This window comes from Bufo gargarizans, chromosome 9, assembly GCF_014858855.1.
Source record: "Bufo gargarizans isolate SCDJY-AF-19 chromosome 9, ASM1485885v1, whole genome shotgun sequence".
Taxonomy (NCBI): domain Eukaryota; kingdom Metazoa; phylum Chordata; class Amphibia; order Anura; family Bufonidae; genus Bufo; species Bufo gargarizans.
This window is the reverse complement of record NC_058088.1, coordinates 11,068,010-11,140,098: the sequence shown is the minus strand read 5'-3', so window position 1 is coordinate 11,140,098 and position 72,089 is coordinate 11,068,010. Positions and strand designations below refer to the sequence as shown.

At 44.8% G+C, this 72,089-nt stretch overlaps 1 protein-coding gene across 1 annotated transcript; it reads right to left on the bottom strand.

Moving 5' to 3' along the window:
• Positions 1 to 32,693: 32,693 nt before the first annotated feature.
• Positions 32,694 to 62,108, bottom strand: LOC122946632. The gene is given in 7 exon segments (XM_044306383.1): positions 32,694 to 33,817; positions 34,745 to 35,102; positions 35,134 to 36,081; positions 36,272 to 36,423; positions 36,497 to 38,330; positions 60,694 to 61,697; positions 61,700 to 62,108. Coding segments are annotated over 7 exon segments (5,829 nt in total).
• Between the last annotated feature and the right edge of the window lie 9,981 nt (positions 62,109 to 72,089).

The following is a 72,089-nucleotide window of genomic DNA, read 5'->3' as shown; positions in this document are numbered from 1 at the left end:
ATTAGATTTGGAAATGCACAGTAGCGGGTGTGTGAAGTTATTCTGAATGACCCTATGTGCACCTTGAATATTATATACCCTTTTAGGGATAGATTTCAAATAGCTCTGATATAGCAGAAACCACTAAATTATGAAATTGCTAAATTGGGAATTGTATTTCAACCCAGAACAAGAAATGTGCTTGAACGGACACTAAATAACTCGCCCAGCTACAGCACTAGGGACAGATTTAGCGGGATATAAATTTGAGGCCTAGTATTTAGGCGCTGGGTGACAGGTATGGGTTTAGTGCCAGAATTAGACTTGGAAATACACAGTAGCGGGTGTGTGTGAAGTTATTCTGAATGACCCAATGTGCACCTTGAATATTATATACCCTTTTAGGGATAGATTTCAAATAGCTCTGATATAGCAGAAACCACTAAATTATGAAATTGCTAAATTGGGAATTGTATTTCAACCCAGAACAAGAAATGTGCTTGAACGGACACTAAATAACTCGCCCAGCTACAGCACTAAGGACAGATTTAGCGGGATATAAATTTGAGGCCTAGTATTTAGGCGCTGGGTGACAGGTATGGGTTTAGTGCCAGAATTAGACTTGGAAATACACAGTAGCGGGTGTGTGTGAAGTTATTCTGAATGACCCAATGTGCACCTTGAATATTATATACCCTTTTAGGGATAGATTTCAAATAGCTCTGATATAGCAGAAACCACTAAATTATGAAATTGCTAAATTGGGAATTGTATTTCAACCCAGAACAAGAAATGTGCTTGAACGGACACTAAATAACTCGCCCAGCTACAGCACTAAGGACAGATTTAGCGGGATATAAATTTGAGGCCTAGTATTTAGGCGCTGGGTGACAGGTATGGGTTTAGTGCCAGAATTAGACTTGGAAATACACAGTAGCGGGTGTGTGTGAAGTTATTCTGAATGACCCAATGTGCACCTTGAATATTATATACCCTTTTAGGGATAGATTTCAAATAGCTCTGATATAGCAGAAACCACTAAATTATGAAATTGCTAAATTGGGAATTGTATTTCAACCCAGAACAAGAAATGTGCTTGAACGGACACTAAATAACTCGCCCAGCTACAGCACTAGGGACAGATTTAGCGGGATATAAATTTGAGGCCTAGTATTTAGGCGCTGGGTGACAGGTATGGGTTTAGTGCCAGAATTAGACTTGGAAATACACAGTAGCGGGTGTGTGTGAAGTTATTCTGAATGACCCAATGTGCACCTTGAATATTATATACCCTTTTAGGGATAGATTTCAAATAGCTCTGATATAGCAGAAACCACTAAATTATGAAATTGCTAAATTGGGAATTGTATTTCAACCCAGAACAAGAAATGTGCTTGAACGGACACTAAATAACTCGCCCAGCTACAGCACTAGGGACAGATTTAGCGGGATATAAATTTGAGGCCTAGTATTTAGGCGCTGGGTGACAGGTATGGGTTTAGTGCCAGAATTAGACTTGGAAATACACAGTAGCGGGTGTGTGTGAAGTTATTCTGAATGACCCAATGTGCACCTTGAATATTATATACCCTTTTAGGGATAGATTTCAAATAGCTCTGATATAGCAGAAACCACTAAATTATGAAATTGCTAAATTGGGAATTGTATTTCAACCCAGAACAAGAAATGTGCTTGAACGGACACTAAATAACTCGCCCAGCTACAGCACTAAGGACAGATTTAGCGGGATATAAATTTGAGGCCTAGTATTTAGGCGCTGGGTGACCGGTATGGATTTAGTGACAGAATTAGACTGGGATATGGCCAAAAAATAAACAGACTATTGCTGGTTAAATGCACTTGGTGTGACAGCTTCACCCTGATGTAGGCTTTAGCCAAAAAACAACCACACCATTGAGGGTTAAATGCACTTGGTGACAGGCGCAGCTTGCCCCTGATTTTGTATATGGCCAAAAAATGAACAGACTATTGCTGGTTAAATGCACTTGGTGTGACAGCTTCACCCTGATGTAGGCTTTAGCCAAAAAACAACCACACCATTGAGGGTTAAATGCACTTGGTGACAGGCGCAGCTTGCCCCTGATTTTGTATATGGCCAAAAAATGAACAGACTATTGCTGGTTAAATGCACTTGGTGTGACAGCTTCACCCTGATGTAGGCTTTAGCCAAAAAACAACCACACCATTGAGGGTTAAATGCACTTGGTCGCAGCTTGTGCTGGCGCACCACAAGACACAAAATGGCCGCCGATCACCCCAGAAAAATGTGACTGACAAACGGTCTGGGCAGCCTAAAAACAGTGAGCAATTGAGGATCAGCAGCTCAATGATCCACAGCTGCAGATCGATCAGTTAATCAAGTCCTTTGGAGGAGTTAATCTGCCTAATCTCGCCCTACTGTCGCAGCCGCAACCTCTCCCTACGCTAATCAGAGCAGAGTGACGGGCGGCGCTATGTGACTCCAGCTTAAATAGAGGCTGGGTCACATGGTGCTCTGGCCAATCACAGCCATGCCAATAGTAGGCATGGCTGTGATGGCCTCTTGGGGCAAGTAGTATGACGCTTGTTGATTGGCTGCTTTGCAGCCTTTCAAAAAGCGCCAAGAAAGCGTCACAAAAGCGCGAAGAAAGCGACGAACACCGAACCCGAACCCGGACTTTTACGAAAATGTCCGGGTTCGGGTCCGTGTCACGGACACCCCAAAATTCGGTACGAACCCGAACTATACAGTTCGAGTTCGCTCATCCCTACTCATGATCTAACCTGTCAGATGAACGTTGTAAATAACAAAACATGAAAACAGTGCCAAAACAGCTATTTTTTTGTTACATTGCTGCAAAAAAGGTGTAATATAGAGCAACCAAAAATCATCTATACCCTAAAATAGTACCAATTAAACTAGCACCTTTTCCCGTAGTTTCCAAAATGGGGTCACTTTTTTTTAGTTTCTACTCTAGGAATGCATCAGGGGGTCTTCAAACGTGACATGGCAAGTTAAAATTATCCCAGTGAAATCTGCCCTTCATAAACCATATGGCGTTCCTTTCCTTCTGCGCCCTGCCGTGTGGCCATACAGTAGTTTACGATCACATATGGGGTGTTTCTGTAAACTAGAGAATCAGGGCAATAAATATATGTAGTTTAGTTTGGCTGTTAATCCTTGATTTGTTAGCATAAAAAAATGATTAAAATGGAAAATCTGCCCAAAAAAGTAAAATTCGGAAATTTCATATCCATTTTCAATTAATTCTTGTGGAACACCTAAAGGGTTAACAAAGTTTGTAAAATCAGTTTTTAATACCTTGAGGGGTGTAGTTTCTAAAATGGGGTAACTTTTTTGGAGTTTCTACTCTAAGGATGCATCAGGGTGGCTTCAAATGGAACATGGTATCAAAAAACCAGTCCATCAAAATCCGCCTTCTAAAAACCGTATGGCATTTCATTCCTTCTACGCCCTGCTGTGTGCCCGTACAGCAGTTTACGACCACATGTGGGGTGTTTCTGTAAACTACAGAATCAGGGCCATAAATATTGAGTTTTGTTTGGCTGTTAACCCTTGCTTTGTTACTGGGAAAAATTGATTCAAATTGAAAATTTGCCCAAAAATAAAAATTCTGACATTTCATCTCCATTTGCCAATAACTCTTGTGGAACACCTAAAGGGTTAACGACATTTGTAAAATCTGTTTTGAATACCTTGAGGGGTGTAGTTTCTTAGATGTGGTCACTTTTATGGAGTTTCTACTCTAGGGTTGCATCAGGTGGGCTTTAAATGGGACATGGTGTCAAAAAAACCAGTCCAGCAAAACCTGCCTTCCAAAAATCGTATGGCATTCCTTTCCTTCTGCGCCCTGCCGTGTGCCCGTACAGCGGTTTACGACCACATATGGGGTGTTTCTGTAAACGACTGAATCAGAGCCATAAATATTGAGTTTGGTTTGGCTGTTAACTCTTGCTTTGTAACTGGAAAAAAATTATTAAAATGGAAAATCTGCCCAAAAAGTGAAATTTTGAAATTGTATCTCTATTTTCCATTAATTCTTGTGGAACATCTAAAGAGTTAACAAAGTTTGTAAAATCAGTTTTGAATACCTTGAGGAGTGTAGTTTCTTAGATGGGGTCACTTTTATGGAGTTTCTACTCTAGGGGTGCATCAGGGGGCTTCAAATGGGACATGGTGTCAAAAAAACCAGTCCAGCAAAACCTGCCTTCCAAAAACCGTTTGGCATTCCTTTCCTTCTGCGCCCTGCCGTGTGCCCGTACAGCGGTTTACGACCACATTTGGGGTGTTTCTGTAAACTACAGAATTAGAGCCATAAATATTGAGTTTGGTTTGGCTGTTAACCCTTGCTTTGTAACTGGAAAAAAATTAATAAAATGGAAAATCTGCCAAAAAGTGAAATTTTGAAATTGTATCTCTATTTTCCATTAATTCTTGTGGAACACCTAAAGGGTTAACAAAGTTTGTAAAATCAGTTTTGTATACCTTAAAGGGTGTTGTTTATAGAATGGGGTCATTTTTGGGTGGTTTCTATTATGTAAGCCTCGCAAAGTGACTTCAGACCTGAACTGGTCCCTAAAAATTGGGTTTTTGAAAATTTCTGAAAAATTTCAAGATTTGCTTCTAAACTTCTAAGCCTTGTAACATCCCTAAAAAATAAAATATCATTCCCAAAATGATCCAAACATGAAGTAGACATATGGGGAATGTAAAGTAATAACTATTTTTGGAGGTATTACTATGTATTATAGAAGTAGAGAAATTGAAACTTGGAAATTTTCAATTTTTTACTTCATTTTTGGTAAATTTTGTATTTTTTTATAAATAAAAAAGAATTTATTTTTTTTACTTTATTTTACCAGTGCCATGAAGTACAATATGTGACGAAAAAACAATCTCAGAATGGCCTGGATAAGTCAAAGCGTTTTAAAGTTATCAGCATTTAAAGTGACACTGGTCAGATTTGCAAAAAATGGGGTTAAGGGGTTAAACTCTTGCTAAATGTCATATCAAATGTATTGTGGTATCGTGCTGTAGTTCCCTTTAACAGATTGTCAGTATCATTTACCTTTATTCGCTCCTAGGTGATGCAGGAACCACTTAGATATATAGTTGGGGGGGTGTAAAGTTAGGCCTCTTTCACATGGGCGTTGCGGGAAAGGGTGCGGGTGCGTTGCGGGAACATGCACGATTTTTCCGCGCAAGTGCAAAACATTATAATGCGTTTTGCACGCGCGTGAGAATAATCGGCATGTTTGGTACCCAAACCCGAACTTCTTCACAGAATTTGGGCTTGGGATCGGTGTTCTGTAGATTGTATTATTTTCCTTTATAACATGGTTATAAGGGAAAATAATAGCATTCTGAATACAGAATGCATAGTACAATAGCGCTGGAGGGGTTAAAAAAAAAAAATTAACTCACCTTAATCCACTTGATCGCGCAGCCCGACTTCTCTTCTGTCTTCTTTTTTGCTGTGTGCAGGAAAATGACCTGTGGTGACGTCACTCCGGTCATCACATGGTCCGTCACATGAACTTTTACCATGGTGATGGATCATGTGATGACCGGAGTGACGTCACCACAGGTCCTTTTCCTGCACACAGCAAAGAAGAAGACAGAAGAGATGCCGGCTGCACGAGCAAGTGGATTAAGGTGAGTTAATTTTTTATTTTATTTTTTTAACCCCTCCAGCACTATTGCACTATGCATTCTGTATTCAGATTGCTATTATTTTCCCTTATAACCATGTTATAAGAGAAAATAATAATGATCGGGTCCCCATCCCGATCGTCACCTAGCAACCGTGCGTGAAAATCGCACCGCATTGCACTTGCTTGCGGATGCTTGCGATTTTCACGCAACCCATTCATTTCTATGAGGCCTGCGTTACGTGAAAAACGCACAAAGAGGAGCATGCTGCGATTTTCACGCAACGCACAAGTGATGCGTGAAAATCACAGCTCGTGTGCACAGCCCCATAGAAATGAATGGGTCAGGATTCAGTGCGGGTGCAATGCATTGAACTCGCGCATCGCATCCGCGCGGAATAATCGCCATGTGAAAGGGGCCTTAGTGTGTCAGATGTTTTTTTTTTTTTTGGAACAATAGTTTTTATTAAAGGTTTTCATAACAAATAGGTTACATAATGAATAAATAGCAATCACATGTACATATTAGAAACAAGTAAGATTAAGGCAAATGTGAAGCTTCTAAAGAATTACAAGTTATTTCGCAGCATTAGGCAGCAACTATTAAACCGTGTAAAGGTAGAAAGGCTAGACGGGTACATATAAAAAGAGAGAGATAAGTACTTGTATAGACGGCATTTAATAATGAGGAGAAGCATTATAATCTAATGGAAGCACTAGGAGGTAGATTACAGCTGCTATGGTTTAACCATACCTCCCATCTCTTTAGAAATGTGGATTTCATATTCCTAGAAGATGCCCACAAACCCTCATATAAGTGCAACACGCCAGACCTGCAGGGTATGACGAAGTGAGGTCACAGTTATGGGCAATCGAGGGTACTCACTATATTTGCAGAACCCTGGGCAGGCGCGTGGCAGTGAAGGAGAGGTAGACACAGTTCCTCTGGGGCACACTCTGTAGATAGGGACCAGGCCTGATGGTAGTTGAGGTGCCCTGGATGTTACAGGTATTTTGTGTGCCTGGGGCAAGGTCCCTGTGGTATTCGTGACGCCAGTGCCTTTTGCCGGTGGCACGCCGGTTGGTGGTTGGAATGATGGAGGTACACAAGTATATGGTGAACCAAACGTAACTTTACTGGACAATCCAACTTTGTACAGCAGGTGTAGCACAGTCTCTATATTACAGTTCCACGAAAAGGGGCTTATTCACAAATATGGCAGGCAATAGTCATGCAAGTTACACTGAGGGTAAATTCCACAAGCACTCAGCAGCAGGTTGTACTTTTCCCAGAATCACTGTACACTGTCCTTTATAGAACTCCTGCTCTGGCTTTATATCTCCCAAGGCCCGGATGCCTAAAAGGGTGGCTTATATCCTTGGTTACTTTCTTCCTCAGGTATTATACTGCTTGCTATGGTTCCTAAGTTCTCTGCCCTTCAGGGTCACTTTGCTTACCCTGGGTCGCCTCCTCTTGTAAGATGAGTGACTGTGGGTTTTCTCCCAGGAGGTTGGATCCTGCAACTGGGGTATCTCTACTGAGCTGATCCTAGCTTCAGGAGCTTCAGGTGGACGAGGTGACTCCTCTAGTCCCCTGGAATGAACTAACACTTCCCTGTCTGGGCCTTCCTATATGTAACTAGGGCTCTCCAGCTCCCTCTAACGTCTGGGAGGCTAAACTACACCCTGACAGGCCTGACACCCAGATAATACAGGGAAAAACATGCACATGACATTTAATGCAATGCAACACATTAACCTGTGCAGTGCCCACCTTTACCTGGTGGGACACTACATACCCCCACGCTATAACGTTGCCCGTCCTCGGCGCAACATGGAGGGTCCGCCCATCTGGAACGGCAACCTGAAAGATAGCAGAGAACATACATATGCAATATTCACCACATTAACAATGTAACAGTTATTAAATGCACTGAAAGGAGTGATGACAAGGGGCGTCGTTCTCTTCTCTCAGGATAAGGTGAGGGAACAGGGGCGCTGACCTGGCACAGCGTATCAATAACCCAGGATAGTCCATATAAAATGTAGATAAACAGAAGTCCTTGGAGGCTCAAAGAACAACATGAGTCCGTACCCAGGCTTGCAATGGTTAAACAGGGGTTTCCCGTGAGGGGCTACCTGGGCCCATAACGTAGTCCACAAACCTCACAGGTCGGTGCCCCCTGGTAGAACGGGTAGACCTCCTTACTGGCAGGGATTCTTCCTGCCTGGCTTCAGGAATGTCATAGGAGCCCATTGCCTCTGGAGCTTCTTCAGGAGGCTGAGGGCTAACAGGAACAGGAGCAGGAACCAATAGATTCAACCAAGGCGTGAGGGCCCAGTGGAGCGGCTCTTTATCATGGATTAAGTTCTCCACAGCCTGCATAGGGTCCATAGGTGGAGCCGGCAACTCTTCTTCAGTAGGCTCCGGTTCCATCTCCTCCGCCGCTGGTTCTCCCTCTACACAGGGCTTAAGGCGGTTCCTGTGAACAACTTGGGGACTTCTTCCTTCCCTGGAGATCTGGTAAATGTGGGCCGCAGCATTAGGTATGGCAGTGATAAGGTAGGGAATCCTTTCCCATTTGCTGTCCAACTTGCTGGTCCGATGGTTGTTTTTCAACCATACCTTGTCTCCCAGAGCCAGGGGTCCCGCATGGGCAGTCTGGTCAAAGTCTTTCTGCTGCCTTTCTCGGACAATCTCCATCCGTTCCTGGACAATCTCCTTAGCATTAAGAAGACGCCTTTGGTGCTCCACTACCCAGTCAGTCTTGGGCAGTGGGTTGATCTCATCCGGCACTTGTACCCCTAGGGAGTCGTCCGCAGGCAATCTCCCTTGTCGGCCGAACATCAAATAGAACGGGGTGTAACCGGTGGAACAGTGGATGGTGTTGTTGTAAGTGTACATAAGCTGCGGCAACAAAGTAGGCCAATCTCCCCTCGTCTCAGGGGGTACTGCTCTTAGCATTTCAATGAGAGTCTTATTCATTTTCTCACAGAGTCCGTTACCTTGCGGATGATAGGCGGTGGTCCGGACCTTCTGGCAGTTGTGTAGCAGGCACATCTCATGGAACAGCTGTGACTCAAATGCGGACCCTTGATCGGTGAGGATCCTTTCTGGGCAACCGTAGGGCAGCAGGAAATGCTTCCAGAACGCCTCCGCTGTGGTCTTTGCTGTCAGGTCTTTCACAGGCACTGCTACGACAAACTTAGTGAAGTGATCAATTATAGTCATGGCATATGTATACCCTGAGCGACTCGGCTCTAACTTTACATGATCAATGGCAACAAGTTCTAAAGGAGCCTTACTTACGATGGGATGGAGAGGCGCCCTCTGGTCATGGCGTTCAGTTCGCCCCACAGCACAGGCGGTGCATTCTCGGCACCATTTCTCGATATCTTCTCTCATCCCGATCCAATAGAATCTTCTGCGAATGGTGGCCTCAGTCTTTTGCACACCGAAGTGTCCGGACTGGTTGTGGTACATATCCAGCACCAGGCTGGCATCCCGACGTGGCAGGAGAATTTGATACACTCTATCATAGGACACTGGATCCAGACTCCTTCTGAGCAACAGGCCCTTTTGAAGGAATAGTTGATGGCGATGTCTCCACAGTCTCACTAGCTCTGGGTCTGCACTCTTCCTGCGGATCCTCTCAGGGACTTTTCCACTAGTAAGGAAGTCGAGCAGTTCACCGAGGACTCTACTTTTGGACTGGAGCTTAATCCATCTTTCTTGATTGCCTCTGGACTCAGGACCATCTGATGAGGAAGGATCAGCAGCAGGGGAATCTTCAGTACGTATATTATCCTGCTGGGTAAATTTATTATAGAACGCTGGCATCTCCACCTCTTCCCAGGCATCTTTCGGTTCATCTGGGGCTTCTGTAGTGGGGAGTCGTGACAGAGCATCAGCGTTCTCATTGGAGCGGCCTGCCCGGTACTTTACAGTAAAATCATAGTTGGCCAGGCGGGAGGCCCATCTTTGCTCCAGTGCCCCTAATTTGGCTGTATTCAGATGCGCCAGGGGATTATTATCTGTGAAGGCAACAAACGGTGTGGCAGCGAGATAGTCCTTAAACTTTTCAGTCACAGCCCACACTAAGGCAAGGAACTCCAGCTTGAAAGAACTGTAATTCTGGTCGTTCTTCTCAGCTCCCTTCAGGGATCGGCTGACGTAGGCAATCACCCTTTCTTTGTTATCTTGCACTTGAGCCAACACGGCCCCCAGGCCTCTTTTACTGGCATCTGTGTAGAGGTGGAATGGCTTCTGATAATCTGGGTAACCCAGAACAGGGGGTTCAGTCAACTTCTTCTTTAGGAGTTGGAAGGCAATCTCCCGCTCTTCATTCCATTCAACAGGAATAGGAGTCTTTGGGCTCTTTTTTGGATGCCCCCTCAAGAGTTCCTGGATGGGATCCGCAATTTGTGCGAAATGCGGGATGAATCGCCTATAGTACCCTGCAAAACTGAGAAAGCTTCTCACCTCTTTCACGGTCGTAGGAGTAGGCCAGTTACGGACAGCAGCAAGTTTGTCAGGGTCAGGCTGTACTCCTTCGGCACTGACAATGTGTCCGAGATATCTGACGGCTGGTTTCAGCAGGTGGCACTTGGATGGCTTGATTTTGAGGCCATATTTAGAAAGAACTTGAAACACCTCACCCAGGTGCTTTAGATGGTCCTCATACGTCTTGGAGTATATAATGACGTCATCCAGGTATAATAGCACCGTCTCAAAATTCCTATGGCCTAAACAACGTTCCATCAGCCTCTGGAACGTTCCTGGAGCATTACACAGTCCAAATGGCATATAATTAAATTCAAACAGGCCCATAGGTGTAGTGAAAGCAGTCTTTTCTCGATCTTCTGGGGCCATGGGTACCTGCCAGTACCCACTGGTTAAGTCCAAGGTGGAGAAATAGGCTGATGACCCCAGGGCAGTCAAGGACTCCTCAATGCGTGGCAATGGATATGCATCTTTGTGGGTGATTTGATTAATTTTCCTGTAATCCACGCAGAACCTTATGCCGCCATCTTTTTTTCGAACAAGTACTAGGGGCGCAGCCCAGGGACTATGGCTGTCCCGGATTATATTAGAGTCTTTCATCTCTTGTATCATCTCTTTCACAGACTGATAGGTAGTAGGTGGTATGGGTCTGTGCCTCTCCTTAATAGGAGGGTGAGAGCCAGTGGGTATGGTATGTTTGATCACACTGACCTCTCCATAGTCTGTGGAGTGTTTGCTGAAAGCCTGGTGGTGCTCCTTCACCAGCTTCAGGACCCCCTCTATTTGCTCCTTTGGGGTGGATTCGTTCCCCACATGTAGTTCTTCCCACCAGGATGCCGTAGGGGTGCTGCTGTTCTGCGCGGTCTGGAACGCCTCCATGGCAGGCAGACGGATCACATCCTGGAAAGACACTTGGAAAAGCTGAGCAATGGGGCAATGCTTAAGGAGAGTAACGGGATGATCACCAAAGTTAATTAAACGAATAGGCACTTTACCTTGAGACACGGTCACCATGCTCTTGGCTGTCCGTACGAAAGGATGATCCTTAATAGGAGTAGGTTCCACTAGGGCTTGATAGTCCTGGCCCTGGATCCTTAATACAGCACGGCACCACAGTATGATCTGGGAATTTGGAGGCAAAATCACCGGCCGGTTATCCCGGATCCGGACAGTGCAAATTTCTCCTTTCTTGTTGGCGAACCTTTGTTGAGCGCACAGCACGCTAATAGTTTTCTGAATAACTCTTCTGGAAGCAGGTGAGGCGGATGATATGGTTTGGTTCAATGCTTCAAGCACTTCGGAGTAACAATTTTTAAGAACATTAGTCCCTAAGATCACAGGGTGTCCTCCTTTATCTCCGGCTTGTACCACGATCACGCCTTGCTGTGGCAGGGTGGCTTCTCCCACCTGAAGAGTAGGTTCCCAATACCCATGCACTTTCACTGGCTTACCGTTGCTAGCGATGATATCTAGCCAGGACTCTGGTGGCTGGGTGAGGAGACTTGGATCCCAGAACTTGTCAAAGGCAGGCCGTTGAATGGTGGTGACCTGTGACCCAGTGTCCAACAGGGCTTCAAAGGGTATCCCGTTGATACATATATTAATTTTCGGACGGGATCCTACATACTTAGGCATCCAGCTTGGATCCTTTGGACCTACTGTTCTACCTCCCGAGGGGCGGTCCTCTGCCTCAGGGGTTGCCCGTTGTAACTGCCAGCACATTGATTCAGTATGTCCATATTTCTTGCAGTGGTGGCAGACAGGCTGCTTCCTGCTTCTGGGCCGGTACTTCGGTCGCCCATCAGGCTCTTTTGGATACACATCTCCATATGCAGGTGGGAGTCTTGGAGGAAAAGGACCTTCATCTTCTAGTAACAATGGTCTCTCCCACTCCTCTATTTTCTTGCACACCTTCTCTAAGCTTAGAGTAAGATGGTTCACCTGCTCCATTAATGCTGCCACTACATCCGTGACTGGAGCTTGGGTGGCTTGACCGACTCCTGCAGACCCCACATTAACAGTCTTTGGCTGACAAGCCTGGGGTTCAGGGAAGGTTGCTGGCCCTGGAGCAGGGTTCTGGCCTAGTATGCTGATGGCCAATTCTTTAAAATCCAAGAATGTACAATGAGGGTGTTGAGCTGACAACATCCGTAGCTGGCCCTTTAAATGTTCAGTACTTATGCCTGCAATGAATTGCTCTCTAAGAGTCCGGTCCTGGTCCTCAGCTTCTTTAGGATCCACTTGGACTACAACTCTCAGCGTCTCCTGTAAGGACAGGGCAAAATCACGGAGCGACTCTCCAGGCTGCTGCTTTCTGCTGAAGAAACGCATTTTAACTTCTGACACCGTTCTGGCTTCAAATGTGGTGCCCAAACGTTCAAAGATCTGTTCCAGGCTATTTTTCTCAGAATGGGGCCATGACATTACTTCCCTGCGGGCGGCCCCTTCTAACTGAGCTAAGAGGATCTCCATTTGCTGCTCAGCATTGATGGGATAAAGCCGGAACAAAGCCAGTATCTGTTCCCTAAAGTCTTTTAACTTGTGGGCTTCCCCTGAATAACGTGGGAACCAGGGGGCCCCGAAATAGTACGGCATGGTTAGCGGCATCAGGCTGGGCGGTGCCGCGGCGGCAGCGGCCCTAGAGTCGGCTGCGGATGCTTCGGCAGGCACGACTGGGGCTTCCTGTCCGATTTCCTCAGCTGCGGACATGGCGTTGCTATGTGGGTATGGCCCTTTAAACGTAGTGGAGAAGCCGGCAAAAGTTTTTGAAGTCGGTACTTACTCCGGTGGTGCTCGCTCCAAGTCTCGCGAGATGCGCAGCTCCGGGTGTCAGAACGTCCTGCGTACCGCGTCAGCAGGTGGGCGCGGCCTCTCGTAGCTCCGGGACTCAGGTAGGCGGGGTTCTTCTTCCTGGTTGGCTGGGCGATGGCTCCGCCTGATTCTTTTCGCGCCAAAGTCCTCTTTTTCGCGCCAAACAGCTCCACGAGGCGCACTTGTAATCCAATCAGGTTAAATAGGCAATATGGCTGTCTATTCACTGACAGCAAGCGGTGACTTAAATAAGCAGAAAACAGTCCATATAGCACAATCTTCACACCGCAATTATTACAGCAATTTTCAATAAAACAATTGGGGCATGTCACTTTAAGACAACTTTCAGCACACAGTTTTTAAATCCGCTATGGCGCAGGAATATTCGGATCCTGTTCGTGACGCCAATTTATGCAACACGCCAGACCTGCAGGGTATGACGAAGTGAGGTCACAGTTATGGGCAATCGAGGGTACTCACTATATTTGCAGAACCCTGGGCAGGCGCGTGGCAGTGAAGGAGAGGTAGACACAGTTCCTCTGGGGCACGCTCTGTAGATAGGGACCAGGCCTGATGGTAGTTGAGGTGCCCTGGATGTTACAGGTATTTTGTGTGCCTGGGGCAAGGTCCCTGTGGTATTCGTGACGCCAGTGCCTTTTGCCGGTGGCACGCCGGTTGGTGGTTGGAATGATGGAGGTACACAAGTATATGGTGAACCAAACGTAACTTTACTGGACAATCCAACTTTGTACAGCAGGTGTAGCACAGTCTCTATATTACAGTTCCACGAAAAGGGGCTTATTCACAAATATGGCAGGCAATAGTCATGCAAGTTACACTGAGGGTAAATTCCACAAGCACTCAGCAGCAGGTTGTACTTTTCCCAGAATCACTGTACACTGTCCTTTATAGAACTCCTGCTCTGGCTTTATATCTCCCAAGGCCCGGATGCCTAAAAGGGTGGCTTATATCCTTGGTTACTTTCTTCCTCAGGTATTATACTGCTTGCTATGGTTCCTAAGTTCTCTGCCCTTCAGGGTCACTTTGCTTACCCTGGGTCGCCTCCTCTTGTAAGATGAGTGACTGTGGGTTTTCTCCCAGGAGGTTGGATCCTGCAACTGGGGTATCTCTACTGAGCTGATCCTAGCTTCAGGAGCTTCAGGTGGACGAGGTGACTCCTCTAGTCCCCTGGAATGAACTAACACTTCCCTGTCTGGGCCTTCCTATATGTAACTAGGGCTCTCCAGCTCCCTCTAACGTCTGGGAGGCTAAACTACACCCTGACAGGCCTGACACCCAGATAATACAGGGAAAAACATGCACATGACATTTAATGCAATGCAACACATTAACCTGTGCAGTGCCCACCTTTACCTGGTGGGACACTACATAAGCAGCTATTATCTAGGGATCTGAAAATCCTATTAATATTAGGAAGATTCCCAGATTTCCAACAAGCAGCAATTTTTAAACGAGTTATGAAAATTAGGTGGCTGGCTATAGACCTAAAGTGACAAGGAAGGTCTATCAATCCGACAGACAAAAGAGCCATCTTAGATGAAGGTTTAATAGGGTAACAAGCTAACGATGAGATGAACTTAAATATTGAATCCCATAGAACTTTAACACTCGGACAGTCCCACCACAAATGTAGATAACAACCCGGAACTTGACCACATCTCCAACACTCCGGAGAGATCTCAGGAAAGATTTTATTTAAGTATGTAGGGGTTCTGTACCATCTATAAAGTATTTTCCTTGCCCCTTCTAAATGGTCAGAACATTTAGACAGTTTGGATACGGAGGTGAAGGCTTCAGTCCAGTCTGAGTCCGAGAGGACAGATCCCAACTCAGAATTCCAAAGGTCCAAGGTATGTTGTAAGGGGTTTATGCAAGACTCTTTCAAGAGTAGGTAACCCTTAGTAATACCTTTGTCCAAGTTTTGGGACATGTGAATCCATTTTAGAAATGCTTGGTTACTGATATTATGTGTAAAAACTCTTGGAGATTTTAGTAAGTGTCTTAACCTTAGATATTTATAAAAATCTGAGTTGGGGATATCAACATCTTTATGTAATTGGGCAAATTCAACAAGGATACCATCCTTCCATAGTTGTTTAACTTCAGTAATGCCTGACTCCGCCCAATTATTTAATCGAATGTCTAGAATAGCAAGTTCACAAACCTTTCAGAAGCATTGAAGAAAATTAAGTAGTAATTAGCTTATCTATTCTAGCAATGGAGTACCAGGTGTTTAGTATTGCAGTCAAAGTTGATAATGGAGAGTTATTTTTGATACCGAAAGCCGCTGAAGCGGAAAGACGTAAATTTATGTTATAAGAACCCATAATACTTTTTTCTAATGATACCCATTTTTTTGAAGTGTCGTCTTTGATCAAATATCTCAATTGGTCAAGTATAGATGAGGCATGATAATGTTTAATAGAAGGAACATTAAGGCCTCCTGTTTTGAGTGGTTTGTTAAGTATAAGTGTTTTCACTCTGGGTTTAAATTTACCCCAAATGTGGCGGTTAATTAATGATTGGAGCTTGGTTATATATCCAGAGGGAATGGAAATAGGGATATTACGAAACATGTAGATAATTTTGGGGAGAATGACCATTTTCAGTGCAGCAATTCTTCCTAGCCATGAGAGGGAATCCATCCTTAGGTTATTTAAAGAGTCGTTAATTTTATTATATAAAGGCCAGAAGTTAACCTTGAATAGCTTGTTGGTAGGGAAAGCAAGTTGAATGCCCAAATATGTCAAGGACTCATCTGCCCAGGGAAATTTATATGAATTGGAAATTAAACGCTTGGAAGCTGGGGATAAACCTAAGTCCAATATTTGGGATTTATTAATGTTTACTTTATAGAAGGAAGCTTTACCAAACATGGAAATAATATCATTAATAGCAGATAATGCCGAAGTTGGGTTTGATGTTATAATTAAGACATTATCTGCGAAGAGACCTATACGATGATCTACATCTCCTACTGGTATCCCTTTAATAAGCGGGGAGGATCTAATATGCTCTGCAAAGGGTTCCATTGCGAGAGCAAATATCAAGGGTGACATAGGGCAGCCTTGTCTGGTTCCATTCTTGATATTGAATGGAGCAGAGAGAAAACTAGACGAATATATAGAGGCACTGGGATTAGAATACAAAGACATAACTGCAGATAGGAAGAAATACCCAAACCCAAACTTTTTTAAGGTTGCGTAAATATAATCCCAGTGTATTCTATCGAATGCCTTCTCCGCATCCAGGGATAGAAGCAGAGAAGGCGTTCGGGTGGAATATGCCACATCTAATAGGTCTATAAACCTTCTAGTACCGTCTGATGATTGCCTATTAGGAACAAAACCAATCTGATCATTAGAAATTAAAGAAGGCAGAATGCTAGACAGCCTTTTTGCCAGTATTTTCGCAAAAATCTTTATATCAGAATTTAAAAGTGATATGGGTCTGAAATTAGCTGGATTATCTGCAGGTTTACCAGGTTTTGGAAGGGTTATGATTAGTGCATTTAACATGTCTTTTGGAATTGATTTTTGTGCTGCTATTAAGTTAAAGGTTCTATTCAGGAAGGGGTTTAAAATGTGCGAGAGGTTCTTATAATATTCATTTGTGAGACCGTCTGGGCCAGGGGACTTGTTATTCTTGAGGGAATGGATTGCATCAGAAATTTCTGAGTGTGTAATTTTAGCATTTAGAGTTTGTTTTTGATTTGGCGTTAGTGATGGAAGGGAGATGCCACTAAGGAAGTCATTGATATATTCAGTAGTAGGTTGGACAGTGTCAACTGAACTTTCTAAATTATATAAGTTTGCGTAGTAGTTGGCGAATTCCTCTGCTATATGTTTGGGGTTAAACAATTTTTTGCCTTGAGTGTCATATAGAAAGGGAATTCTTGTTTTGACTTCTCTTTTTTTGACTCTATTTGCCAGAATTTTTGAAGCTTTGTTACCTTGTGAATAATGGTCTGATTTGATTTTACGAAGATGGAATTCATGTTTTTCATGAAGGTGAAGATATAGGTGATGTCTGGCTGTTTTTAATTTGCTAAGAATTTTTGGATCTAGAGAAGATTTAGAAGATTCCTCTAGGGATTTAATGTCAGCTAATAATTTATCCAAGGTTTTCCCTCAGTTTTTTTTTTGAATAGCCGCATGTTTTAGTAGTACCCCTCTAATGAATGCCTTGTGCGCACTCCATAATGTGGTGTCTGATATCAAATTATTATCATTAGTCATAAAATATTCTTTTAGTGAGTTTTCCACATCCGTACGAATAATGGAATTTTGGAGTAATGAGTTGTTAAGTCTCCAAGGGGAGTATACTCTATTGTTATACATGTCATCTAGTATGAGAGTTATAAATGCATGTCTGACCATGTGATATTAGAAATAGATACATCTAATACTTTTTGAAGAAGCCATTTATCTGAAATAAAAAGATCAATTCTAGAGTATGTACTATGCGGATGTGAAAAAAAAGTAAAATCTTTTTCATTTGCGTGATGTACTCTCCAAATATCAAGAAGTCCTTCCTGAAATAAATAGTCTTGCAGGTGCGAGGTTTTATGAGAAGGGGAGGGGGGGGGGGGGGCTGGGAGCCTATCAATTGAAGAATCAGGGCACATATTAAAGTCCCCGCAGACTAACAGGGATCCCTGTTTGGAGTCTTGAGCCAATTTAATGGTGCGCTTGATGAAATTTATCTGATCAGAGTTTGGAGCATAAAGATTCACTATTGTGTATCTGGAGTTATTTATGTCACAAATGATGATAATATATCTCCCCTTCTTATCTGATATTATGTTGTGGCATTGAAAGGCAACAGTATTTTTAAAACCTATAATCACACCTCTCTTTTTTTTAGTAGCTGGAGACATAAAAATGTGCGGAAAAGAGGGGTGACAGAATTTGCGGGAGTCTTCCTCATTAAGGTGAGACTCTTGAATGCAAATAATGTCAGCTCTCTGTCTTCTCACCTCATTCCAGTATGTGGAACGCTTGAAAGGGCTATTTAGGCCCTTAACGTTTGCTGAGAGGATCTTTATACCATTACTAGCCATTTTAAAGCTTCAAAAAGAGAAAACCTGCTAGATTTAGTAACTTGAGTGTATGCAAAAAAAAACAAGTACCGTATATACTCGAGTATAAGCCGACCCGAGTATAAGCCGAGGCCCCTAATTTTACCCCAAAAAATGGGAAAAATTAGTGACTCGAGTATAAGACTAGGGTGGGAAATGCAGCTATAATGCAGAGTGTATGTGTATATAATGCACATACTCTACATTATATACACACATCTGCAAGAGGGTGACTCTAACTCCCTGTATTTAATGCAAAGTGTGTGCATTGTATACACACACACTCTGCATTAAATACAGGGAGCCATCCACAGATCTCCCCCCTAAACAGTGCCATCCACAGATCCCCCCTAAACAGTGCCATCCACAGATCCCCCCTAAACAGTGCTATCCACAGATCCCCCTACAGTGCCATCCACAGATCCCCCCTAAACAGTGCTATCCACAGATCCCCCTACAGTGCCATCCACAGATCCCCCTACAGTGCCATCCACAGATCCCCCTCCCCGACGCTCACAGCAGTATATTTATAAAGTAGTATTTATCAGTATTCTTTAACTTTGGATATCTTACTTTGTCTTTGCTCCGGTAATAGCAGGCAGTGCGGGGAGCGGCGCTCACTCACTGACGTTGTGCGCCTGCTCCCACTAGGCGGCGCAGGCGCGTGACGTCAGTGAGTGAGCGCCGCTCCCCGCACTGCCTGCTATTACCGGAGCAAAGACAAAGTAAGATAGTAGACTCAAGTATAAGACGAGGGGGCTTTTTGAGCACAAAAATATGTGCCCAAAAACTCGTCTTATACTCGAGTATATACGGTACTACAGAATAAAGTACCCAAATGTTACCGTTTGATGATCGCGGGGACCGTGGAATTGTACCTTTGTTTTCAGATATTTGATGAGGTAGGAGTAGATCCCTTATATGTAACCTTGTAAAATAAGTTATAATATAAAAAAAAAAGTAGATAATAAATAACAATAACATAATAAGGGTCCAACAGTGACCACAAGAGCTGTGATGTCTATCACTTAGTATAAGAGGCATAAAGGAAACAATGGATTAGGGAAAATGAACACTTAGGTGGAATATGTGTTCTGAGAGGTAGAGCAACAGGGTGTGGAACCCGGTAAGACTTGTAGAACATAGCAATTAGCTGAAAGAAAAACAACTATATTTACTGTCCCGAACTGAAATCATGGAGGGGTTCTTCCTACTTTGGTCCATTCTGGTGTTAGGTTGAGATGTTTCTTATCAGGAGAGGGTCTATTGGAAGAAAAGTTCATAGCTTTGTCCTTGTCTTTGGCGCCCTCTTGTGACAGAATGATGTTCCATTTGGAAAAGGTTTCTGACGCTTCCTGAGGAGAAACTAGAACATATGATGAGTTTTGATATCTCACAATTAACTTAACAGGGAAACCCCATTTGTAGGGGATATTGTTATCCCTTAGCGCTTTGGTGTAGATTTGGAATTCACGTCTCCTGCTTAGTGTCGCTGGTGAGAGGTCGGTAAATAGGAGAACATTACTGAATCTTTCAGGAATATCTTTCCTCTTTTTTTGAGCTTCTCTCATCAGGGAGTCTTTTAGATGATAAAAATGGATCCTGGCAAGGACGTCCCCGGGAACAGAGGCTGGGAGAGCTTTGGGCTTAGGAACCCGGTGTACCCAGTCAATGATTAACTCTGACCCTGGGGTGTCTGGAAGGTATGACACAATAAGGTCCGAAATAAATTCTTGCAGCTGTGAGTCGATAACGCTTTCAGGGATGTTTCTGAATCTGATATTGTTTCTTCTGGAGCGGTCCTCCAGATCAGCAATTTTAAGTTTAATGGTTGCTATGTCATCTTCAACCACGTTGTGATTATCTACTAGTGAGTTATGTGCCGTAAAATTCCTCCATTTTTTCTTCTAAATGTGCTGTTCTTTCTCCTATAGCGATTATATCTGCATGAATAACTGAGATTGTCTCTTTAAAATCGCCATAATTAGATCTTTTTAGATCTGTCAGCATGTCCTGCATTGTAGTTACAGTTAGTCCAGGGTCATTGCCTGGTGAAGCAGGGTAAGTATCAAGGGGAGGATTATACACTACGTGCAGAATTATTAGGCAAATTAGTATTTTGACCACATCATCCTCTTTATGCATGTTGTCTTACTCCAAGCTGTATAGGCTCGAAAGCCTACTACCAATTAAGCATATTAGGTGATGTGCATCTCTGTAATGAGAAGGGGTGTGGTCTAATGACATCAACACCCTATATCAGGTGTGCATAATTATTAGGCAACTTCCTTTCCTTTGGCAAAATGGGTCAAAAGAAAGACTTGACAGGCTCAGAAAAGTCAAAAATAGTGAGATATCTTGCAGAGGGATGCAGCACTCTTAAAATTGCAAAGCTTCTGAAGCGTGATCATCGAACAATCAAGCGTTTCATTCAAAATAGTCAACAGGGTCGCAAGAAGCGTGTGGAAAAACCAAGGCGCAAAATAACTGCCCATGAACTGAGAAAAGTCAAGCGTGCAGCTGCCAAGATGCCACTTGCCACCAGTTTGGCCATATTTCAGAGCTGCAACATCACTGGAGTGCCCAAAAGCACAAGGTGTGCAATACTCAGAGACATGGCCAAGGTAAGAAAGGCTGAAAGACGACCACCACTGAACAAGACACACAAGCTGAAACGTCAAGACTGGGCCAAGAAATATCTCAAGACTGATTTTTCTAAGGTTTTATGGACTGATGAAATGAGAGTGAGTCTTGATGGGCCAGATGGCTGGATTGGTAAAGGGCAGAGAGCTCCAGTCCGACTCAGACGCCAGCAAGGTGGAGGTGGAGTACTGGTTTGGGCTGGTATCATCAAAGATGAGCTTGTGGGGCCTTTTTGGGTTGAGGATGGAGTCAAGCTCAACTCCCAGTCCTACTGCCAGTTTCTGGAAGACACCTTCTTCAAGCAGTGGTACAGGAAGAAGTCTGCAAGGTAAGAAAAACATGATTTTCATGCAGGACAATGCTCCATCACACGCGTCCAAGTACTCCACAACGTGGCTGGCAAGAAAGGGTATAAAAGAAGAAAATCTAATGACATGGCCTCCTTGTTCACCTGATCTGAACCCCATTGAGAACCTGTGGTCCATCATCAAATGTGAGATTTACAAGGAGGGAAAACAGTACACCTCTCTGAACAGTGTCTGGGAGGCTGTGGTTGCTGCTGCACGCAATGTTGATGGTGAACAGATCAAAACACTGACAGAATCCATGGATGGCAGGCTTTTGAGTGTCCTTGCAAAGAAAGGTGGCTATATTGGTCACTGATTTGTTTTTGTTTTGTTTTTGAATGTCAGAAATGTATATTTGTGAATGTTGAGATGTTATATTGGTTTCACTGGTAAAAATAAATAATTGAAATGGGTATATATTTGTTTTTTGTTAAGTTGCCTAATAATTATGTACAGTAATAGTCACCTGCACACACAGATATCCCCCTAAAATAGCTAAAACTAAAAACAAACTAAAAACTACTTCCCAAAATATTCAGCTTTGATATTAATGAGTTTTTTGGGTTCATTGAGAACATGGTTGTTGTTCAATAATAAAATTAATCCTCAAAAATACAACTTGCCTAATAATTCTGCACTCCCTGTATGTATGTTGTTCACTCACCTTTTTTTTGTTTTTTAGGCTCCTATGAAGCTGAAGGACTGGAGCCTGCTGAAGAAGGGGTCCCAGAGGATCGCTGGTCGGATATCGCTGCAAGGGAGGAACGGAGCTCTCCCTCTGTGTGGCGGGAATCGGCGCCATTTTGAGACGACCCAGGGGCTGGATGGAAGAACGCCGTCATTTTCTGAGGCTGCGCTCCCTTCTTCTTCCCTCTCGTCATCATCAGCGGAGCTGCAGGAACAAGGTCCGTCCTGGGACAGGTAAGTATGAAAAGAATCGCTTGGTTCTGTTCGCTATGTGCCGCTGTGTGGAGTTCCACAGACGGAGCTCAGGCACTATGCGTCCTCTCCTCCCGGCATCCGGCCACGCCCCCGTCTGATGTTAATGAAGAGATGAGGAAGTTAATAGAGGAGGTGGAAATTTTTATTTCTACCAAAATAATTCACAAAAGATTTTACCGCATATCAGTGCAGCGTTTTTCTTTTCCGGCGCTGAGTTCCGTCCTAGGGGCTCAAATCCAGAAAATAACTGATCAGTTTTATCCTAATGCATTCTGAATGGAGAGTAATCTGTTCAGGATGCATCAGGACGTCTTCAGTTCAGTATTTTTGACTGATCAAGCTTTTTAGAAAACCGTAGCATGTTGTATTTTTACCTCCGGCCAAAAATCATGAACACTTTGACTGAACGCCGGATCAGGTCTTTTTCCCATTGACTTGCATTAACGCCGGATCCGGCGCCGTGTGTTCAGTCAAACCGGATCCGGCTTTTGCATGTTAAACCCGAAAAATGTGAAAAAAAAGTCCATAAATGGCGGATCCGTTTATTCCAATGCATTTTTTCATTGTGATCAAAATCCTGATCAGGATTCAAATGTAATCCGTTTTAACACGTTTTTCCGGATCCGGCGGGCAGTTCCGGTGTCGGAATTGAACGCCGGATTTAAACAACGCTAGTGTGAAAGTAGCCTAACACAGAATACAAGATTTTTTCTGAAGTGAACGGGACATAGCGGAGGAAGTAGGTCCGCGCTGGAGGAAAGACCAACTAGAGCAGCTGAACTTTATTTGGGGTCAATCAGAGGCACTGTAAATGATGGCCGGTGTATGCTGACTCCTATGTAACAGGATTCTGAATGTGATTGCTTATTTCTGAACACAGCTACATCCCCCAGTTATAAGTTATTATTTTAGTTTTTTATGTTTTCTTTCCTCCACCTAAAAGATTTCAGTTTGTTTTTCAATTGAGTTGTACAGTTTATAGGTCACATAAGGTGGAAAAGGTTCTGAAATGATTTATCTTTGCCTCATTTTTTTACATCATAGACATTTTAACAGGGGTGTGTAGACTTATTTTTATATCCACTGCATTTATCTTTTTCCACAGGTAAAAGCCACTAAAGGCTTTTCAACATAGCGCTTGCACCCCAATAACTAAATGCTGGAATGACAGAGAGGTATTATGAGACTATCTGGATCCCCATGTAATGTTTCCATGTACTTGTAAATCGATTGTTTTCACAATGAGGAATTTACTATAACTTTCCCTAGCATCTGCACATGTCTCTCCCTGACTGTGAAATGATTCATCTCACTTATCCTTTCCCTGCACTAGTAAATAGCGTCTTTCTTTTTTTTTTAAAAAAAGGTTTTTCTTTCACTCTCCTAGCGCCTGCATACACTGTCTGTCCCTGAACAATGTACGATGGTGAATGGCAGCATCTAAGATGGGCGCCGGTATTTATAGGGCTGTGACATCACCGGGCTGGCTGGCTGCTGATTGGCTGCATGCATGGCATTATGGGTCATCCCGCCTTCCCAGAGTTCCTTGCCCCATGTCCTCACATGCGACGCCATTTTAGGAAATAATGCGATTCGTTACCACGAAGCCTGAGGAAATTCGCATTAGTTCGGAATCAAATTTTTCCTGAAATTCAGAATGAATTCGACTTCGTCAGCTTCGATTCACTCATCTCTAATCAAAACAGTTGCAATTAGTTGTTCCAATAGCGTTTGTCTGTATAGCTGCGGTATCTCAGCAGAACCGCACACAAATGCTCCACAATACAAATGCACTTATTAGAAATTATATTACAGGTATATCACACCCCTGCCTCAATCAGTTTTTTGGGGGGGGCAACAACTGGTATATCACACCAGTTGAAATTAGTTGTTCCAGTAGCGTTTGTCCCTCGGTATAGCTGCGTTATCTCAGCAGAACCGCACACAAATGCTGCACATGCACTATATGTAAATTGTATTAGAGGTATATCACACCTCTGCCTCAATCACTTTTTTGGGGAGCAACTGGTATATCACACTAGTAGAAATTATTTGTTCCAATGGCGTTTGTCACTCAGTGAGCTAAAGTAACGCAGCAAAACCGCAAACAAATGCTGCACCACCCAAATGCACTATATAGAAAGTATATTTTTGGTATATAACACTCCTGCTTCAATCAGTTTTTTTGTGGGGCAACTGGTATATCACACCAGTAGAAATTATTTGTTCCAATAGCGTTTGGCACTCTATATAGCTGCAGTATCGCAGCAGAACCGCACACAACTGCTGCACAATACAAATGCACTATAATATACTTTCTACGTGAGAAACTATATTATAAGTATATTACACCCCTCAGTAAGTCAATCCTATCGATAGCACACCTATACCAGTCCTGAAAACGACTTTGTGGCCCTATTAGCTAACGTTTGGTTTCCCTAACAGCCTGTCCCTGCTCCACACAGCAACCTCTCCCTACACTGGCAAAAGACTGAATGTAAAATGGCGGCCAGATTAGGTCTATTTATAAGGTAGGGGGTATGTCCATGTGCGGAAACTTCTCAATTGGCTGTCCTGTACCACCTGATGGATGTGTCAAAGTTCTTCACAATGTAAAAGAATATGGCGCCAGCGGACATCTCTAATGTGGAAGATGTGGAAATGAGGGAAGACATTACACAGGGTGATAGCCAGACCACCCTCAGTTAGTCTTCTCAGCGCGAATTGGACAATGAAGAGGAGAAGGAGGAGGAGGAGCAGGAAACTGTTGCCTCCGCTACAGAGGGTAGTACCCATGAAAGTTGAATTCAATCTGTTCAGTGTGGGTGGGCAGAAGAGGAGGAAGAGGATGAGGAGATTGAGAGTGATCCTCCTGATGATGACAGTGAAGTCTTGCCTGTTGGTACTCTGGCACACATGGCTAACTTTATGTTAGGCTGCCTGCACCACGACTCGCACATTATGCGCATTTTAGAGAACACGGATTACTAGTTGTTCACCCTTCTCGACCCCCGCTACAAAGAGAACTTGTTATCTCTCATTCCTCTGGTGGAGAGGACGAGTAAAACGGTGCAATACCCAAAGATCCTTGTGGAAAAATTGCTCCAAAAATTTCCATCTGACAGCGCTGGCTGCAGAGTCCGTACTTCCTTGGCCACCCAAGGAGGGGAGACAAGGGGAACACAAAGCAGTTCCAACAGAGGCAGGCCAACACTCTCCAAAGCCTGGGACAGTTTCATGACACCCCGCCAGTACCCTCACCCTGATGTGTGGCCTACTGCAACAAGGAGAGAAACATTTTGAAAGATGGTGAAGGAGTATATAGCAGACCATGTCAGCGTCCTCAATGATCCCTCAGTGCCTTACAACTACTGGGTGTCCAAGCTGGACACGTGGCACGAACTGGCACTCTACGCCTTGAAGGTGCTGGCCTGCCCTGCCACCAGTGTTTTGTCTGAGCGGGTATTTAGTGCTGATGGTGGCATTATAACAGATAAACGTATCCGCCTGTCAACAGAAAATGCTGACAGGTTGACTCTTATAAAAATGAACAAGGCCTGGATTGCCCCAGACTTCTCGACTCCACCAGAGGATATGCAATTTGCGGATCTGCAAAACACATACGGATGTCTGAATGGACCCCGATAGTGATATTCCTTATTAGGGGTTTAACGACGTCATCATTGATACTTATTACATAGAACTGATCTCTTCTATTAGATACCGCCTGTACAGCACACTGACTATGCCCCGAAAGTCTGACTCGCCTGGATCTCCATGTCCCTACCTAGCAGACAGATATAATTATTAAAATCTCTCAAATTTGCATCCCTATAAACTCTGTATCTGTTCAAAAGAAAATTTACATCATAAAACAGAACACCAGACCTTATGAATTTCTTTGTTACTACCGCACTGCGACCCACTAAAACGATGAAGAATTTCCCACTTATACTACTATGCATAGTCCTAACAGCTGTCTCACAAGACTGACAATAATGTACATTCATACAGTCGGTCTCTTATGAGTCTTTGGTTGCTTCAGTGCCCTTTGCACATTGCACAATGTCTATTGCAGAGACCAATTTCTCTACTTCATTTCCAGAGGAACACTTAGGCCTCTTGCACATGAACGTTTTTTTTTTCTGTTTACGTTCCGTTTTTTGCGTTCTGTATACGGACCTTATACGGAACCATTCATTTCAATGGATTCGCAAAAAAAAGGAAGGTACTCCGTTTGCCTTCCGTTTCCGTATTTCCATTTTTCCATTCCATTCAAAGATAGAACATGTCCTATTATTGTCCGCATAACAGACAAAGATAGTACTGTTCTATCAGGGGCCAGCTGTTCCGTTCCACAAAAAACGAAATGCCCACGGACGTCATCCTTATTTTTTGTGGATCAATTTTTTGTGGACCGCAAAATACTGAAAAAGCCATACGGTGGTGTGCAAGAGGCCTTACTCTGTGTAGCCCCACCCTGTGGCTGGCTCCTTTGAGCCACTACCCAAGAGTACCGGCATTGCAGGTATGGATCCTAGCAGTACTTCCAAAGCGCTCAATCTTCCAAAACATGTGCACTCATGGCAATACTACAGCGTAGTTCTGCCTCACACACAGAGTAACTCACACATCCTCTCTGGGGTTACGCGCTGGAAACCTTTTGAACCCATCTACATTCTTTCTATGGCAGTTGGCAGTGATGCAGTAATTCTTCCTCATATAGTATCAGCAGGCACTCACAGTCATACAGACACATGAAATAACATTGAACAATCCCTGACCTCTGGCGCCTTTTCCAGATGCCAACGAGGAACTGCAGGGTCCCTATCCAATCTTACATGACAGCTTTATACACTGCAACTTTCCACAGCCTCCCCCAGAAGGTCCATCAGCCTTTTTCCACCAGAGCTAGAGGTCTCCAGAGACAGGGCCCGGACAAGTCAGCTCCGAACTTTGTGCTTGGCTCAGCGGGGGCAGGCTCAGACTGCTACTAGGTTTAGCTTATCTCAGCCACTCACAGGCTCATGCATTCACACGCCTAGAGACAGTTTAGAACATGTAAGGTTAAGCAAAATTCACCAGAACACGGTGCAGGTACCACGTCACACACCACAGAACAGCGATCAGAGCTCAGGAGACAGGCAGCAACACAATGGCTTACTTACCGGGGTGTCTCTGGGTCCTGGTCTCCTTATCGTGGTCTGCGGCTAGGGCTGCTGTTGCGGTGCCCGCATTTTCCACCAGAAAATGTTGTAGGTAACACAATGGTCAGTCACGTAGGGGATCGAGCCACATGTTGCAAGTGAATGAGTCGCGACTAGGAATAATGGAGTTCAGCAGACAGGTAAAGAACTCAGCTAGATTCCTACTATGCGTGGGTCAAGCCCCTTTATTTATGCACCTTCCAACAGGGTGTGACAGGTGTAATTTCTCAAAGTATCATCATAATTAGTTAACACGCATCCAAATAACACTTATAATTGGTTAAGATTGAAGCCACTAAGGGCCCTTGCACTCACAAGATCATATGAGTGCGGGACAATAGTCCCGCGGGTGGCTCAACGTGCACAGCATCATTGTAATCTATGATGCTGTGTACTCCAGTGCGCACGATCAATGCCGCTCCGGGACATATGACCCGCATACGGACCGCATGTCTCGGAGGGCATACGGTCGTGTGCAAGAGCCCTTTCTACTAAATTTTTTAGCAATTCACTCAAATTGGCAGGCGGACAGTCGCCATCTTCTTATTGCGCACAAAATTAATTAAACACAAAATTCTGTCCTGAGACAGAGTCTAAAATGGCTGCCAGAGGAAATCCGAAAACTTCTTTATCAGGATTAACGGATTGAATTGTGTATAAAAGAACATGAACATCCTAAAATCTGTAGTATTATGCCAGAATTTCACCCTAATTGCACAATTAAGGATTAACGGATTGAACTATGTGTATAAAAGAACGTGAACACCCCAAAATCTGTAGTATCAGGCCGTAATTTCATCCCAATTACACACTTAAAGGGAACCTGTCATGTGGATATTTGATTATAATCTAACTAATTATATACAATCATTAACTACTAAAAAGTGCCTTAGACGTATTCACTTACTGGTGTGACAGATGGCTACCTCATAATATATACACAAAGATGCCGCATGCTAATGAGCTGATTGGAGTCCGGTGTGATGTCAGTGAGTCCGGCGTATATTTAATTCAGAGCTGTAGCCACTCCCCTGCCCACCTGCTGCTGATTCATATGGAAACAAACTGTCATTCATCAGCAGGTAGAGGCGGGGAGAGTCAGGAGCTCATGAATATTCATGACTCATCATTATCAGCTGGAGTTTTCAATAAAAGATGTTGGCAGATTGATTGGGTCAATTAAAGAAAGTGACCCAGCATTTTGCTAAGCGAATCAGTCACTTATTTATGTTGCCCTTAGTTAGGACACCATAAAACTGGTGACAGGTTCCCTTTAAGGATTAACGGATTTACTTATGTATAAAAGAATGTGAACACCCTTAAATCTGTAGTATCAGGCTGCAGTTTCACCCCAGAATCAAGGATGAGTTGATGTACTTATGTAGAAAGAACATGAATACTCCAACATTTGTAGTATCAGTATTTCACCCCAATAACAGAATCAAGGATTAAAGGAATTACTTTCGTGTAAAAGAATGTGAGCAACCTACAATCAGTAGTATTAGAACCATTTTTAACCCCAATTAGGGTACTTTCACACTAGTGTTTTTCTTTTCCGGCATAGAGTTCCGTCACAGGGGCTCTATACCGGAAAAGACCTGATCAGGCGTATCCCCATGCATTCTGAATGGAGAGTAATCCGTTCAGGATGCATCAGGATGTCTTCAGTTCAGTCGTTTTGACTGATCAGGCAAAAGAGAAAAGCGCAGCATGCTACGGTTTTATCTCTGGCGAAAAAAACTGAAGACTTGCCTGAATGCCGGATCCAGCATTTTTTCCCATAGGAATGTATTAGTGCTGGATCCGGCATTCAGAATACCGGAATGCTGGATCCGTCCTTCCGGTCTGCGCATGTGCAGACTGAAAAAAAGGTGAAAGAAATAAATATATGCCGGATCTGTTTTGCCGGATGACACCGGAAAGACGGATCTGGCATTTCAATGCATTTTTTCGACTGATCGGGCATTTTTAAGACTGATCAGGATCCTGATCAGTCTTACTAATGCCATCAGTTAGCCTACATTTTGCCTGATCCGGCAGGCAGTTCCGGTGACGGAACTGCTTGCCGGATCTCTCTGCCGCAAGTGTGAAAGTAGCCTAAGTGCAGCAAGGTGTAATAGAATAGCTCCTATTAGCCAAGCTTTATACTGTTCTATTGCCCCCTGCTCTCTTCCCTATACTGTGGATAAAGCCTCCCTATTACATCCCTGCACTATCTCTAAGTTGTCCCTGAACTGCTCAAAAGTAATACTTAGTAAATAAAGTCTTTCCTAATCACTGTCCCTAGTGCCGTAACGTCTCTCTCTGCACTAAGTTCACTGGAAAATGGTGGAGACCGGGCCGGATGATGCTTTTTATAGGACTGTGACATCACAGGGGCTGGCTATCTCCTGATTGGCTGGCTGCACGGCATCATGGGTGATCCCTCATTCCCGTGCTTCCTCTTTGTAACATGTGCAGCAGCCATATTAGAAAAAATACGATTCGTTACTCAAATTTTCGTTAATCAAATTTTTCTTGAAATTCGGATCGAATTCCACTTCGTCAAATTGGATTCGCTAAACACTAGTAACAAACTCCCAGGGACATGCAGCTAGTGTACATATAATGATATGCAGTACATTGTAAAGAGAAAGAAGAAAGAGAGAAGCTAGAAAGGAAAAAGGAAAGGGAGAAAGGAAAGAGGAAGGCGGGAAAGGAAAACAGAGGGGGAAGGGGAGACAAACCTTAACAGAGCAAATAATTTTGCTCTGACCATTCATACATGATAAGGGAATGGAAAGTCTGAGACGTCTGGAATGTAAACCAGTCTTGCCATAAACTGAAAAAACAAGCGGAGTCTCCATGGGCTTCTGATGAAACCTAGTCCATTTTGCAGATATGTAACATCTCTTGGTACCACTCCATCAAACTAGGGACATGTGCCGAGCACCAATGTCGGGGTATCACGGACCTCGCGGCAGTGAGGCAGAATCTTAGAATGCTTTTCTTTTGGGAAGTTATTGTGCCCATAAGGATGGAGGGGAGCTTACCACCGACTTTACAGAGATTACAAGGAAGGTTTTAAAACTATTATCCCAAAAGGGCTTGAGGAGCTCGCAACTCGCTCAGATATGAAGCATGGTACCCCGCTTCCTATTGCAACACCAACAAACGTCCAAATCTTAGTAAATATGTTTATTCACTTAGCCTGCTTAAATCGTCAAATTCACATTAAAACGGTTGCTATGGGCCTTTACACCAGTTTTGATAAATCTCCCCCTGTGTGTTCTTCCCGTGTTATTTTGCTTTCTGTGAAATTGGTCATGTGCATTCCTGAGGGGAACTGAGACCGTGAGGCCTGGTGACGAAATGAAGAGAACAGAATAAACATGTGCATGTGCTTTATTTCATTAGCGTAAGCATAAACAATACAAATGTAAATAGCTGATATATGTGTACTTGGTAAGGAAGATGCTGTGCATAATATAAACTGGCCAAGTCATGTCATTGGTCTCAGAAAAGTGGTAAGAACGCTATCAAAACCTGGAGACACAAAGAGACATCAGGACCAAGAAGCCGGCATTGAACAGAGACATCTTTGTGGTAATGGCGGAATTGCAGAGATCAGTTTCACTGGGTTGTCTAGTATAGTCAACAACCTTGGGTACGACACCATATGTGGTAATGGCGGAATTGCAGAGATCTGTTTGACAGCAGTGCTATGGTATAGCCAACATCCTGGGGTACAAAAGAAGGGAGGCGGCCGGTACACTCATACGTTGAAGAGCAAGCTCTAAATTCACGTCTAGTATCACCTGCAAAAGAGATAATAACACATTGTCGTATGAGTTGCAGATTTAAAGGATTTATGCCAAAAATTCCATCCCTTTAAAAATTCTGTTTGTCTAGATCAGAGGTCCAAATCCCCTGCATAGGTAAGTGGCCACAAGTAATTTTTGTTAGTAGTAAGAGGGTATATGTTTTGTCAAACTTCAAAGTGACAGGTACCACGCCCCCTTTTATACAGATAATTCCGCCCCTTTTATATTGCTTGATATTACATTTATATTGCTTGATGTTAAATTTATAGTGCGTGATATTAGCCTCCCAGACATTCTTCAGACAGATTATTGCTAATGCCTGGCAGTTTACAAATGAAGACAAAAGCCTACTGTAAGCAGGATGTTGAGGTTTGAGAGCTTCCTGACAGCTTACTACAGATTTTGACATCTACCCCTCGATAAACCTGATATTTGTAAACAAACGGGTTAGTTCATCATACATCCTTCTATCTATTTATCAATTATCTTTCTATCTACCTATCTATAGTCTATCTATCTATCTGTTATCTATCTATCAATCCATTTTATCCAGATAACTGTCTATCTATCCATCTATCTGTTATCTATGCATTTATCTATCCAACTATCTATCTATCCAGCTATCTGTTATCTATCTATGTATCTATACATCCATGTACCCCATCTATCTAAATTCTATATATCCTTCTATCTATCTGTAACGGGGGTTTGAGGGCGCCCCCTAGTGTCTTTGGGGTCCCTAAACCTAGTTAACTCACTATGCCTGACAGGCGGATCCTGAGCCTCCGCTATCTGGGAGCTGGGGTACATGTCTGCGGCAGTGCCTCCACCCAGTGGAGCATCCGGGGTAGGGATGTGGGGTCCCACTGGGAACATACTTGGTGCAATGAGACTGACACAGCCTAACTGGAATTAACTTTATATAGTAAGCAGCAAATTAACCAACATACATAGGAAAATACAATAGAGTAACACAGATAACAATGCAATGTGGATTTTCCTCACCCACCCACAAGCACACCTGCATCCCACCCCCTTATCTTCGCCCTAGTGGCCGTTGGTGCACATAGGAGAGTTGGGGCCCTTATAAGTCCTGCTCCGCAGGGTCACTGAAGCAGCCTGAGCTGTGTAATGTCCGTCACTGGACCTCAGAGCCTTTACTGTGAGTGAGGAGACAGGTGCCCTGTGGTGATACAGGGAGAGGTTTGGCTTACCCTCACAACACGATTAGCCAGGTCAGTCAGCAGCAGTCTCCTCTCACTGGATTCACCAGACGTCTGGACTCAGTGCTTGTCTTTGCCAGCAGGTCCCTCTCTCAGCAGGTGTGATCTTGGGTCAAGCAAGGTTCTATCTCTGTGCTGCAGTCTCTCACAACTAGACCATGTCCTTTCTCTGGCTGAGCATGTAGTAACTTCTAGAAATCTTCCAGGACCTGCGATGATGTCACAATCATGTGACCAATGCTCAATGTTTTATTAACAGCATACTGAGTCCATCTGCCATCTACTGGGCATTTCAGATAATGCAGCCTGTGTAACTTCACAGGGTTACATGCTCCCCCTTGAAAATACTTGCCTTCCACTGGCAAGTCCTAGCCAGGGAGCTTAACAAAAAATTCAACAGAAAAAGGTTTAGCATACATACAGTACAGTTAGCACAGTAACATCCTAGCTAGCTAGTTATCTAGGGTAAAGAGTCACTAACATTTACCACTTCAGCTAGTGCATGTAGGAAAGTGGCCATTTTAGATGCTGCTTGTGTCAGCGGGGCATAACTGGGCTCTCCTATATTATCATAAACTAGGGCCCTAGGGGGTTGCCGCACTCTGGTGCTGTGTCTCAGTTCTCGCTGTGGGAGAGGATCTTGGGACATCAACTGTGGAACTTCGACTCCTGCCCTCGAAGTAGAGTCTCTAAGGGAAGTTCCAGGCACAAAACATGGACTTTCTGGATTCAACCTTGGAGAACTTTGTGACCCAGGAGAGGTTCCGGGACTTTGTGAAACCACAGGAGTTAAAGGAGGCAATTGCTGTGTTTCTTCTGCGGGTGATGACCACCACTGATCCTCTGCACTGGGAGTTCCCGGGGTCTCCTCTGTCCCATTTCCAGGACTCTCTGCTGGGTTTTCCTCCAGTTCTTCACTACTCTCTTCCTCTTCATCAGCATACACAACTGGAAGCAGATGGTTTCTATGCCAAGCCTTTATTCGGCCCTCCGGGCCCCTAATGTTGTACACTGGCAGTCCTTCCAGTTTGGACACAACCTCAAACAGGGTATCTTTCCATCTGTCAGCCAGTTTGTGTTTTCCAGGCACACCTAGATTCCGGAGAAGAACTTTATCCCCTGCTTGAATCTCCCGATATCTCACCTTAGAATCATACCTTCTTTTGTTCCGTTCTTCCATTTTTGCTGCAGCTTGGGTAGCCAACTCATAGGCCCGATGAAGGTTTTGTTTGAGGTTCCTCACATATTGAAAGTGTGAAGTTGAATCTGTTCCATCAGGAGACACTCCCAAACGGACATCTATCGGCAATCGAGCTTCTCTTCCGAACATTAGGAAATAGGGTGAGAACCCTGTAGATTCATGCCTTGTACAGTTGTATGCGTGGACCATGGCTTCCACATGTTTACTCCAAGACCGCTTCTCGACTTGCTTGAGAGTCCCTAGCATATCTAGGAGGGTCCTATTGAACCGTTCTGGCTGTGCATCACCCTCCGGATGATAAGGTGTGGTTCTGGACTTCTGCACCTGCAACATGTCCAACAGCTCCTTGATCAACTTACTCTCAAAGTCTCTACCTTGATCAGAGTGTATCCGATTGGGTAGTCCATAGTGAATAAAATACTTCTGCCAAAGGACTTTGGCTACAGTCACAGCCTTTTGATCTTTAGTGGGGAAGGCTTGAGCATATCTGGTGAAATGGTCCGTTACCACCAGCACATTTCCAATTCCCGCTGTATCGCTCTCAATGCAGAGATAGTCCATGCACACAAGATCCATGGGTCCCGTACTTTTCAGATGACCCATAGGGGCAGCTCTCACAGGCAGGGTCTTCCTCTGGATACACCTCCTGCATGTCTTTACATGTTGCTCGACATGTTCCCTCATGCGAGGCCAATAGAACCGATCTTGTACTAGGCCATAGGTCTTGTCCACCCCGAGATGCCCATGTTGATCGTGGAGAGCTCTCAGGACCATGCCACGGTGTCTGTGCGGTAGTACCAATTGTTTTCTGTCAGGGTGATCATGATACTTCACAACCCTATAGAGTACTCCATCTTCGAGATGTAGTCGGCTCCATTCTCTTCGGTATAATTCTCTTTGACTCACAGGTAGAGAAGTCAGCAATTTAGGATTCTTAGTCTTTATGGCTCTGATAACTATCCCAATATACCAGTCCTGCGCTTGAGCCTTCCTCTTGTCTTCTGTGGTTATACTGGACCACTGTTGAAGCATGACTGGAGCATGGAACACCTCAGGCACGGCTTCTGGAGAGTGGCTAATGGAGTCTATCCCTCTTAGCTCGGCAAATTCTTCTTGACTCTCGGCCACCACATACATCTGACAAAAGGCTCCTACCCCCGGCCCAGGGATCTCTTCCCACTCCTCTTCTTCTTGGTGAGGAGGGAGTCTAGGTCTGCGGGACAGGGCATCTGCGCTGACATTCTTGGGCCCAGGCTTGTACTTCAGGCTGAAACTGTAGCTTGACAAGGCAGCCAACCACCTATGTCCTGTGGCATCCAGCTTAGCTGTAGTCTGGATGTAGGTAAGTGGATTGTTGTCAGTCCTTACTTCGAATGTTGCTCCATACAAATAGTCATGCAGCTTATCCACGATGGCCCACTTGAGTGCCAGAAACTCCAATTTATGGACTGGATAGTTCTTCTCTGCACCTGTAAGACTTCTACTTATGTAAGCCACCGGCCTCAATCCTTCTGGATAACTTTGGTGCAGTACACCCCCTAGGCCTTCCATACTGGCATCCACATGGAGGATATATGGTTTCTCAGGGTCTGCATAGGCTAAGACAGGAGCTTCTGTAAGTCTCTTCTTCAATGTCAGAAAGGCATCTTCACATCCTGAAGTCCATTTCTCTCCAAAGGGGTCTTTAGGATATAGGTGCCTTAGCACCCTTTACGTCAGAGGTAATCTTCAGTAGGTCATGTAACTCTCGAGCAATCTTTGAGTAGTCTTTCACGAACCTTCGGTAGTAACCACAGAATCCGAGAAAGGACCGCAACTCACTGATGTTATTTGGTCTTGGCCAATTCAACACTGCTTCAATTTTAGCAGGATCTGTGGCTACTCCTTCAGCGGAGACTATGTGCCCCACATAAGTGACAGAGTTCTGGGCAAATCGGCATTTGTCCACTGATAGCTTCAGGCCTTCAGCTTGAAGTCGATCCAACACCTTTAGCAATCTTTGTTCATGCTCCTCTGGTGTCTTCCCGAAGACAATTAGGTCATCTAGATACACTAGACACTCTTTGGGATTCATATCCCCCACAGTTTTCTCCATCAGCCTCTGAAAAGTAGCAGGAGCTCCTGTGACTCCCTGTGGCATTCTGGTAAACTGGAAGAACCCCAAAGGGCAGATGAACGCTGTCTTTTCCTGATCCTCCTTCTTCATGGGTACCTGATAATATCCAGACCTCAAGTCAAGCACACTGAACCACTGGCTGCCAGATAGGGCGTTCAGAAGATCCTCTATCCGGGGCAAAGTGTACTGATCTGGCACAGTCCTCTTGTTCAGAGTACGGTAGTCCACACATAGCCGAACTGAACCATTCTTTTTCCTCACTACCACAATAGGTGAGGCATAGGGGCTCCGGGACTCTGTGATGATGCCTGCTCCTTCCATCTGCTGGAGTATGTCCCGGACATCTTCCACATCTCGAGGGGGTATTCTTCTTGACCTTTCTCTGAAAGGAGTAGGATCAGCAAGTCTTATAGCATGGGTGGCACTCTTAGAACACCCCACAGTCCATCTCTGCTCTGGAGAACACTCCCTCTCGGGTGGCCAGTTTTGAACGAAGGCTGTCTTTCCACTGCTGTGGTAGAGGAGAATCTTCTAGATCAAAATCTAAAGGTGCTTTCACATGATCCTTCTGTTCTGCACTCACAGACATGATGGACGAAACTTGATCTAAAAGGTGTATCACGCCAATCTTCTGATGACGATCAATCCGGATTTCTGTGGGGGTTAAATTCTGTACCATCACAGGAAAGCTCCGACACCACCTTTTTCGCCAATCTTTTACCTCAGGTATGAGAGTCCACCCCTTCTTCTGATCCTCTTCAGGCAGAGACTCAATAAGGTATTGTCCAGTTCCCCCCAACATTTCATGGTGCATTGAGGCTATGGCTCGTAAGGTTTTGGTCTCACCAGGCTTCACAAATGCGGATTCTGTTCCTGAATAGTGGCACGACCCTGGTTTTGTTTCAAGGGCTAGTCGTCTACACTCTTTTCCTAGGACAGGGCTGACCTCCATCAATCGGTCTAAGGAGACAGTCTCCCACTTCGGTCAGATAGGCCTTGAATACATCCTGTACCATCTTTGCATTAGTACCCAATATTATTGGGGCACACACTTTCTTGGCTGCAGGGCATATCAAAACTTCCAGCTCCATAGGACATATCATCCCGGTGTTTAACTGGGGAATAGTTATGGTCACTTTTATGCATCCCTCCACAGGTTGAGCTTGAGACCCAAAGCCCCATAGCTGAATCTCTCTTGCAGGTTCCATAGGAATGTGTTTCAAATGACGTTCATAGAAGTCTCTGTAGATAATGGTGACTTGAGAACCTGTATCTAGTAATGCTGAAGCATGAATTCCTTCTACTTGCACGTGTATCAAAGATTTTGGCCCAATCTTGGCCCCTACAGATAAACTATATGTAGGCCGGGTCTTCCGTCGCTTGTAAGACCTGGTCATTTGAGTCTCCTCAAGCTCGGTTGCCAGCACCTCCACATCCACCTCCATGGAATTCGCAGGGCACTCCCGCTGAAAATACCCTGACTTTCCACATTTAAAGCAGTCCCCTCGGCGGGGTGAATCCTCAGGAAACAGTTTTTTCTGAGTCTTCCTGTGTTGCCCCCCACTTCCAGGGGGAGGATCTGCTCTCTCTGGTGGTGATTTGCATAAGAGCTCCAATTCAGCCACCTTCTTCCTAAGAGCTGACAGTTCTGTATCCTCTTTCTCCTTCTGTAGGGGTGGGCACGTCTGATCTTCCAATCTCCTGGCTGTATTTATTAATGTGGAATAAGGCAGAACTTTATCATCCAACTTGGCTCTCAGCAGAATCATAACTGGATTATTGGTCAAACCACCTCTCTGAATTTGCTTAGATAGCCGAGCATCCAACTCAGAGGCAGTGACTGCTCCTTTATGGAATAACTTTCCAAGCGATAGCTGTAACCGGTTGATATAGTCAGTGGCTTTTTCATGCTCCTTCTGCTTAGTGGCTAGGAACTTAACCAACAGATCATCCAAATCTTCTGATCTCCCATAAGCATCCTGTAAAACTTGTAGATAGTCGTGCACAGTAGCTTGCCCATTTACTCCCTTGTACAGTCTTATCATGTCTGTAGCGGGAAAACGGAGACTCTCCACCAACCGCTGTTTCTTTATGGTATCCGTACAAGACCATTCCTCCAACAACTGCATAGCATTATCCTTCCAGACCTCAAAAGGCTCTTCTCCTGAAGGAACAGGCTGATTCCCAGAAAACACCTTTAGTTTGCGGTAACTATGAGTGTGGTTTGCCGTCACTATGGCTTCTGAGAGTTTCTGTAGTATGTCCGATACATCACTACCTCCTGTAGGCAGGGTGCGTACTTCAGGGTTGTCTGGTTTCAGTAATGCTGTAGATGGATGAGATTCTGCTTTAGGAGTAATCATCCCCTGTCCTCTAGGAGGATGGGCAGCTTGTTTAGGAATGGCTCCGGTCTTTCCGGGGATGGGAGTCAGGAGCTTAGAATAATTTTCTGTGACATAATCTCTCTGTTCTAATTTAAAGGGTTGTTGCAGTGAGACCCTTTCTTTCTTATCAAGGAGAGCGTACACTAAGGAGCATCCTTCATCCGGGGCTCCATATAAATGAACGTTGGTAGGCATCTCATGGTCTCCCAAGTCCGTATGACAATATATTAACATGTAAGTTTGGCCTCCGGAATCCTGCAGGATATCCCTGACGGTCGCCATTTCTATTCCCAGTCGAATTTCTACACACAAGATGACGTGATTCATCTCACAGCAGGATGGGACTTTGCATAACATCACAGCTTGCTGTAATGGTACATTTCTTTGCTGGGCCCACTCTTTTGCAAAGGAGGGAGTGGCCTGAGGACTTAACTTATTCTCACTGGTTGTACCCCAGTTCATCTCAGCAGTGCCTCCACATGTAACGGGGGTTTGAGGGCGCCCCCTAGTGTCTTTGGGGTCCCTAAACCTAGTTAACTCACTATGCCTGACAGGCGGATCCTGAGCCTCCGCTATCTGGGAGCTGGGGTACATGTCTGCGGCAGTGCCTCCACCCAGTGGAGCATCCGGGGTAGGGATGTGGGGTCCCACTGGGAACATACTTAGTGCAATGAGACTGACACAGCCTAACTGGAATTCACTTTATATAGTAAGCAGCAAATTAACCAACATACATAAGAAAATACAATAGAGTAATACAGGTAACAATGCAAATGTGGATTTTCCTCTCCCACCCACAAGCACGCCTGTGTCCCACCCCCTTATCTTCGCCCTAGTGGCCGTTGGTGCACATAGGAGAGTTGGGGCCCTTAAAGTCCTGCTCGGCAGGGTCACTGAAGCAGCCTGAGCTGTGTAATGTCCGTCACTGGACCTCAGAGTCTTTACTGTGAGTGAGGAGACAGGTGCCCTGTGGTGATACAGGGAGAGGTTTGGCTTACCCTCACAACACGATTAGCCAGGTCAGTCAGCAGCAGTCTCCTCTCACTGGATTCACCAGACGTCTGGACTCAGTGCTTGTCTTTGCCAGCAGGTCCCTCTCTCAGCAGGTGTGATCTTGGGTGAAGCAGGTTCTCTCAGCAAGGTTCCATCTCTGTGCTGCAGTCTCTCACAACATGTCCTTTCTCTGGCTCAGCATGTAGTAACTTCCAGAAAGCTCCAGGACCTACGATGATGTCACAATCATGTGACCAATGCTCAATGTTTTATTAACAGCATACTGAGTCCATCTGCCATCTACTGGGCATTTCAGCTAATGCAGCCTGTGTAACTTCACAGGGTTACATATCTATTATCTATCTATCTATCTATCTATCTATCTATCTATCATTATCTATCTATCAATTATCTATCTATCTATCTATCTATCCAGCCATATACCCCATCTATCTAAATTCTATCTATCAATTCATCTACCTATCTATCCTTCTATCTATCAATTATATATCTATCTATCTTTCTATCTACCTATCTATAGTCTATCTTTCCATCTATCTGTTATCTATCCATTTATCTATCCAACTATCTATCCAGCTATCTGTTATCTATCTATGTATCTATACATCCATATACCCCATCTATCTAAATTCTATCTATCTATCTATCGTCTATCTATCCACCTGTTTTCTATATATCTATCTATCAATTTATCTACCTATCTATCCTTCTATCTATCAATTATCTATCTATCTATCTTTCTATCTACCTATTTATAGTCTATCTTTTTATCTATCTGTTATCTATCTACAAACCGGATTCCAAAAAAGTTGGGACACTATACAAATCGTGAATAAAAACTGAATGCAATGATGTGGAGGTGCCAACTTCTAATATTTTATTCAGAAAAGAACATAAATCACGAAACAAAAGTTTAAACTGAGAAAATGTACCATTTTAAGGGAAAAATATGTTGAATCAGAATTTCATGGTGTCAACAAATCCCAAAAAAGTTGGGACAAGGCCATTTTCACCACTGTGTGGCATCTCCCCTTCTTCTTACAACACTCAACAGACGTCTGGGGACCGAGGAGACCAGTTTCTCAAGTTTAGAAATAGGAATGCTCTCCCATTCTTGTCTAATACAGGCCTCTAACTGTTCAATCGTCTTGGGCCTTCTTTGTTGCACCTTCCTCTTTATGATGCGCCAAATGTTCTCTATAGGTGAAAGATCTGGACTGCAGACTGGCCATTTCAGTACCCGGATCCTTCTCCTACGCAGCCATGATGTTGTGATTGATGCAGAATGTGGTCTGGCATTATCTTGTTGAAAAATGCAGGGTCTTCCCTGAAAGAGATGACGTCTGGATGGGAGCATATGTTGTTCTAGAACCTGAATATATTTTTTTGCATTGATGGTGCCTTTCCAGACATGCAAGCTGCCCATGCCACACGCACTCATGCAACCCCATACCATCAGAGATGCAGGCTTCTGAACTGAGCGTTGATAACAACTTGGGTTGTCCTTGTCCTCTTTGGTCCGGATGACATGGCGTCCCAGATTTCCAAAAAGAACTTTGAATCGTGACTCGTCTGACCACAGAACAGTCTTCCATTTTGCCACACTCCATTTTAAATGATCCCTGGCCCAGTGAAAACGCCTGAGCTTGTGGATCTTGCTTAGAAATGGCTTCTTCTTTGCACTGTAGAGTTTCAGCTGGCAACGGCGGATGGCACGGTGGATTGTGTTCACTGACAATGGTTTCTGGAAGTATTCCTGAGCCCATTCTGTGATTTCCTTTACAGTAGCATTCCTGTTTGTGGTGCAGTGTCGTTTAAGGGCCCGGAGATCACGGGCATCCAGTATGGTTTTACGGCCTTGACCCTTACGCACAGAGATTGTTCAGGATTCTCTGATTCTTCGGATGATGTTATGCACAGTTAATGATGATAGATGCAAAGTCTTTGCAATTTTTCGCTGGGTAACACCTTTCTGATATTGCTCCACTATCTTTCTGCGCAACATTGTGGGAATTGGTGATCCTCTACCCATCTTGGCCTCTGAGAGACACTGCCACTCTGAGAAGCTCTTTTTATACCCAATCATGTTGCCAATTGACCTAATTAGTGTTAATTGGTCTTCCAGCTCTTCGTTATGCTCAAATTTACTTTTTCCAGCCTCTTATTGCTACTTGTACCAACTTTTTGGGGATTTGTTGACACTGTGAAAATTTGAATCAACGTATTTTTCCTTCAAAATGATACATTTACTCGGATTAAACGTTTGATCTGTCATCTACGTTCTATTACAAATAAAATATTGACATTTGCCATCTCCACATCATTGCATTCAGTTTTTATTCACAATTTGTTTAGCGTCCCAACTTTTTTGGAATCCGGTTTGTATCTATCTATCTAGCTATCTAGCTATCTATCAAATTTATCTATCTATCTATCTATCTATGTTTCTATACATCCATATACCCCATCCATAATTCTATCAATTTATCTATCTATCTATCTATCTATCTATCTATCTATCTATGTATCCATTTATCTATCTATCAATCCATTTTATCCAGACAACTGCCTATCTATCTATCTATCTATCTATCCAGCTATCTGTTATCTATCCATTTATCTATCCAACTATTTATCTATCCAGCTATCTGTTATCTATCTATGTATTTATACATCCATATACCCCATCTATCTAAATTCTATTTATCCTTCTATCTATCTATCTATCTTTCTATCTACCTATCTATAGTCTATCTATCCATCTGCCTGTTTTCTATCTATCTATCTATCTTTCTATCTACTTATCTATAGTCTATCTTCCCAGCTATCTATATTTATAGTGCTTGATATTAAAATTCATATTGCTTGATATTAAAATTTTATATTGCTTGATATCAAATTTATATTGCTTGATATTCAATTTATATACTGTTGTGCACTGTCACAGTTGTCATATCCTACACAACCAACCCCCAACACTCTGTGTCAATACACACCTTAGTATTTCTCTGTGCCAACCATCCCCACCACTCTGTGGCAATAGACACCACAATGTTGCAAAGTTGTATTCATTTAAAATGTTTACACAATACAAAATTTCAAAAATGTTGTACAATATGCTGTAAAAATGTCAAAATGATCAATTTATCCGTATATCTATCTATCCCAATCTAACATTTCAATAGATAAATATTTTATCTATCTATCTACCTATCAATCTATACATTTATCTATCTATCTCTCTATCTATTTCTAACCATCTAGCTACTATAACATGGCTATCTATCAAACATTTATCTATTTACATTTCTATCTATCAAACATCTATTTATCTTTCTATCTAACTGGCTGTCTTTCTATCTTTCTATCTATTATCTATCTTTCTATCTATCTATCCATTTATCTAACAATTTATCCATTTATCTATCTTTCTCTCAATCTTTCTATCTATCCATCTAGCTAACAATTTATCAATTTTTTTGTCTAGCTACCACATATCTATTTATCTAATTATCTACCAATATATTTTATCTATATATTTATCTGGCTTCTAATATCTATCTAACAACGTCCAATCTAGCTATCCATTTATCTAACAATGTATCCATTTATCTGTCTTTCTATCTTTCTATACATTTTTCTATCTATCCAGCTATATAACAATTTTTCCCTTTATCTATCTATGATCAATTTATCCGTATATCTGTGCCAATATAGACAGACAAACCTCACCACTCTGTCATTACACACAGCAATGTTGCAAAGTTGTATTCATGTGAAATGTTTACACAATTCAAAATTTCAAAGTGTTGTACAATATGCTGTAAAAATGTCAAAATGATCAATTTATTCGTATAGCTATCAATCTTTCTATCCTTCTATCAATATATCTATTTATCTTTCTATCAAACATCTATTTATCTTTCTATCTAACCGTCTATCTTTCCACTATCTTTCTTTCTATCACATATCTATTTATCTATCAATTCATCTATTTATCTATATCTACATATCTAGCTATCTACCTATTTGCCTATTTATCTAACAATGTATCTAGACATCTATCTATCTAACAATTTATCTATGAACAATCTAACTATCTACCAATCTATCTATTTTATCTATCTATCCATTCTATCTAGCTGTCTTTCTATCTTTCTATCTATTATCTATCTTTTAATTATCTTTCTATCTATAACATATCTATTTATCTATCAATTTATCAATCAACAACCTATCTATCTATACAACTATTTATCTAGCTTCCAACAGCTATCAATTTATCTATTTATGCATATATCTATGTATACGTATATCTATTTATAAAGCTTCTAATATCTATCTAAGTTTATCTATTTATCTATGTATATGCATATCTATTTATCAAGCTTCTAATATCTTTCTAACTACATATCTTTCTATCTAGCGATCTATCTATAACACAGCTATCTATCAAACATCTATTTATCTTTCTATCTAACTGTCCATCTTTCCACTATCTTTTTATCTATCACATATCTATTTATCTAACAATTTATCTATCAACAATCTATCTAAATATCTGCCAATTTATTTATCTAGCTTCTAATATCTATCTAACAGCCTATCTTTCTATCTATCTTTCTATCAATCGATCTATATATCGATTAAAGTGGTAATATGACATCCCTGCCCCGCGAGTCCGTGCCTCTTCTAATATATGACAATATCCTGGTGGCCTTAGAAGCAGCTGATAGACATTGTATACTGTTATCAAGCAATATAAAAGGGGCGGGGGTATCTGTATAAAAGGGGGCGTGGTACCTGTCACTTTGCAGTTTTGCAGGATTACATTGTGCATATAATTATAAGTGCTGCAACAATAAATAAATCACAGCAGATATCTCAATAGCATTGCATTAACCCTCTTTAACATTAGTTAACCCATTGCAGCAGTCCTCTGGGGTATTATAGAAAGAGACTGTCATGTACTACTGTACATGACATCTGGTTTTCATTTTATACATTAATCATGAGAATATCCCTTCAGGCAGATCTCTAGCCTTCCATGTAAATCTGATGGCCTGCAGAGACTATGTTCCTCCTGTTAAGCACCACATAGTTACACAGTTATTACGGCTGAAATAAGACACAAGTCCATCAAAAATTGATCTAAACGCTTTTTAAAACTGCCCTTTGTTCCTGCTGTGACCACGTCACGATTTAGTCTATTCCACAGATTTACAGTTCTTCTTACACTTAAGAAGCTTTGACGCTTCTGGAGACTAAACTTTTCTTCTCCAGTCGGAGGCAGTGCCCCCTTGTCTTTTGAGGGCATTTTATAAGGAAGGTTTTTCACCATATTTTTTGTACGGCCCATTTATATATTTTGTATAGGCTAATCATGTCCCCCCTTAGACGTCTCTTCTCAAGACTAAATAAATTTCATTCTTTTAATCTTTCTTCATAACTAAGACCCTCCATGCCCCATATCAGTTTAGTCGCTCTCCTCTGTATGTTTTCCAGCTGCAGGGCGTCCTTTCTATGGACTGGTGCCCAGAACTGAACTGCGTATTCCAGATGAGGCCGCACCAGCGCTTTGTAAAGTGGTAATATGACATCCCTGCCCCGCGAGTCCATGCCTCTTCTAATATATGACAATATCCTGGTAGTCTTAGAAGCAGCTGATTGACATTGTATGCTGTTATTTAATCTACCATCCACAAGGACACCCAAATCCTTCTCTATAAGGGACTCTCCCAGTGTTACATCCCCTAGGACATATGATGCACAGAGATTATTACTACCGAGATGCATGCACCAACTTTTTTTATTTATTTTCTAAATCTGCAAAAACTGCGTAAATTGCAACAAGTCATAATTTTTTGCAACTTTTTCTTCACCAGTTTTGGCATCACCAACGGTACAATAGTCGCCTCCTGTGTGTAGGCAGCTCTGTATCAGAAAACCACCCTCGTCCATTATATGTTGAATACTTTACTAAGGAATATGAACAGAGGATGACCTAATGGCACAACCCCGTTAAATATACTGAAATATATTGTATATAACTATATATATATATAACTGAAATAATACACTGCGGCATGACGTAGGGGTGCGTGTTGCGCTTCTCCCTTCGCCACCTCCCCCTCTCTCCATGCCTCCTGCTCTGATGCGGTACGCGGAGCCCTGCGTGTGATCAGCTGGGAGCGTGTGCTTCTGCCTTAAGCCGGGATCTGCCTTGGGTGGAACGCGGTGGCGCTGACTTTTGAAGCGGGAACCGGCCCTGGGGGATGACGCTCTGGCCCCTCCATCGGTCGAGGCCATATTCCCGGACGCAGCTGCAAAAGTGATGGACCCCGCGATGTACGGCTGAGGTACCCTGCGATGGACCCTGCGATACACGGCTGAGGTATAGTTTCCTACCTTGAGGGGGTGTCGGGAGTCGGTGGGACCCGTATGGAGCCGGAGTGTGCGCTTTGTTTTGCCCTAGCCCTGCTGACCCGGTGGTGCATGACTTGTTTCCCCTTCGTCCTGGCCCTGCTGACCTCGTGGTGGACGTTGGTGAGCCGCGTGCAGACGCCGCTGCGCTTCTCTCTCTCCTGACCATCCAGTGGCCGCGGGTGAGCGGAGGTGTCTGGCTGTGGACATCGGTGGAGCCTGGGAGTGGGGTCTGTGTTCTGCTGGTCTGGAGCGGGGTCCCCCCTTCCTTCCTGGATGCAATGTGTAGTATGGTCTGTGAGGAGTGGGGACCACGGGTGGAGGCCTGATGCCCCCCGCTGTGCCATCAGCAATTACTAGGCGTACTCTCGGATGTACTTTGCTGGATTGACCTACTGAACAATACCAGGGGTTGAGAAGATTTTGACTGAGTGACTGGACAATCTCTTTGGCTTTGTCTCCTGGATGGACCAGTCCTGTTTGGGGGCCCCAACACTCGGGCAGGATAGTGGGGTTAAGAAGGCACTATCTTGATCTACTATAGAGGACCCATGTGTTCAAATTATATTACCCTATAAGACTCTTATGTAACAAGCTTTTTGATCCCACAGTGATTTGGGTTTGATTTTCATTCGGGCCAGTGGAATCACATTACATTGTTGTCCAGAGTGAAAGGAGCCCCTCATTTATAGAGTGTGTCTCCTAAGATGGTATAGCAGTGGGAGGGGGCCCATATATTGTGGATGTTTGTGTGCCTTAGCCCTAGTTAGTATGCCCCCTGTCTCTTTTTCTGTCCTTTACTTACATTTGGTTAGTTCCTGGGAGCCAGGCGTAATACTCATGTATATTTAATTTAAGTGAAGGACATTAATTTGGGGCTGTGAGGCGGGCTCTTTGGGTCCTGTAAGTGTCGGCGGGTATTTCCTTGTCCCGATCCGGAATAATAGTCGATCTGGTACGGGAAATTCCTGTGTGTACATACCTCTAGGTCTTAATATTGTTTTTCTTCTGTAGGAATTTTCCGTACGGGGTGCTATAAAATGCCGCCTAAGTTCCATAAGTTGGGAGGGATGGCCTTGCCGAAAAGTGGTCAGGGGGGAAGCCCCCAGGCTCGCATAGACAAATTTTTGAAGTCTCCTCAATCTAAAACTAGGGGAGGTACACAGAGATCTGCCCTACAAGCTGAGCAGGGAGTGGGTATCATGGACCGGTCAGAGTTAGGCACTACAAAGGTTCATATACCTCAGAGTGAAGGATTTGAGAGTATCAATAAAATACTCTCTGATATTTTAGGAGTAGTAAATGTCACTAACGCCTCGGTTGCAGAGATGGCCTTGTCCCTCTCAGCAGTACAAGGCGACATTGCGATAATTAGAGACGAGATGACTAAACTAAGAGTGAAGGTGAAGGAGCTGGAAACTGCAGTGGATTTAGCCACTTCAGAGACCAGTCTATTAAAAAAGAGACTGGATGAGGTAGATGCAGACCGATCCTGGCTTAGAGGGAAACTGATAGATTTGGAAGATAGATCTCGTAGAAATAACTTGCGACTAGTAGGTTTTCCAGAAGGGATAGAACAGGATAACCCTTCACACTTCATTCAAAAATGGTTGGTGGATAACTTGGGGCCGGATCATGATGCATCTACTTTTTGTGTGGAAAGGGCCCATAGAATCCCCTCTAGAAAGCCCCCACCAGGGGCCCCCCCAGGGCAGTCCTTGCGAAACTAGTTTGATCAAAAGACCGGGACTGGGTATTTAGGCAGAAAAGAGAAGTATTAGAGACATAATTAGATGGTAATTTGATATCAATATATCCAGACTTCTCACGAGAGACCCATATTAAAAGAAGATCCTTTTTTGAGGTTAAAAAAAGATTAGCTGCAGCTAAGGTTAAATATTCAATGATGTACCCAGCCAAGTTGAGGGTAGTGTATAATGATATGGTCCAGTTTTTCTCTACACAGGCGGAGGCTGTGCAATGGCCGGATACTGCAGGGTTATAAAGAAAATGTAAAGAAAATTAGGTTGTGGGAGGAGAGAGATCAGGGGGAAAAGTGGTTTGGGGGGAGGTTTGGTGGATTGGAAGAGGTTGATGGGTAATGTGATTTTCGTTATCAATCATGAAGGGGGTATTTTGGGGGAGGGTATTGGGGAGGGATTGGCTGTCGTCACTTGTTCTGCGGTCTTGTGTCTCTCTCCTAGATAGGAGACCAGGATTACCAGGCATTAATTGCGTATGTCAGGTAACATTCTATTTTGGAATGTGAGGGGGTTGGGAGACAGGGTGAAGAGGACGGTGGTGTTTGATCAGGTGGCCCGCCACTTACCAACAATTGTTGTATTGTTAGAAACCCATGCAGTAGTGGACAGGCTCTATACATTGAAAAGAAAATGGGCTTTATTTGAATATCATGCTTATTTCTCCTCTTATTCAAGAGGGGTTAGTGTTTATATCCATGGTAGTATGGAATTTTTACCGGTGGATAGCATGATTGACAAAGAAGGAAGATTTGTCTACTTGCATGGGTATTGGAAAGGGCAGGAGATTATAATGGCGTTTGTCTATATTCCTCCACCATATAAACCAAATGTTCTCTCTTTATTAGCTAACTATCTGGCCACAAAAAAAAACCCTGTCCGTTACTAGTAGCCGGAGATTTTAATTCTGTACTTGATCCTGGGCTGGACCGTTTTTCCTCTGCTGGGCAAGGTCGGACTGGATCTACTTTGAGCTCTGTTTGCCAGGAGCTGGCGCTGGTTGATATCTGGCGGCACCTCTATGGCAATAAGATAATCTACTCTTGCTTCAGCCAGTCCTATGGGTCAATGTCCCGTATTGATTTGGCTTTTGCAAGTCGAGATTTGTGTCATCAAATTGTGAAAATGAAGTACGAACCTCATGGAATTTCAGATCATTCTCCGTTCCTGGTCTCACTCAGAGAGGCGGATCCTCCAGCCTCAGGCAGAATTTTTAAATTGAATTTGCACTGGCTGGATGTTATAGGAGAGCAGGGTCAGGTAGATCATTAAATACAGGAATCTGGGGGATTAAATGTAGACTCGACACATATTCATTATGTGTGGGATGCATTGAAGGCCCATATAAGAGGTATATATTTCTCTAAAATCAACCGGTATAGATCTGAACTTTGTCAAAGGGAACAACAGTTGACAGAGACAATTAGTAGATTACAGGGTGTACTGATTGCTAATCATAATGAGCAAAACATAACCCAGTTAAAAGAGGCCAACGTACAGTTTAAGATACTTCTATATAGTAAAGCTCAACATAAGCTTCTTTTCCAGGGCCAAAATCGCTTCTGCGAATCGGGTAAAACTGGAAAGTTCTTGGCACGGTTGGTTGCTAACTATAGAGCGGTTACTACTATAAGTGAGATCAGGAACGCAAAAGGTAATAGGGTGAGATTCTCAGCGCTGGTTAGGGAGGAATTTGTGAAATATTACTCTGGGCTCTTTCAGTCGGATATTACGCTTGGACGGGACGATATGGAGCAATATCTACAACAATTAGGGCTTCCTCAGTTAGAACAGGGAAATGCTGGAGCGCACTATTGACTTGAAGGAGCTGCGATCGATTCTTCCACTACTGAAATATAACTCATCCCCTGACCCTGATGGTCTGCCGTTTGAACTCTATAGGTACCACGCAAAATCGCTTCTCCCAATTCTTTTACAGGTCTTGAATGAATCCTGTGTATCTGGTGCTTTGCCTCCATCATTCAGAGAGGCAGTGATTACCTTGGTGTTGAAAAAGGATAAAGATAGATGCGATATGGGTTCATGTAGACCCATATCGCTCTTAAATACAGATTATAAGATCTTTGCCAAAATATTGGCGAATCGCTTGAAAAGAGTCATAGCCTCTCTGGTGCATATTAATCAGACGGGATTCATTCTGGGCCGACAAATACAGATGAGCCTCTATAGGGTATACTTGAATCTCTCGGTTGGGGGTAGTATAGACCAATCCATCCTGTCTTTAGATCCCGCAAAGGCGTTTGACAGGATGGAGTGGTCTTTTTTGTGGGCTACTATGTCTCACTTTGGATTGGGGACCGTATTTACAGAGATGACTGTTTCTGTTCTTGTGTTTGAGCTGGTAGTGACGACAGCCAAGGGGGGGGGGGGGGGGGAGATGGGTGTTTATAGCTTTATTACATGTATTAAGCATGAATTTGCAGCCTTTTTCATAATCTCTATTGGAGTCTACTATCCGTTTACAGGATAGCGGTCTATTTTTGTATAGTGTTTTTTTTGTACTGGCTGTTTTTTCTAGTATGATGTATTTTGTGGTTTATTATGATGGAAATAAAAAAAATCTTTAAAAAAATAAATAAAAAATATACTGAAATATGACATTTGACTTGTCTCTTAGGTTGTATGTACTTGCCTTTCCAAAAGAAAACAGATTGGCATGCAGCTTCTGCGCCTCCAATGCATGTCGATGTGGTAAAAGAATCACAATTGGCTCCTATACAGGTAGAACATCTCAGGGAATTCCCTGCAAAGACAGAACATCCCAAATTATACCACAGTCCTATAAAATGTACATCAGGAAGCAGCTGAGGCCCCAACATTTTTTATATCTCAATATAATATGAAGAAGAGACTACGTGCGACATTATAAGGTTATGTGTAGTACAGTGCACACAGCAGTGTCATCTCCTCCTCACACTACTACACCATGACATGTATACACAGCACAGTGCACACAGTAGTGTCATCTCCTCCTCACACTACTACACCATGACATGTATACACAGCACAGTGCACACAGCAGTGTCATCTCCTCCTCACACTGCTACACCATGACATGTATACACAGCACAGTGCACACAGCAGTGTCATCTCCTCCTCACACTACTACACCATGACATGTATACACAGCACAGTGCACACAGCAGTGTCATCTCCCCCTCACACTACTACACCATGACATGTATACACAGCACAGTGCACACAGCAGTGTCATCTCCTCCTCACACTACTACACCATGACATGTATACACAGCACAGTGCACACAGCAGTGTCATCTCCTCCTCACACTACTACACCATGACATGTATACACAGCACAGTGCACACAGCAGTGTCATCTCCTCCTCACACTACTACACCATGACATGTATACACAGCACAGTGCACACAGCAGCGTCATCTCCTCCTCACACTACTACACCATGACATGTATACACAGCACAGTGCACACAGCAGCGTCATCTCCTCCTCACACTACTACACCATGACATGTATACACAGCACAGTGCACACAGCAGCGTCATCTCCTCCTCACACTACTACACCATGACATGTATACACAGCACAGTGCACACAGCAGCGTCATCTCCTCCTCACACTACTACACCATGACATGTATACACAGCACAGTGCACACAGCAGTGTCATCTCCTCCTCACACTACTACACCATGACATGTATACACAGCACAGCGCACACAGCAGTGTCATCTCCTCCTCACACTACTACACCATGACATGTATACACAGCACAGTGCACACAGCAGTGTCATCTCCTCCTCACACTACTACACCATGACATGTATACACAGCCCAGTGCACACAGCAGTGTCATCTCCTCCTCACACTACTACACCATGACATGTATACACAGCACAGTGCACACAGCAGTGTCATCTCCTCCTCACACTACTACACCATGACATGTATACACAGCGCAGTGCACACAGCAGTGTCATCTCCTCCTCACACTACTACACCATGACATGTATACACAGCGCAGTGCACACAGCAGTGTCATCTCCTCCTCACACTACTACACCATGACATGTATACACAGCACAGCGCACACAGCAGTGTCATCTCCTCCTCACACTACTACATCATGACATGTATACACAGCACAGTGCACACAGCAGTGTCATCTCCTCCTCACACTACTACACCATGACATGTATACACAGCACAGTGCACACAGCAGTGTCATCTCCTCCTCACATTACTACACCATGATATGTATACACAGCACAGTGCACACAGCAGTGTCATCTCCCCCTCACATTACTACACCATGACATGTATACACAGCACAGTGCACACAGCAGTGTCATCTCCTCCTCACACTACTACACCATGACATGTATACACAGCACAGTGCACACAGCAGTGTCATCTCCTCCTCACACTACTACACCATGACATGTATACACAGCACAGTGCACACAGCAGCGTCATCTCCTCCTCACACTACTACACCATGACATGTATACACAGCACAGTGCACACAGCAGTGTCATCTCCTCCTCACACTACTACACCATGACATGTATATACAGCACAGTGCACACAGCAGTGTCATCTCCTCCTCACACTACTACACCATGACATGTATACACAGCACAGTGCACACAGCAGTGTCATCTCCTCCTCACACTACTACACCTTGACATGTATACACAGCACAGTGCACACAGCAGTGTCATCTCCTCCTCACACTACTACACCAAGGCATGTATACACAGCACAGCGCACACAGCAGTGTCATCTCCTCCTCACATTACTACACCATGACATGTATACACAGCACAGTGCACACAGCAGTGTCATCTCCTCCTCATACTACTACACCATGACATGTATACACAGCACAGTGCACACAGCAGTGTCATCTCCTCCTGACACTACTACACCATGACATGTATACACAGCACAGTGCACACAGCAGCGTCATCTCCTCCTCACTAGTGATGAGCGGCAGGGGTCATATTCGAATTCGCGATATTTCGCGAATATTTTTTAGAATATTCGTCGAATATTCGAAAATTCGAAAATTCGAAAAAAAAAAATCTTGAAAAAAATCGGCAAGGTAATGATTGTGTAATATGCCAATTTTCGTAATTCGAATTTTTCGGATTCGAATTTTTATTGCGAATTTTTCAACTTTAAGACAAAGAAGATTATAGCACTATGTTAGCTAAATTGCTCTATATTCGTTTTTTTTCGAATATTCGCTATATTGCTATATATTCTTGATTTACAATATTACAAATATTCGAAAAAACGAAGTTATAGCAATATAGCGAAAATTCGAAAAAACGAATATAGAGCAATTTAGCTAATATAGTGCTATAATCTTCTTTGTCTAATAATTGTAATTTTTTTCTCATCTGAAGTTCAGATTGGAAAAAAATTACAACTATAAAAAAAGGATTATAGCACTATATTAGCTAAATTGCTCTATATAAGTTAAAAAATTCGCAATAAAAATTCGAATCCGAAAATTCGCAAATTACACAATCATTACCTTGCCGATTTTTTTCAAGAAAAAACCCCAAAAGATTATAGCACTATATTAGCTAAATTGCTCTATTTTCGATTTTTTGAATATTCGGTATATTGCTATAACAGTTTTTTCGAATATTCGTAATATATAGCAATATAGCGAATATTCGAAAAAACGAATATAGAGCAATTTAGCTAATATAGTGCTATAATCTTTTTTTTTATAGTTGTAATTTTTTTCCAATCTGAACTCAGATGAGAAAAAAATTACAACTATTAGACAAAGAAGATTATAGCACTATATTAGCTTAATTGCTCTATATTCTTTTTTTTCGAATTTTCGCTATATTGCTATAACTTCGTTTTTTCGAATATTTGTAATATTCTAAAACAAGAATATATAGCAATATAGCGAATATTCGAAAAAAACGAATATAGAGCAATTTAGCTAACATAGTGCTATAATCTTCTTTGTCTTAAAGTTGAAAAATTCGCAATAAAAAATTCGAATCCGAAAATTCGAATTACGAAAATTCGCATATTACATAATAATTACCTTGCCGATTTTTTCAAGAAAAAAAAATCGTGCATTTTCGAATATGACCCCTGACGCTCATCACTACTCCTAAAGTCAAGTATATTGCAGCCTTCTTATTGGCCCACAAGCTAGAAGCAGGAAGGGATCATGTGTACTGATAAAAAAAAAAATAAAAAAAATCGGAAAAAACGAATATTCGAAATTACGAATATATAACTATATTCGAAATATTCGCGAATTTTCGAAGTGGCTATATTCGCGATAAAAATTCGAAATTCGAATATTCGTGATCAACACTACTCCTCACACTACTACACCATGACATGTATACACAGCACAGTGCACACAGCAGTGTCATCTCCTCCTCATACTACTACACCATGACATGTATACACAGCACAGTGCACACAGCAGTGTCATCTCCTCCTCACACTACTACACCATGACATGTATACACAGCACAGTGCACACAGCAGTGTCATCTCCTCCTCACACTACTACACCATGACATGTATACACAGCACAGTGCACACAGCAGTGTCATCTCCCCCTCACACTACTACACCATGACATGTATACACAGCACAGTGCACACAGCAGTGTCATCTCCCCCTCACACTACTACACCATGACATGTATACACAGCACAGTGCACACAGCAGTGTCATCTCCTCCTCACACTACTACACCATGACATGTATACACAGCACAGTGCACAGCAGTGTCATCTCCTCCTCACACTACTACACCATGACATGTATACACAGCACAGTGCACACAGCAGCATCATCTCCTCCTCACACTACACCATGACATGTATACACAGCACAGTGCACACAGCAGTGTCATCTCCTCCTCACACTACTACACCATGACATGTATACACAGCACAGTGCACACAGCAGTGTCATCTCCCCCTCACACTACTACACCATGACATGTATACACAGCACAGTGCACACAGCAGTGTCATCTCCTCCTCACACTACTACACCATGACATGTATACACAGCACAGTGCACACAGCAGTGTCATCTCCTCCTCACACTACTACACCATGACATGTATACACAGCACAGTGCACACAGCAGTGTCATCTCCTCCTCACACTACTACACCATGACATGTATACACAGCACAGTGCACACAGCAGTGTCATCTCCTCCTCACACTACTACACCATGACATGTATACACAGCACAGCGCACACAGCAGTGTCATCTCCTCCTCACACTACTACACCATGACATGTATACACAGCACAGTGCACACAGCAGTGTCATCTCCTCCTCACATTACTACACCATGACATGTATACACAGCACAGTGCACACAGCAGTGTCATCTCCTCCTCACACTACTACACCATGACATGTATACACAGCACAGTGCACACAGCAGTGTCATCTCCTCCTCACACTACTACACCATGACATGTATACACAGCACAGTGCACACAGCAGTGTCATCTCCTCCTCACACTACTACACCATGACATGTATACACAGCACAGTGCACACAGCAGCATCATCTCCTCCTCACACTACACCATGACATGTATACACAGCACAGTGCACAGAGCAGTGTCATCTCCTCCTCACACTACTACACCATGTCATGTATACACAGCACAGTGCACACAGCAGTGTCATCTCCTCCTCACACTATTACACCATGACATGTATACACAGCACAGTGCACACAGCAGTGTCATCTCCCCCTCACACTACTACACCATGACATGTATACACAGCACAGTGCACACAGCAGTGTCATCTCCTCCTTACACTACTACACCATGACATGTATACACAGCACAGTGCACACAGCAGTGTCATCTCCTCCTCATATTACCTCACCATGACATGCTGATATAATTAAACAAGATAAACACTCTAATAGTTTACTTATATACAATACACATCGTGCTGATCTACAGTATATGGTATAACTTTCCACACATACACAGAAAGATCCATTAATAATTTATATCATTACTTAATTTTAGAAATTGTTTGAAAATGAGTGTAAAGACCATGAGGTACATTTGGCTACGTCGCATGTGTGATAATGGCTGATATAAGGTATATATTTCTTATGAGTATTACAACATGCCTCTGTTATAGGAAAGCCTACAGTCATTGTGATGCTGCTATATATGCATATAATAAAAGTTTTAGAAAGTAAAACATAGGTTGAAGCGTAAATATCTGATTCCCTTTGGGGGGATGGAACGGGGAGGAACTAGGAGAAAGTTTTGAGTCTGAATTAGGACCGTTCTAACTGGAGACAACAAGACATTAACATCTAAGCTTCAACCACACGTCTGGGCTATATTGATATTTTCCTATAACTCTTGCCACAAATTTCAGAAAAATGTATCTTCTTTAATAAATATTCAACATTTTGATAAGAAACCTTAGTTCTGCTACTGTAATTGATAAGAAGAGAAATTACAGAAATTGATGGCATAGTTTATATCTGGCAAACCTGGTCATACCAAAAGAGGGACAAAGAGCTCAAAAAGAATGTTCCAGCTTCAGGAAGTTGGAGAATGTAGAATCTGGAGGAATACAGGTACCAGACTTGCTGAGACGTGCCAATGTCAGGAACCCATATTTTGGGGTCATCTAATTGTACTTGTATTGTGTGACACAGTGAGAGGTTTGCAGATGATGACGAAACCTACTTGGCGATGTACCAGAAGGTGGCCACAAGGGAGAAGCTACCCCGAGTCCAGTAGGCTGAGGTCGTCGCTCCATTCCTGGCATCCGATTCCCAGCGGGTCTATTTCGACTTGCCGGGCAATCAATCGGCTGACTACCAGAAAGTTAAGGGTGAGATTCTGGCAAGACTTGGGGTGAATGTGTTGGTCCGGGCCCACCGGGTGCATCAGTGGGGGTTCAACCCGGCTGAACCTGCAAGACCCCAGTATTATAGCTTACTTCACCTCTTGCAAAAATGGCTACAGCCTGACATGCTGAGTCCCACTGCTATGCTGGGTCGTCTGTTAGCCGATATGTTCTGTAGGGCTTTGCCATACCCTCTCCAGCACTGGATCGGTCAGGTGTCTCCTGGCAATGCCCTTGAGATGGTGGACCTGGTGAAACACTATGAAGCTACCAGGAATCTAAAGAAGGGTTCTGTCAGGAGGGGGGTCGGAACCCCCGGAAATCTCCACCCCAGGTGCGGAGATTTGAGCTGATAAAACCCACCCGGGATGTACCCACGCCAGACCTGGCTCTGATCTTCTGCTGACGGTGTCAGGAGACTGGCCATGTAAGGGCTGACTGTCCCCATTGGGTTAAGCCCATGGACACTAACTATGGCTACCGTCAGTCGCTAAATGCCAGGAGGCTGTGTGCAACAGGTACCCCAGAGTCTCTAGATCACTTGTGTCAGGTGGAAGTGGCAGACACTCTGGCATAGGCTCTGCTGAGCTCAGGGAGTCTGGTGACCCTAGTAAGGGCTACCCTGGTGTGGTCCACTGAGTATACTGGCCAGAAAGTTGGGGTGATGTGCATCCACGGAGACTTAAAAGACTACCCCACCACGCTGGTGTCTCTAACCACAGTAGCCGGTAGACTGCTACTTTCGGTTGAAGAGGGGGAGACAACCCCGCTGAGTGTGATGGTGGGAAACGTGGAGGACTTGCCGTCAGGTACTGAATTGGCAAACGTCAATGTCTCCGGGGATAATTTTGGTACCGCACAACACCTATCCCTATCCAGGGAGAATTTGTTAATAGTAGATGGTGAACCACAACAAACTGGGGCTGAGTCGGTGTTTCTCCATTTCGTGGTTCATCAGGGTATGCTGTATCGGGTAAATCAACTACGGGGTGAGCATATTGAACAGTTGGTGGTCCCCAAGGCTTATCACAAACCCCTTTTATGTCCAAAGTGATGAGAGAACTCTGTAAGTTGATGCACATTAAACAGCTACGGATGTCCGTTTACCATCCGCAAACGGGCTGTATGGTAGAAAGGTTTAACCAAACATATAAAAATATGTTGAAAATGGTGGTGGCTAAAGATGGGAAAGACTGGGACCTTCTTCTGCCCTATCTCATGTTCGCAGTGCGAGAGGTACCCCAGGCCTCTACTGTGTTTTCGCCCTTCGAACTGCTATATGGCAGACACCCACGCGGTCTCTTGGATGTAGCCAAAGAGGCATGGGAACAACAACCCACTCCGTATAAAGTGTTATTGAGTATGTTACCCAGATGCAAGAACGGATAGAGACAGTGTTGCCTCTTGTTAGGGAGCATATGGAGGCAGCTCAGCGAGCCCAGAGTCAGGTCTATAATCAGCAGGCTCGGGTCCGGATTTTTAACCTCGGGTTTTGGTTCTGGTACCGACCATGGACAGTAAGTTCCTGGCTAGGTGGCAGGGGCCCTACGAGGTACTCGAGAAAGTTGGAGATGTGAACTACAAGGTTCACAGGGCAGCGAAAGCCTGAACAGATCTATCATGTTAATTTGCTTAAGCCGTGGAAGGATATGGAGACCTCTATGGAAGACAGCCCGTGTTCGGGTTTATATAGGGGGAAGAGGTTCTGTCCCCTTTGTCTGATGCAAGGGATGAGGTTGCCGCTGTAAAGGTTGCTGACAGCCTCTCCTCTAAACAGGCTCAGGAGGCCAGGGAGTTCATTAGTCTGAACATGGATGTGTTCTCTGACCTCCCCGGACGCACTTCCACAATCCAGCATTACATTGCCATGGAACCTCAGACCAAAGTCCGGTTAAAACCATGGCTATGTAACGGTCAGCAGAGGAAGAGACCGTAGAGCAGGACTCAAGTACAGTGCAGCAGACAAGGAGGCTGAAGTAGAAACCGGCTTTATTAAAAGAGAACTCTAACTGCCGGAGAAGCAGATTTACAATATGAACAGCTTGGGAATTCACAATAAAGATAATGGAAATTTGCATAAAGAACACAAATGAATCACAAACACAAGTACAGACAATAGCAGGCTACTCTCTTCTAGGTAGTCCTATCTGTCCCCGCTACCCGGGGTGCACCTCTACGGTGCACTAAACTAAATCCTATTCCACTATGTCCTAGCCCAGGTTAGCATCAGTGCACTCACAGTTCGGTGTCCGGCACATGCAGGCAGATACAGTCTGGGTCCCGATCTGGTTGCTTGCTTGCTTGCTTGCTTCAGCGTGGCTCAGCTCTGGCCTCTCTTTGTAGTCTCTGTAACTCTGGTTAGAGATAATCAGCAGCTCTGGACGTGTAATCAGGCAGGGCCTGGAATTCACTCACAGTCCCTCTGGTAAGTGCCTCACACTGCAGCAGTCTCTCTTCTACACCAGGACACATCAGCTCAGTCAGAGAGCAAACACACTCTAATGTCCCAAATACTGTGTCACAGCAGGCAGGGAGAAATCGCTCTAATCTTCCCTGTGGATCTCCCTCTCAGTGCACAGCGTCCTTCTTCCTGTGTCCTCAGACACCTTCAGCCCAGGCTCTCAGCTCTGCCCGGGAAAAACACTTAACTCCTTGTCCTCTGGAAACAACTCCTCTCACTGTCCTACTCAGCCACAGTGGCCTCTGGTGGCTGGAGGGAAACATGACAGTCTGCTATATATATATGTGTTGGAAATGTTGCTGGATGATCAGGGCTGCCTCTTACATGCCTCCCCACTTAAAGGTGGCCGTCCTCGGCCTTGCTATATAGTCCATAGAAATAATGGTTAATGTAACTTTTTATACAGCAGTACAACATTGTCCACAATACATACAGGTGGACCAAATGAACTCATCAGCAGCGTACCTGTTTGGTGGAACCCCTGCAGTAAGCCTACTGGATCTCCGGAGGTCCTGGCTATCTGTTACGACCTGACTCTCTCCACTAGGAACTGCCAGTCTGGATTCATCCACCACAATAGGAGGTTCGGGTGTGTCCGAGGGCCCCTCTCCATTACGGGCTGGCAATGGTTCTGTGACAGTGCCTTCATCACCTGTAACCTGGGAGGCTTCTTCAGTGTTGGGAGCAGTCCACCAGTCTTCACCATAATCTCCATCAGAGATAACAAGTTCTGAGTATGGGGCAGGAGGAGGTGTCCTCTGAACAGGTGCGGCATCTTTGGACCGGCATGGCCGTAACATATTCCTATGTAGGGTCCGTGAAGCAAATTCCTCATTCTCAACCTGCACTTCGTAGACCGGACCATTAGGGTACACTCTCTTGATCACTTTATACGGCTGTACTTCCCAACGCTCACTCAACTTGCCTCTGGGATGTTTCTCTCGTACCAGTACCCGATCCCCAGGCTGCAATGGAACCTCCTGAACTGGAGGACGGTCTGTATGAGCTCTCTCCTGTAACCGCTGACCTGCCAACCGGCGAATGGTCTGGAGACGCCGACGGTGTTCTTTCACCCATGAGGTGGTTGATCGCTCTATTAGGTCTTCTGGCTGTTCTAGGTTTAATTCCACGATCTCTCGACCAGCCCTACCGAACAGTAACATGTATGGGGTGTAACCGGTGGTGGTGTGGACACGATTATTGTAAGCCCAGACTAATTCTGGCAGGTAGTCAGGCCAGTGTGCCCTCTTGTCTTCCTCTAGCGTCCTCAGCATTTGCAGCAATGTGCGGTTAAAGCGCTCACAGGCTCCGTTTCCTTGGGGATGATAAGGAGTTGTCCTGGATTTTTCAATGCCGTACAGTCGATGTAGCTCTTCCATCACTTTTCCTTGAAAGCACGCCCCTTGATCTGAATGGATCCGCTTTGGACACCCATAGACCCGAATGAAGTCTTGACAAATGGCTCGTGCAGCGGACTCGGCCGTCTGGTCCCGAGTTGGGGTGACTACTGCAAACTTGGAGAAGTGGTCGATCATGACCAGGCAATACTGTGGACCTCTTGACGATTGTCCCACAAGAAGATAGTCTATCATCAACACTTCCAGCGGTTCTGTGGTCTGGATGGACTGTAGGGGTGCTCTCTGTTCTGTACTCTTCGTGAGTTCACACACTCAACACTGTCGGCAAACTTCTTCAACTGTGGCCTCCAGTCGCGGACAATACACATAACGCTGCAGCCACTGGTATGTCTTGACTGGCCCGAAGTGAGCTCCAAACTCATGAGCCTCTTTGGCTATCTCCCGTGCCATTCTTCTGGGTATCACTACCTGCCACCTCGCCTCTAGGTCGGCAGGCTGTTGCCACTTGCGGAACAAAACAGCTCCATGCACTTCCAGTCTGTCCCATTGATGTAGAACGGACTTCATCTCGGCATCCAGATCAGTCCTTTCTTCTTTGTTGGGTTTCCTGCACTGGGTTACCCAGCTTTTCATTTGCTGCAGTCCAATGTCTTCATCTTGCAATCTGCCCCATTCTTCATTAGTTCTCCCCAATGCTTTGGGTAGCTTACGGGCCTCCCCACTTGTCTGGGCCGCGACTGTTGGGGGAGCGAACTTGTGGAAGTCAGGAGTTTCATCTTCTTCCTTTTGTTCATCCATATCCCCTACTGGAGTTTCAAAAGTAACCCTCGAGAGACCATCAGCATTAGTGTTCTCTGTAGCGGAGCGGTAGCGAATTGAGAAGTCATACTTTGCGAGGCGAGCCGCCCAGCGTTGCTCCAGGGCTCCCAACTTGGCAGTACCCAGATGGGCCAGGGGATTGTTATCCGTCCGTACGAAGATCTTAGCTCCTGTCAGATATCCTGCAAATTTCTCCGTCATAGCCCACACCAGGGCAAGGAGTTCCAGCCGGAAGGAACTGTAGTTATGGGGGTTTCGCTCCGTATCTCGCAAGGATCTACTGGCATAAGCGATCACCCTCTCATGTCCATCTTGTACCTGCGACAGGACTGCCCCAAGTCCGTAGAGGCTGCCATCAGTAGCTAAGATGAATGATTTATCAAAATCGGCATAAGCCAAGATGGGGGCCGATGTCAGGGCTTCTTTCAGGGCCTGGAAGGCCTCTTCCTGCTTCTGTCCCCAGGGGATACTTTGGCCCTTGGGTTGCCCAGCCGTTCCTCTCAACAACTCATTCAGAGGGCCCGCTATTTTTGCGTAGTCTTTGATGAACCGCCGGTAGTACCCAGTCAGTCCCAGGAAGGCCTTCAACTCACGCAGTGTTCTCGGCACTAGCCATTGTCGTATTGCAGCCACTTTGTCTTGGGACGGTAGCACTCCGTCTTGGGACACCCTATGGCCCAGGTACTCGATCTCCCTCTTGAAGAGATGACACTTCTTTGGCTTTACCTTCAGGCCATGGGATCGCAGTCGCTCGAGTACCTGCCCTAGCCGATTCAAGTGTTCTTGAAAAGTAGCAGAGTATACGATGATATCGTCTAGGTATATCAGAGTGGCTTCAAAATTCAGGTCTCCCAGGCATCTCTCCATCAGCCGCTGGAAGGTTCCAGGGGCATTAGTCAGTCCGAATGGCATCCTGTTGAATTCAAATAACCCCATGGGGAGTATGAATGCTGTCTTTGCCTTGTCCTGCTCAGCCACTGGTACTTGCCAGTACCCACTTGCTAGATCCAGGGTGGAAAGTATTTGGCTCGTCCTAGAGCCGTCAGAGACTCCTCGATGCGTGGCAGAGGATATGAGTCTCGCGCAGTGCAAGCATTCAACAGCCGGTAATCCACACAAAATCGAATAGTGCCGTCCTTCTTCTTGACAAGCACCACTGGGGCTGCCCAAGGGCTCTGGCTTCCCCGCACCACTCCGGAATCTATCATCTGTTTCAATAGCGTCTTCACTTCCTGGTACAACTTGGGCGGAATCTGTCGATATCTCTCCCGAATTGGTGGAGTGTCCCCCGTCGGTATATCATGTGTGATAGCATTCGTGCAGCCAAAGTCATCGGCGTGGCGGGCAAACGCAGCCTGATTCTCCCACAGCATGGTTTCAACTGCTCGCTGTTGGTCTAAACTGAGAGCCTTAACATCTATCTCCATTTGATCCAAGATGGTTCCCCCATTCCATTCTGGGGTCGGCGCCTCTTCTGCACTGGCAGTAACTGCCAGGGTCCAACCAGCATCCCCTACCGGAGCTAGAGTCACTTCTCTCTGACTCAGGATTTCTCCCTGATGTAGGTACACACGAGCCAGTTCCACCCCTGGCGTCAAGGGAACTTCTAGATATCCCACATTCACAGCTCTTATGGGTACTCGTCCATTCTGGACCACTCCCAGTGTCCGGGCCACCAGGACGTCCTGACCCAGCTCTCCTAGGCCTGTTGGTTCAACGAACACCTCCATGCCTTCAAGATTACGGAAAGTTCCCACGGGTAACGTCAGCACGGTCTCCCGACCAGGGGGAAGGGTGAAGGTAGCCTTTCCTGGTGCTCGGATCGTTCCCACCGCCTGGTGTGCTGGTACACTTTTCTGTGTTCCACAAAAACGGATTAGCCATTGAAATGCTTTCTGGGTAGGTTTGTGCGGGGTGGCTTGTTTCCAGTAACCCGGGCCCCGTTTGGTGAACATGATCTGATCCAATTCTCGCAGGATATTCATGCCCATTATCACCGGCACATCTTCCTTGAACGTTTCGGGGACCAACAAGATACCTTTCCGCCCCACTTCCTGTCCACATAGCCGCACATTCATCCACACGACCCCTGTGACAGGAATCTGTTGTTGGTTAGCCGCTGTAACCCAGACCAGTGTCTCTCGTTCTGGCTTGGCCAGCGCTTGAAAGTAACGGTAGAAGAATGACTCGGGCATAGTTGTCACCTGAGACCCAGTATCCACTAAGCAGTCGACAGGAACACCTTCGAACTCAGCTCGTATAGTGGGGCACCCTGCGACCAGGTGTTCGGAGCTTTGCTGGGTAACTTGGCTCTCCACCTCCCCTGCAGTACGCCCCACTACTGCAGGGGTCGGTAGTTTAACGGCGGCTCTTGGCGTCCAGCTGGATTATTCCGACACTCTCTGGCGAAATGTCCTAGATCTCCACACCGCCAACACTGTGCCCCTTGACGGCCCACTTTTTGCCTGCGAGTGGGAGGTGCCCTCAGAGCTTGGCTGGATGGCCCCACTGAAGGGTAATGAGGGGCTTGATGGTATGGTAAACTAGCATAAGGGCATTCGGGTGTAGGAACCCACGGAGTCGCCTGATAGGTTTGTGGTCGGGCTGGATAGGCAGCCTCAGTAGTATGGCGCGACTCTATCCGTTTCTCCAGGTGTGTCAACTTTTCGTGCATGGCACTCAGGGAGCTCTGCAAGTCTTGTACCACTCTGACCAGGGCTTCCTCATTTCTTGTAACCCCGGGGGGTGTAACGGTCTGGGTCCGTATTACTCCAGAAGCATAGCCGTCTTCTTTGTTTCGCGTCACGGCCTCTGCCAAAATTTGTCGAAAGGTTAGGGTAGGGTCTACTCTGACTCATTCCCGCAGAGCCTGTTTCAGGGGATTGCTGTAGAGCCCCAGAATAAATTGTTCCCGCAGTATCCGGTCTATGGGTCCCATGCCAGTAACCCCATCTGCCTCTTTTTTTTGTACCTCGGCCAACACTTCCTGTAGGGCTGTAGCGTACTGAGAGACACCTTCGTCTTCCCGTTGAATCCGGTAAAAAAACTTCGCCCGGAGGTGCCCTGCACTGGCTGTTTCCCCATATATTTCTTCCAGGAATCTCACCATCTCTTGCAATGTATTGCGCGTGGCTTCTGGTTGTAGGAGAACATTTCGTCGGGCCTCACCCTCGAGAGCGGCCAAAGCAATTTCTACTTGTAGTTCTGGGCTGACATTGTAAATCCTAACAGCACTCTGTAACCTTGTCACCCAGTCTGACAGTGTCATGTTCTGGCCATCAAATTTGGGTAGCAAGTTGAACAACGTGCCAATAGGAAGGGCCCTTGCAAGGGTTCCACCATTGCCTGAGGTACTCACATTAACATCATGCACATTGCCTTCAGCCGCCTCCATCTCTGTGACTGTACCCTGCTCGCAGCGCCACTTGTAACGGTCAGCAGAGGAAGAGACCGTAGAGCAGGACTCAAGTACAGTGCAGCAGACAAGGAGGCTGAAGTAGAAACCGGCTTTATTAAAAGAGAACTCTAACTGCCGGAGAAGCAGATTTACAATATGAACAGCTTGGGAATTCACAATAAAGATAATGGAAATTTGCATAAAGAACACAAATGAATCACAAACACAAGTACAGACAATAGCAGGCTACTCTCCTCTAGGTAGTCCTATCTGTCCCCGCTACCCGGGGTGCACCTCTACGGTGCACTAAACTAAATCCTATTCCACTATGTCCTAGCTCAGGTTAGCATCAGTGCACTCACAGTTCGGTGTCCGGCACATGCAGGCAGATACAGTCTGGGTCCCGATCTGGTTGCTTGCTTGCTTGCTTGCTTCAGCGTGGCTCAGCTCTGGCCTCTCTTTGTAGTCTCTTTAACTCTGGTTAGAGATAATCAGCAGCTCTGGACGTGTAATCAGGCAGGGCCTGGAATTCACTCACAGTCCCTCTGGTAAGTGCCTCACACTGCAGCAGTCTCTCTTCTACACCAGGACACATCAGCTCAGTCAGAGAGCAAACACACTCTAATGTCCCAAATACTGTGTCACAGCAGGCAGGGAGCAATCACTCTAATCTTCCCTGTGGATCTCCCTCTCAGTGCACAGCGTCCTTCTTCCTGTGTACTCAGACACCTTCAGCTCAGGCTCTCAGCTCTGCCCGGGAAAAACACTTAACTCCTTGTCCTCTGGAAACAACTCCTCTCACTGTCCTACTCAGCCACAGTGGCCTCTGGTGGCTGGAGGGAAACATGACAGTCTGCTATATATATATGTGTTGGAAATGTTGCTGGATGATCAGGGCTGCCTCTTACAGCTACAAGCCATCTCGGAGGAAGTGCAGTTAATGCTGCAACTAGTTGTTATTGAGGAGTCTAAAAGTGAGTGGTTCAGTCCTATAGTCTTAATACCCAAGCCAGATAAGACATTACGGTTCTGTAACGATTTTCATAAACTGAACGAGATTTCCAAATTCAATGCGTATCCCATGCCCCGAGAGGTTAGGACAAGCCCGGTATTTTTATGTTTTGGACCTCACGAAAGGGTACTGGCAGGTGCCCTTAATGGAGGCTGCCAAAGAGAAAACTGCCTTCATCACACCTGTGGGGCTGTATCAGTACAAGGGGTTACCCTTTGGTCTTCATGGTGCGCCCGCCACTTTTCAACAGTCAACGGGGAGGAGCATCCTGTTGTCTTCCTCAGCCGTAAGCTCACCCCAGCCGAGACCCGGTATAGTATAGTAGAGAGAGAGTGCCTGGATATCAAGTGGGCACTCAAGTCTCTCCGCTATCATTTATTGGGGAGAAAATTCCACCTGGTGACTGACCACTCCCCTCTTAAGTGGATAAGCCAGGCCAAAGACAGAAATTCCCGGGTCACCTGATGGATTGTCTCCCTACAAAACTTTTCGTTGAAACACAGGACAGGCTGGTTACAGGGAAACGCAGATGCCCTGTCCCGGGTACACTGTCTGGTGTGTGTTCACCCCCTCAGGGTTGAACAAAGGGGGGTATGTGACATAGTGAGAGGTTTGGTTTGGGAAAACAGGTATTTTACTCCCAGCATGTGCTGTTGGGCTGATTTACAGGTGAGGTCAAATACCGGACAGAATTTTAAGTGCCGGTCCGGGTTTTGGCAGCACCTGGCTGTCGTTAAATAGGCAGCTGGGCTCAGAAGCCATGTCTGTGTGCTGGGATCTGAGGCCTGTGCTGGGCTGGAGAGCTGAGACCCCTGTGTCAGGGAAACAGGCCGCCTAAAGCCTGTATTTGGACTTTCTGAGGCAGAACTGCCACCAAGGTGACTTTTTATTATATTAATTTGCCATTGGGTGTGAAGTAACAACAACACTGCAAAAGTGACGTTTAGTTTTTGGCACCATGTGTGAATAAACACTGAAGTTTGAATTACGAACTTGTATTTTGCCTCTGTACTGCGCCCGCTTATCCTAACTACCAGAGCGAATCCCCACAATTGTTAGTAAGAATATCTTACAATTGAAGCTTGTGTGCAGTAAGTCAAGGTGGATTTAGATGGGCTGACTGAGCGGCCGATTGTCGGGAAGGAAGCATTCCTTCCCAACAGTTAATCGGCAGAACATTTAGACGGCCAGATGATCGAGAACGATCGTACACAGGAACAGTCATTTCCGATAACCTGGACGATTATTGGTGCATCTAAATCTACCTACATAATTTGATCTAGAGAGTGTTTGTGTTAGGCTCTATTCACACATCCGCAATTGTGGTCCGCAACCATTCCGCAACTGTGTGGAACGGATGTGGACCCATTCATTCTCCATTGTGATGGAATGGATGCGGACAGCACACAGTGTGCTGTCCGCATTTCCGGAGCACGCTGCCAATCTTCCGGTCTGCTGCTCCGGAAAAATATAGAACATGTCCTATTCTTGTCTGCAATTGCTGACAAGAATTTACATTTCTATGGGGGTGTATTGCGGATCCGAAATTTGCGGATCCGCAATGCACTACGGACGTGTGAATGGACCCTTAGTACACTTTCACACTAGCGTTTTGGCTTTCCGTTTGTGAGATCCATCATGGGCTCTCAAAAGCGGTCCAAAACAGATCATTTTTGCCCTAATGCATTCTGAATGGAAAAGGATCCACTCAGAATGCATCAGTTTGCATCTGTTCAGTCATCATTCCGCTCTGGAGGCTTGCAGCATTTTGCTGTCCGCCTGACGAAGCAGAGCCAAACGGATCCATCCTGGCACACAATGTTAGTCAATGGGGACGGATCAGTTTTCTGTGACACAATCTGTCACAATAGAAAACGGGTCCATCCCCCATTGACTTTCAGTGGTGTTCAAGACTGATCCGTCTTGGCTATTTAAGACATAATACACCCGGATCCGTTCATGATGGATGCATGCGGTTGTATTATTGTAACTAAAGTGTTTTTGCAGATCCATGACGGATCCGGAAAAAAACGCTAGTGTGAAAGTCGCCTTAGAAGGAAAATTAGAAAATATATTGTCAGCAGTTTTCAGTTTGTAAAAAGAAGGAAATATTGCACAAAGTGTTTCCTAATTCTGGGTTAGCCCGGTCAAGAGATAATTGTAGTCCTGTGTGTAAGGCCTCATGCACACGACAGTATTTTTTCACTGTCCGCAAAACGGGGTTCCGTTGGTCCGTGATCCGTGACCGTTTTTTCGTCTGTGGGTCTTCCTTGATTTTTGGAGGATCCACGGACATGAAAAAAAAGTCGTTTTGGTGTCCGCCTGGCCGTGCGGAGCCAAACGGATCCGTCCTGAATTACAATGCAAGTCAATGGGGACGGATCCGTTTGACGTTGACACAATATGGTGCAATTGCAAACGGATACGTCCCTATTGACTTTCAATGTAAAGTCAGGAGTCCCTTTTATACCATCGGATCGGAGTTTTCTCCAATCCGATGGTATATTTTAACTTGAAGCGTCCCCATCACCATGGGAACGCCTCTATGTTAGAATATACCATCGGATTTGAGTTACATCGTGAAAACTCAGATCCGACAGTATATTCTAACACAGAGGCGTTCCCATGGTGATGGGGACGCTTCTAGTTAGAATATACTACAAACTGTGTACATGACTGCCCCCTGCTGCCTGGCAGCACCCGATCTCTTACAGGGGGCCGTGATCAGCACAATTAACCCCTCAGGTGCTGCACCTGAAGGGGTTAATTGTGCGTATCATAGCCCCCTGTAAGAGAGATCAGGGCTGCCAGGCAGCAGGGGGCAGACCCCCCTCCCTCCCCAGTTTGAATATCATTGGTGGCCAGTGCGGCCCCCCTCCCTCCCTCTATTGTGATAATAACATTGGTGGCACAGTGTGCGCCCCCCCCCGGCCCCCCCTCCCTCCCTCTATTGTAATAATAACATTGGTGGCACAGTGTGCGGCCTCCCCCCGGCCCCCCTCCCTCCCTCTATTGTAATAATACCATTGGTGGCACAGTGTGCGGCCTCCCCCCGGCCCCCCCTCCCTTCCTCTATTGTAATAATAACATTGGTGGCACAGTGTGCGGCCTCCCCCCGGCCCCGCTCTCCCTCCCTCTATTGTAATAATAACATTGGTGGCACAGTGTGCGGCCCCCCTCCATCCCTCTATTGTGATAATAACATTGGTGGCACAGTGTGCGGCCTCCCCCCGCCCCCCCCTCCCTCCCGATATTGTTATAATAACATTGGTGGCCAGTGTGCGGCCTCCTCTCTCCCCCCCCCCCCCGATCATTGGTGGCAGCGGAGTTCCGATCGGAGTCCCAGTTTAATCGCTGGGGCTCCGACCGGTAACCATGGCAACCAGGACGCTACTGCAGTCCTGGTTGCCATGGTTACTTAGCAATAGTAGAAGCATCATACTTACCTGCTGGCTGCTGCGCTGTCTGTGACCGGCCGGGAGCTCCTCCTACTAGTAAGTGACAGGTCTGTGCGGCACATTGCTAATGATCTGTCACTTACCAGTAGGAGGAGCTCCCGGCCGGTCACAGACAGCGCAGCCACCAATGATATTAATACAATAGAGGGAGGGAGGGGGGGCGGGGGGGGGGGGCCGCACTGGCCACCAATGAAATTAAAACTGGGGAGGGAGGGGGGCTGCCTGGCAGACCCTGATCTCTTACAGGGGGCTATGATATTCACAATTAACACCTCAGGTGCAGCACCTGAGGGGTTAATTGTGCTGATCACGGCCCCCTGTAAGAGATCGGGTGCTGCCAGGCAGCAGGGGGCAGTCTTGTACACAGTTTGTAGTATATTCTAACTAGAAGCGTCTCCATCACTATGGGAACGCCTCTGTGTTAGAATACACTGTCGGATCTGAGTTTTCACGAAGTGAAAAATCAGCTCTGAAAAAGCTTTTATGCAGACGGAGTAACCTACGGCCACGGATCATGGACACGGATGCCAATCTTGTGTGCATCCGTGTTTTTTCACGGACCCATTGACTTGAATGGGTCCGTGAACCATTGTACGTCAAAAAAATAGGAGAGGTCATATTTTTTTGACGGACAGGATACACGGATCACGGTCTCGGCTGCAAAACGGTGCATTTTCCGTTTTTTCCACGGACCCATTGAAAGTCAATGGGTTCGTGAAAAAAAACGAAAAACGGCACAACGGCCACGGATGCACACAACGGACAGATAAGACAGATACTGTGACTAGTAAGGAAGCAATTATAAACTTTAGTAGCTACAAGGATGAAGTTATTAACCAAAGTAAAGAAGACAGCGATAGGGATGGAATGATGGAAAACAGATTTCTGTCATCTCTGTTGATGCTGACCCCGCAGAAAGGTCAGTTCAAGAGCAGACATTGTAAAGGAGTCTAGTTTTCATTTAAAGTTGCAATGCAGAACAAGCAAACAAATTCCTAGATATGATACAAACATCCATGTGGGCAGGAATTCTGGGATTTTTCTGAAAGTTATGCAAATAAATTGGACTTCCTGTAAATTTTCTTGGAACCTAGCACTGAAACAGTGTCAAACAAGTGATTACTAGTGATGGACGAAACTAGTGATGGACGATCAAATGTTCGCGAACCGCAAATTCCCAGCGGGCCCAATTCAGTTTAATGGCAGGCGAACCTGAAAAACCTTCAGCTCATATTTGCAGCCACCAAATAATTACAATAAGTGCACAAATTACATGGACAGTGACATACCAGAGGGGGATCAATGGCAAAAATTCCCACAAACAATATGTATTTTAATCAGGGGCCATTTTTATGCGTCTTAAATTGAAACTCTCAAAAATGTGCCATGCTGGAGCCTTTAAAAATGTTATTTTATTTTAGGCCACGGGAGTACGGGCCCCAAACATTAGGCATTCACCGCACAGAAAACATCAAGTGATTATTAGTTATTAGATATCAATTTTACTGCAGGCCAGTGGAGTACAGGCCCCAAAAATTATTCATTCAATTTACAGAAAAAAGCAAGCTTTGTCTTCTTCTCATTGTCTGTAGCTAGTAGAGGCCTAAGCATGGCAGGCAGGTTTCCCCAGAAGTATCTTGATGGATGAGCAGCCAATAACGCACTTGCATCAATCTTGACAGGATTCGGCTCCAGGTGGAGAGCAATTGTTTTTTTGGAATGCTTTCTCCATCGCAACACCCTCCACGTCATTGAATAAACTGAAGACTGGCTGATTCTCTCCTGTCTTACGCAACATTAAATTTTTATTATTAAATTTATTAAACTAAAACTTGATTAAAATTATAAGAAAGTATACTTAAATTTGCCAAACCTGGCCTAATAACTCAAGTATGACCTTATAGGTCGATGTTAGTGTCAAGAAGAAGCGCACTCCTTTTACACCGTCGTCAGCTGATTCCACATAGATGTCTACAGAACCTGTTCTATTAAACGCTTATACAAGTAGAGCCCCCCGGATAGAGTGGAGAGGGTGTCAGCAGTAAGTTTGCGTTGACGTCACTGATTAATTTGCCTTGACTTAAAGGGATGGAAGAACTGTTACGGGCTAAACATCCCTACACCTGTACCCCCTCCCCGTACCCACAAATGACACGGAGACCTTCTTGTGGTAAAACGGGCCGTGGCATAACTTTATTAATCAACATGTTCACATGTTTCTTTTAATCAAACAATTATGCATTTCCATAACATATATATAACATATATATATATACCCAACATAACATGACCACGGCCAACAAACCCGACACTGCAACCCCTTGCATTGTAGAAGGACCCCGGAAGGCAACCAATCAAGCTGTACTCTTACTCATCATTTCCACTTGTATCACCACCTTACCCCTGGCCGCACTCACCGACCCAAGGGCACCAATATTTCTTCGTTCCAGTAAATAACCCTGTAGGCCCAGTTTCCCAAACAGGGGCACACAGCGTACAGCTTCAAAAACACATGAGTTGCACATTTTCACATGCAGTGCACCATTTTCACCCTTGAATTACCTTCCAGGATCCTTCCCCCTGCCTGCCACAGATGACCAGAGGTGACACCTCACCTATGGGCGTCTCGCCAAACCCCCAGGGCTGTCTCCAAACCCTCCTGCACACCTAACGCCCACAAATCAGCCCCCACATCATTAAGGTGAACACCATCAGACCGCAGGAACTGAGGCGAAGCTGCCTCCAGATCTCGATGACGCACCACAAAACCTCCCAAACGCTTCACAAAACGGCCCACCTCCTTATTTAGCTTAGCGCGGGCCCTATTCACCCTATCCACTGATCTCGCAAGTCGCCAACTCCGCCTGGCAACCACATCAGACCATACCAGCAACAAACCTGGAAAATCGGACAATAACCGCAACAGGTCCAATTTAATGTCACGAATCACATCCCGGGAACACCGAACACCCAGGTCATTGCCACCAACATGTAGCACTAATATGTCAGGAGATCTATCCAAAGCCACATTAGCCCGCAACTCGGGCAAAACCCGCCCCCACATAAGACCCCGCAAGCCAATCCACCTAACCTGCAACACGGCCGGATCAAAACCCAACTGTCTTCCATTCCGCCGCACATCCGCCCGACAAGCCCCCCAATACACGTAGGAATGACCGAATATCCAAGCCAGACAACCGCCAGACCCTATAAGAAACAGAACAAAAGAAAAACACATTAACAGACCGCCTAAGAACCCCCGCCACAACATCAGTTACACAAGGTGAGGCCGAATATAGGACCGGAAGCAAGACGACACCCAGCGACCAATCCGCTTTATAACATCCTCACCCAAACCCCACCTGGCCGCTTCAGTCGCAGCACCTATTCGAAACGAATGGGCCGCATAATCCAGAGCCGGTAAACCCACCGCCGCCAAGCACTTCCTAAAAACTGCCACAAACTGAAACCTCGACAGCACCGACCCATCCTGGTGAACCAGCAGAGACCCACCGACCCCCGGCCTCAACTTCAAAAAATC